The following is a 60,948-nucleotide window of genomic DNA, read 5'->3' as shown; positions in this document are numbered from 1 at the left end:
AGTTTAGGATTCTTGTTTACTAACGAGGTATTTTATTGAAACTTTTGATCTAGTCATTATGTTTACGAATATATAGCATTATAGGGGCAGATACTCAAAAAATTTTGAGATATTAATGATTAAAGTTTCAGTATTCCGTAAAAGTATAATTTTAATTCTTTGTTTATCGAGTAGGACTTTAGTTCAATGGTAACGCAAGAACGTGTAGACAAGAATGTGTACTACACATTTTTCTTTTCCCACAATATAGACTTTAAATAGTAAAATTCTTACACATGAAAACGCTAAATTAACTTTTAAATAAAATATCTCTATTTATAATAATAACAAAAAGAAGATAGTACTATATATAGATAGCATATCTCCAAGAGCTAGAATGGAAAATATTTACAAGCTTTGCAAACCGTATGTACTTATATATTTTAGTGAAATATTGTTTCCATTGTTAATTATCCATTTGATAATTAAATCATTCTCTTCCGTTCCTTGTACTGGTGAGAAATTAACGCAAAATTTAAATTGGAAGATTTTTAAAAGGAACGGTAGCAAGTGAAACCCAAGTATTTTAATACGTTGAAGGTGAATAATTCTTAGGCTTCTTTCAATTAATCAAAGCCTAGACTATTTAAGTACTGTTGGTGCGTAGACTGTTGCGCCGCGGTGGTTACCATTAGTCTGTTCTAAAAGAAATGAATATTCATGAAATACATAAATAAACGTAAGACATTTATATTCAACGGATGTGCACGACGCTGTACACACAACTTCAAAGATTCGTTTAGAATTATGCAGCGTATAGTGTGGAGCTCGTAAATGATTAAACCGATTACACGAGGAATGCTGGGAATTTCAGTAGATGGGGAGGAGGTTTAATTAGATCGTCAATGAGCGAGCTTACTGATTGGAAAACGGTCGTATCGCACAATTTGTACGCTTGTCAAGGATGATGTACTTCAGTACCGCGGATTAGTTGCTATCTGTTACTATTAATCTATTTTGTGATAATCGGTTTTGCGATTGCATAAACAATGTTTAAATTGTGTGTGTCATGAATGAATTTTAAAAAATTCGATTCTTCTTATAGTAGATTTTGTTCCAATTATAGTTTACTGACACTTCATACATTTTACTAACGGTTTTTGATGATATTTACAATATTTTTGTATACGATACCACGTGATTACAAAATATAGTAATATGTATTATGTTTAGAATTTAAACATTTACATTTAGAAAGCACGTTAGGAATGAACATAAAGATATTGACACAATGTATGGTGCAAACAGAATTTTGCATTTTTAAATGTTGTGGAAATTAACCCAAACTTATAATAAAAGCATTATTTTTAGTACAGATAATGAAAATATGCATTTAACATTTTTCGATACTCTATCTATGTGGCGGTTTCATAAAAAAATACAAAATAATAAAAACGCTTTGTTGACAGTAAAGTATTTAATGAAAGTGAAAATTAAATCATGGTGTTCATTTTAAAAATCATTACTGTACTGATTTAAAGAGAGAAATTTTAAAAAATAGCGAACGAAGTGACCCTCTAGAAGACCTCTTTAAGGTGTGTAGAGGAATTGTAGGAGCGTTGCTTCACGTATTGACTCCTTAGTGTATCGAGAGGCTCTTTTAGCCTACACCATCATGATCCGGAGATCACAAGCATGTAATCTACCTGCTGGCCGCACCACACCAAGGGATTTAGACCCCAGAATCACTATTAACCCGTCTCAACCTTCTCTGTATTATCGAGGAAGAGTACTCGAAGGATCCAGTATATTGTGAAAATAGAATAAGCAATAAATCATGAAAAGCTTCAAACAAGAAGATGAAAAATCCAAGAATAGGTGTTCCTAAGACAAGAAAAGTATACATTCAAAAACAGTAAAAAAATGTTACGAAAACAAAATTTTTATTATTAAATAAAATATAAGAAAAATATTAATAAAAGATTAAATCTCGCAAAAAACTGTTCGAGTAAAGATTTTCATACATATTTACTCAAATTGGCTGAAGATACTGTAGTATTATTATTGTCATTTTTATTATTACTACTACTATAAGATTCATCAAATGTAACGATTAACTTTAATTTCTTCAAAGTCAACTAACAGTTAATGTCAAAATTGGTAAAATAAATAAAAGTTTAAACGAACAGACAGCATTTTATACTGATTTTCTGAGATCAGAAAAGAACTATAGTTACATCGGAACTAGTTAAAAATTTTAACAGTTTCAATCGACCTCTGAGATGTTTTCGCGTGCAGCGACATAATGATCGATAGTGTTTGAACTTCGGTATGAAAGTTTCAGATTTCCGCAGTCGTTGAAGCATTGGTTCATTTCGAGGCAAGGAAAAGGCGTGCCCACGATTGCAAAACGCTGCAATTGAAATAAAACACGAAACCGAATTTACTGAAATTCACACCCATTCGTCGGTAGTAACTTTGCATGCAAGCCACTCTTTCTGGTTTGGTACGATGATGAAGAGGCTCACTGTCAACTGTCCAGCCATTATTAGGTGGTTAACGCGGCAAAATGCTCGTGATGATAACCAGCAGGGGCAGAAGGGTGGATCCGGAAACCGGCCAATAATTATTACACGACTCCACGAAGCAGTTATTGTCCCAATTCGGGGGTCGCTTTGCGGATAATGGCTGTACTCGAGAGGTCATGTGAGCCTGACGTTCCAGCATGTCAACAGCAACTATGCATCATCGGATGTCTGCCGCACGTAATCGCCGGGTTCCCTTCCTACCTCTCTTCTGCCCTCCATCTTTCCCTCTTTTCACGCGTTTCTCTCTCGCCCTCTTATCTCATTTTAGTTTTCATCATCCGGTCTAATTTGTTTTTCGTCTTCGAGTCGGATTTTCATCTTATCTCTGTCGTCAGATTTCTAATCAACCTATGCCCTCTCCTTCCAACTCGTTGTTGAAAGCTACGTAACTCGTTATACGATATTTTTCATCGTTTGAGATACAGGAATTTTAATTCTACTTCGTTCTAGAATTCTGTTGTAAGATTAAACATTGTGTTCGAGATATTAATGTTTAGAGTTCTAGAATATCAATTTTTATTAGTAGTATCTTTTTTATGTATATATATACTATTTTTACTTACCATAATATTCTATATTCATATAATTAACGTAAGTAAATAAGATAGTAATAATTAACATTTTCAATTTCGAAATGTTAATGTTTAAAGTTCTGAATATCAATTTTTATTAGTAGTATTTTTTTTACGTATATGTATACTATTTTTACTTTGCATAATATTCTAATTAATTAACGTATGTAAATAGAATAGTAATAATTTACTATTTACTGGTTATTACTATTTTATTCTGCTTGAAAGAAAAAATATAAACATTGTACGCACGACTCGAGGTCAAGACGCTCATTAAAAAAATCTCATCACGATGAAATAAAATTGGTGCTTGATTCACAAGTTTCAGACAAAAATAAAGCATTAGAAGACGTCCATGAAAGAATTTTAGTGTGCTAATTTGACCATCCTACAATATCTTCCAACCTCTATATTAATAACTTCTGTAACAGTTTACAAAAGGTCTCTATAGACACATAATTTAACTACTATTGGCAGCATTCACCAAAAGACGATGTACTATATGTGGCATGTAGCAATACAAAATAGAAAATGGAATGAAATTGCTTTTTATTTATGTACATATAATATATTTGTATGCTAAATTCCAAATGAAATAAGCCAAATTATTTTTTATTCTAATTCCTAAGTGGGCAAAATAAAAATAATATTATAGCAATAATGTTTCTTTTGAATTTTGTTTATTTGGCAAGCAAAATAAAAATAATATTGTGGAAGTAATGCTTCTTTTTAATTCTGATTCGTGCGATGGGCGAAATAGAATAGAAACAAAACTAAATTTACAAATAATTGCCTACAAATTGTCAGTTCCTATATGGAATGTACCATTCTGATCTTCGTTATTCGCCAGACGAAAATTAAAGAGAATAGCAACAACTCGCTCGTTAACGCACAATATCAAATCTCTTTCTCCGGTTTTGTTTGAAGTTGTACTTCCTTTAGGGTCTCGCGACGCATACACACGCGTAGCTGCGTGTGCAACGTTGCAGCGCGCGTATGCACGATGCACAGAAAGTGCAGGATCGAGCTAGCTGCATATCTCCATCCTAGGAATTGGAGTGGATAGCGAACGTGGGTACAATAGTTCGCATTGTATTGGATCTTCCCGAGTGATAGGCACTCCCCCTCCATACCGTCGCGTCTATCTGTTCCCGTCTATCTGGCTGACTCTGTTTCGCTTCCAACTATAGTGCTCTGCCACCTCCTTGCTCCGCCTCGTTGCCTACCGTCGTATCTCATTTTGCGAAGGCCTCGAGCGCACGTTATTATGCGCGTTATGCCAGTGTCTCACTATTCTACCGTCATTGCGACCAACTGCATCGTTTCTGCCCGTTTTGTGCTCTTCCGGTTGCAGCTACGGGGCTCTAGCTAGCGCGCCCTACGAGGCGAACAAGTTTTCGGTTATCGCTGCGCTTCGTCCGACGAATCGATCGGTAGTATCCATTTCAATCGATGCAATCTATACTATTTTAACATTAAACTACCACGATCGGTGAAAGTTTTTTAAATTTCTTACATAGAACCGTTTTTTACTATAAATTTAATAGTAAATTTTGATTAGCCTCAGGTGTAAATAGCAAATATATATCGAAGAATCTTTGGTTCCATTTGAGGAGTTTGTTACTCATAAATTAGTGTGATCGTGAAGGAATAAAATATACATTATTTATTTCTAAATAAAAGAAACTATATTTTCAACGTTAATTTTGAATTTAATTTAGTTTTGAATTGAATTTCAGAAGAACAGACGCCCAGTGAATTAACATATTTAAAAAAATTGTCGTTTTTAAAGTTTTGCAAAAAATTTTTCTTGTCAGACGAATCGAAACCCAGTGACAGTTGATTTACGATGCACCTTGTACATGAAACAGTTCTGTGAGCGTATACATATCTATCACCATATATGTACGTGCCTATGGCTGGTGTTCCTGTTAATTTCATTACGACGATCACCCTGACAAATCTAATTGACGTGCATCAATTATTTGCCGGACAAAGGCCGCTTAACTCCCTTTCCAGTTGCCAGCTAGCATGGTTTCCGGATAATTTCATTTTTCACGAAACCTTCTACCGATGGAATTTCACCGACCATCATGGAGTTATGTCGGCCATCCTTTCTAATTCCCCGATGAATTAATAGTTCGCACGAGACTGTGCATCTACAACTATGTTGCATAACTTTACACATCGGAAAATGTAAAAAAAACGAAAAGCTTCGAAAATTAAAAATTCCATTACCGGTACTGTTTTATTTCATTTTTCGTTGTGGGACCTTTAAAATTTCATAAAGACGCAAATCGACGCGAAATTGTTTTATCGACTCGAGAAGAACTGCTTCAACGAATGTTACTCTTCCGAACGTTTTAAAATATTTTATTGCAATATTACTTTATTCGTTTTTTTGTTGTTATTTTAGTATTTTAATCGTTGAATGGTATTATATTAATTGCTTTGTACAGAAGTTTCATCAAAATATAAGATATGATAAAAACTATTAAAATATATTTACACGTCATTCCAGTTGTATTCCAGAAATATTTCTTTTTTGGCTATTTCAAAGGTATCAACAAAGGAAGGAAATATAAAATTTAATCTTAAGCGATAAAACTTTTTAAACGTTCCTCGTTCGCAATTACTAAACGATATAATACACTAATGTAAACGTAGCCTTTTGTTGTCTATAATTATATAAAAAGATAGTGTTTTTCACATATGTATAAATAACTATTGATAAAATAGAAATATCCACGAATTTTTTCGTTTTTGTTACTTCGAGAGTGATAGTCAGGCAATAATATCGTCAATATCACGAGTGTTGTTTCCCAGTAAAGATTTCTACGTTTGAACCAGGATGAGAGTGCTAAACAAAATAATTCATGCTCCACCAGGAGTGAAAGTGCCAAATATATCAATACAAGAATATATACTTGATAATCTTCGCGCTAATCTCGATCATATTGTACAGGTAAGTTTGAAATTACTAATTTTATGTAAATAATGAAGTTTTCAGCAATATTATACAGTATTACATAACTCAATGAAGAATAGATAGTAAACAATTTTAAAAAGAAATGTGAAGTAGTTCTATGATATTTTGTGGTTTTTAAAAATTGAACAGTACCTAAATTGTAGCTAAATGGTTTAGTAAACAGTATTGGTTATGTATTGCAAGGAAAAGAAATCTTATTTCATATTCAGCACTTATTAATTCTCCAAGTACCATGCCGGAGTCACTTTTTTCTCGTCACTTTTCTTTTGCCACACACACACAGTACCAAATCTCGCTTTTGCTACTGCGATAATTATGTGCGTATATGCTTACGGTTTGTGTTTATTGTCTCGATCGATCTATAGATACTGTTTTGTACACATGCATGCGTGAGCTGGAATTTCGAAAGAAAATATATCTGGATTAGCAAAATGTCGGCGTGAGTCAGAAATGACTCAGGCACAGGTTTCGAATTCCAGTTCAAAACTAAAAATTTCGATGTTGTAGGTGGATACTAAGAGTGGTAAATCCTTCAGAAGCAAGGATATTCTTAAAGCAAGTGTAACATTTGCCAGTGCTTTAAAGAATTACGGAATCGTCAAAGGGGACAGAATTTCCGTTGCAAGCGAGAATCATCCAAATTTCTTGATCTTGATGTGTGGAATATTTAACGTTGGAGCTGTGTATGCTCCTGTGAATCCAGCATACACAGAAAGTAGGTAGAAAGTTAGAAAATCATTCTTTGTATGCATTTAGAATTTATTTATTCGTTCAAAGCAGCAAATACACTAAATATATAATAAAATAAACACATATATACATAAATAATGTTAGACTATATATATATACGCATTGATATGTAAATATTTTTATTACTATCGATACATTTTATGAACACCTCCGATATGATATTTTGAACATAGGAGAGTACAAACATGTGTTGGAAATCACTCAACCACGAGTAATGTTTGTGTCTCGAAAAACCGAGATGCTTCTCTCAAAGATTGCATCGACTCTAAGTTGGAAAATGAAATTAATAGGATTGGAGGATAACGCCCTGGCTAGTAATATGCCAACGTTGGTAGATCTTTTGGAAAAGTATAAAAATACCGTAGATCCTTATAAATTTGAACCAGAACCAATCGATGATAGCACGAAGGAAATGGCGGTAATTTTCAACTCTAGTGGAACGACTGGCATCCCAAAAGCTTGTTCGTTGTCTCATCGAAACATAATGACTTTCATTTTTAATTCAAGGTAAATAATTCTTTCATAAGTAACCATTAATTAAAATTTAATGAATTACGAATACAATTACTGCTCAAACTTTCTTGTAGTATCAGTATAATTTTAAAATAGTATCATTTTTAAAAGTAAAATACGAATACTGGAAGGAACATTATTAGTGCTTAAAAATGTGTAAATTTTCTAAAATATTTAATGGTACTAAAAATTTCCAAAAATATGTAGGATCTTTTTTGTTACTTTTAAAACAGCCTTTGGCTACATTCAAGGTCACATTAATTCTAGGCTGCATGAAAATATTTATTCCTTTTCTTTTTAAGTCTGTTTCAAAACTAAAATTATTCTTCAAACTTTATTATTGTACTGTGCTCATCGAATTGCATGCTTTGATGTTATTAATTTTAGGGATGAACGCTATTTGAACATTCGACGAGACGATAAAATAATGCTCTATCTTCCATTGTTTCATGGATATGCATTCATGATTATGATCTCGACTATAGCTTTTCAAGCAACCGCGTATATCATGCGATCTTTCAACGTGGACACGTTCCTGGAAGCAATTGTGAAGTATAGAATCACATATTTACCATTGGTCCCTCCAATTTTGGTACTTCTTGCCAAACATTCTTTGGTGACGAACTATGACTTCAGCAGTGTGAGATTTGCAATGTGCGGTGCAGCGCCATTTCCGAAAGACGTGAGTTCCTCATAAAAGTTTGATAATTCTTTACAAACATTTTCTACAATTTGTGTTCATTCTAAGTAATAAACAGTGTATATAACATTTATAATTTAATGAAGAGTTTCAAATTTGTAAATTAACAATTTTTTTTTTATTTATTTTATTTTATGTCGCATGCTCCCTTTTGGGATATTAACAACTACACTTTGTGTAGTTCATTTGTATTGCATAAAATGTGTAGTATACATATAGTGAAATATCTGATATACAAGACTTATATTGAATCATTGAATCAGTGTGGTTACTAAATTAAACAATTTGTAAAGTTGTAAACAATTTATCAATTTGTGAGTAACTTGTCTTTAAGTTTGAATTTATTTATATTTATATCTATTTATTTATTTGAAAAGTATCGTATATATTTGTAACAAATTTAATCAAAAAATGTCTTGCTTAAAATTATTATTGAAGTGTAACTCGAATTGATTTATTCAGTTCTCTGGATTAGACAGAGTTTTAATTCTTCAACTGTTAATTGCTATTTAAAGGCAATCAATACATTGTAAATTGCAATTTTTAGTTGCAATTCAAGATTAATTTTTTATCTTGTGTTTTAAATTACAATTCAAGATTAATTGCAGTTGACATCAATTGCCACTGAATTCTATGTTTTCAATTGCAGCTGAATTCTGTATATAAAATTACAGTTGAAGGTTACTTGCATTTCATCTTTCAATTGATTGAAAATGTAGTTGCTAATAGTTTTGAGAGAACGTAAATGATTTTCAGATAGCGAACGAGGTAAAGAGACGAACGAAAATAAAGAACATTCAAAATGGTTATGGAATGACAGAAATGACGTTTGTGACACATTTCGCTGATCCAACGCTCGACGACGAAAACATCGGTCGTCTGTTGCCTGGAATGCTTTGCAAAGTAGTGAATCCAGACACTAACGAAGCACTTTGCGCTGGTGAAATTGGTGAAATTTGTTTAAAAGGCGATCAAGTAATGTTGGGATACTTGAAGAACCCTGAAGCTACTGCAAAAACCATCGACGAGGAAAAGTGGCTCCATACTGGCGATATGGGATATTACAACAAAGATGGATTATTGTACATTACTGGGCGACTGAAAGAACTGATTAAATATAAAGGTTTCCAAGTTTCACCGTCTGAAATTGAAACCATATTACAATCGTGTACGGGTGTCAAAGACGCAGCAGTTGTTGGCAAACCTGACGAAACAAACGGAGAAATACCAATGGCTTTTGTAGTAAAACAACCGAATAGCAAAGTGACGAGCGAAGAAATCATAAATTACACAAATAGTAAATTTGTTTTCGTTGGTCCTTTAGTAAAAACAGTAGCTATTTGATATATTATTTACTACATACAATTTACTACTAGATATGCTTTCAGTAATCACTAAATCACGTTTGTGAATAATTTAATAGAATAATACATTTTATTTTTCATTTTTTCACATATAAAAACACGTAATGGATTATAAATAAAATGTCTCTACTTGCTAGAATATTTATAAAAGCTTTGTTTGTTATAGTTATTTATATAAATGTGAAATATTTACAGGAAATTTATCACCCCAAAAGTGGCTGAGGGGTGGTGTTAAATTCGTCGATGCTATACCCAAAACTCCATCAGGAAAAATCCTGCGACGAGAACTGTTAAAAATATTATCTAAATTATAAAATGATACATCATTTAGTTATTTTATAACAAGGAACGTGTATTACAGAAGGTTGGTTATCTTTAAGTTTAAATCTATAAACTCAAATTGCTGCAGATGTAAACTATAAATATGTTGTTTATCTTATTTGGTGATTATTTTAACTAGTACGTAATGTGGTGAAATGTTTTGAAAATATATTGTATTAAAAAATGTATTATATTGAAACTAAAGAGGTTCTTTTATTTCCATACATACATATATGAAACTAGATTATATCAACTATTCTCTTTTCTCTATAAATACAATAAGTGGTGTCTGTTTAAAGCTAAAGTGAACCTTGTAATTACAGTGTTCACTTGCATCAATGTAAAACATAATACTTCTACTATTTACAGGAATCTCAGACATTAGGTAATAGATTACAAGTTATGAGGTATTATCGACAATATTGATTCCATATCATTCCTGTTATTACTGATTACTACGTTTGAAATGAAAATTCTCGTATCTACTGAAACTAAAAATTTAATGCACTATGAAGGTTATCATCAATGAATGGTTCGATAATTTCCTGTTCTCTTAGTGTAGCAGTCAGAACGATCGGGTTATCTTCGTTAACGAGAAAGTGCGATAGGAATTTCTAGCAGCTTTACCGGATCAACGGAATTAGCGGTATCCGGTATTGGAAAAATTTAAATTCACGCCACCGACTCCACTGTGAGAATACCTGTCCGTACACATATGTACATCACTTCGCGTGTACGTCTATATAAGGTGTCTCGCGAATCTCGGTAAACCAATTTCATTGGCACATCATTTCCAACGTGATTTCAATATTAGAAATACATATTTGATTTCTCGTCTCACTAATCTTACAGTAATTGTAACATTATTGTCCTACTTATATTCGTTATTTATAAATTAAAATTTTCTAAAACAGTAGGATCGAGCACAAGTTAAAATCTATGATATTTTATTTGTATTGTTCATTTAGTTTAATTTTATTATTTTCTGATAGAATTGAAGTCGTTTCAAGTTATTGTTTTTTAATGTCAAACACAAGTCACTGTATATTAATTCTACATTAATACATATGTTAACATCAACCCTGTAAATTGTTGATGATTAAGAGAAACATGTATTACTTCAAGTAGAAATGAATTTAAAAAATTACGTTTTGACCATTGTTGACCACTGTTGACCATTGCTAACCTTTGTCGGACACTGTTGACCACAGTTGACCATGTTAGACCACTACTGGCCAATGCTGACCTCTGACCAACGGTAAAATCGTCTAAAATCCTCTTCCCACTTCTCTCTATTTTTACGTTATTGCTAAAATTCTTGTTGTATTCACTTTTTTACTATTTCATTTTGACCATCTCTTTAGCTAGGTAAATCATCGTTGGATTTTTAGTTTTAAAACGTTTAGTTTCAAGTTTCAACATAAATAAATAAACTTTGGATCTCCAGTCGCAGCAACCTCCACGTGGTGAGATCTGGTAATCGGTGTTACCCACGATAAAAAAGTTCTTCTTCGTGGGTACCACCGAGCTGATGGCTGCGTATTTAAAATAGTTTCTTTAAATATCGGATAAAATCTGATACTTAAAGAGACTAGCGCTAAAGCGTTGATTTTAGTAATATGCAATATATTCTTGAATGGTATATATTTCCAAATATTTGAATACATTACATAACAATTGATGATAAAAAAACACATTTGCAATTTTTATTTACTGTAACTAGCATTTATTAACAAAGTTTCTAAACTACATGCTTATTGCTCGTACATACTATGTTGTACTTTACAGTATTTCATTAAGGGGAAAACATGAAATAATTAGAAATAAAGTATTATTTTATAATTTAGCTATTAATTTAATTAGTTCTCGTCGTAGAATTTTTCCTGATGGATTTTTGGGTATAGCTTCAACGAATTTAACGCCACCCCTCAGCCACTTTTGCGGTGATAAGTTACCTATAAATTTGTCGTATAAACAAAATTAATTTTGTATGAAGTACGTATTATTTATGTTATATGTCCAATATAGTTCACATCTAAATTACAATGGTCTATATTATTTGCAGCTTCTGATCTACTGTAAGAAACTGAACAAATAGTGGAGAATTTTATACACAAACTTTTTTCATCAAATATAAACAAATATGTAACCTAATAATATGTACATTTATACAAAATGTATCCTGTCATATGTATTTAATACAACCTACATATTATTATGCCAGTTTACTACTATAGATATTTAGAACCCTTCGTGGCTCTGTAATTTAGACGCTTGTCTTCAATTCTCAAGGTCTCGGTTCGATCCCCCAAACTTGATAAAAGTAATCATACTGCACATATTTAATTGTAACACTTATTTAGAGTTTCTCATATTAAAATAATTATAGATTCATCGATTCTAGGAATTTTACTGTGTGAATTTTACAGTGATTCACTGATTGTTGAAAGCCAGTAATATCGCCTTTACTAGAAAAACAAAGAAAGCAAAAACTTACTATTTGTGAAATCTATGATTTCTTTGGCTGTCACGTTGGAACCAGGTTGTTTCACAACTAAAGCCATCGGTACTTCTCCGCTCATTTCATCAGGTTTGCCCACAACTGCTGCATCTTTAACGCCTGGATGTGATTGTATCACAGTCTCAATCTCAGACGGTGAAACTTGATATGCTTTGTATTTAATGATCTCCTTCAGTCGCCCCGTAATGTACAGAAGTCCATTTTGTTTAAAATATCCTAAATCGCCAGTGTGCAGCCATTTTTCCTCGTCGATAGTTTCTGCGGTGACCTTAGGGTTCTTGAAATATCCCAACATTACTTGATCGCCTTTTAAACAAACTTCGCCAACATCACCCGTGGGAAGCGTTTCATTTGTTTCTGGATTCACTACTTTGCAAAGGAATCCGGGTAGTAGTACACCGACGTTTTCATCGTTAGATTCTATATCCGATACGTGTGATATTACGGACAATTCTGTCATTCCATAAGCATTATGGATGCATTTTATTTTTGTCCGCCTCTTTACCTCATCTGCAACCTAAAAATTAATTATGGACATTTATGTGATCGGCCACCCCTGTGAAAAATTTTAATGGGAGATTCTAGAGGCCAAAATAAGATGAAAATCAAGAATATCAATTTCTTGATTCAGGCTTCGTTAAAAAGTTATTAAAAAATTGAATTAAAAAATTTGAAATCATTCTGAAAAAATTATTTTTGGTTGCGGGGATCAATTATAATCATTTTTGGTCATTAGACATACCCCCGAAATCCTACGCATTTTCGAGAAAAAAATTGGAATAGACACTGACATTTTGCGGCGAAATAAAAAAATTTCAAATCGTTCTGAAAAAATTATATTTGGTTACGGGGGTCAATTACGATTATTTTTGATTAATATACATATCCCCGTAATCCTACGTACTTTCAAGAAAAAAATTCTTTGCTGAAAATATAATATGTGGTCAGAAATGATTCATCGAAATTTCATGTCTAAAAACGTTAATAACTTTTTAATGAAGCCTCAATCAACAAATTGGTATTCTTGATTTTCGTCGTATTTTGGCCTCTAGAATCTCCCATTAAAATTTTTTCTAGGGATGGCCGAACACCCTGTATACCAATTTAGATGTACCATTTTTTGATTTACAATAATAAGAAAACTGAAGAAGAATTTTAAAAAGAAAATGCTTAAGAATATTATACTAAAGAATAATGTTTTCAGTTTAAAATCATAATAATGTTGCCTGTTTTCTTTTATTATTTTAATTATTCGTATTATTGACATGTGATTTGTGTGTCAAAACTATCTTCTCTTATAATGTGTCAACCACTAGGGGAACTTATTTTATCAAATATTAAAGGAAAACTCACGTCTTTAGGAAATGGTGCTGCACCGCACATTAAGTATCTCACGCTGCTAAAATCGTAATTCGTGACTGTCGGATGCTTCGCAAGAAGTACTAATACTGGAGGGACCAATGGCAAATACGTGATTTTGTACTTTTCAATTGCTTCTAGAAGCGTCTCCACATTGAAAGACCGCAGGACGTACGTGGTTGCACCAACACCTGTTGTCAAAAGTGTTACACCAAATGCATAGCCATGAAACATTGGAAGAAACACTATTATTCTGTCACCTCGTTGAATGTCCGCGTACTTTGGACCACTGAAATTGAGAATGGAAAAGGATGAGCTTCGATATAGAGCACAGATCAATATAGTCGAGAGTGTACAAATATTTTATTCTAGCTTTCGTAATAGTTCTATACACGGATACTATTTTCTGTTTCTTATGTTATAAATAATGATATTTTATTTAAAAGTTAATTAACATTTTCATGTGTGAATTTTACTATTTAAAATTTATCTACATCGAAGGGGAGGAAAGTGTACAGTTACCCGGGAATCGAAATTCGATCGATCTGGTAGGAATTTCTTACGTTACCATCGCACCAAAGTCCTACGCGACAGACGAAGAATTAAAATTGTATTTTACAGATTACTGAGGGTTCATTTTTTCTGACGAGAAACTTTTTATTATTGTTGGAAATGTTATAATTTCCATGTTGGCAAACATACAGGCGTTTCAGGAATATTTTTTCCCCACTCGTTGGCAGGCGTTGCGCGCCGTCGTTTGTTTTAACAAGAGAGTAACGTCGTCCTACCGCTGTGTACAGAACGTCGTGTGTGAAATAAAACCGAGTCTTAAAATCCATATGTGTCGTTTATTCCATACCCTCTGCTACAGGTTATGGGCCCAGTGCTCAGGGTATGTTAAAACGAAGCGAAGTTAAGTGAAAAGTGAATCGCGAGTGCGCACAGCTAGGAACAGCGAAATACGCGTACGCGAAACGAAGACACACGACGATCGCGATCGAAGGAACACGTGGCGTGCGCTATAACCTTCGTTTTTTTTCGACCGAAAACGGTACGAAGCCGTACACGCGATAAGAATTAAAGATGAATCAAACAGTGAGAATCGAACCACTCGGAAAAGAAAATTTCGATACGTGGAAAATACAAATTCAGGCGTTGCTGATAAAAAATGACGCTTGGGGTTATGTTAGTGGCGCCATTACGCGTACCGAACAGAACGCAGCAGCGTGGGATATAGCCGATGCGAAGGCAAAAGCCGACGTAGTATTGTCGATGAGCCCGACAGAAGTTAAGCAAATCAAAGATTGCAAAACATCAAGAGATGTATGGGAAAAATTGCACGCAGTATACGAGTCCAAAGGACCCGCCCGAAAAGTAATGCTGTTAAAGCGTCTTATTCTACACAAGATGCGCGACGACGACAGCATGAATGACCATTTAAGAAATTTTTTCGACGTTGTGGACAAATTAGAAGACATGGAATTAAAAATCGTCGACGATTTGCTTACAATCCTGCTGTTATATAGCATCCCAGATTCTTACGAAAGTTTCAGAATAGCGATCGAAACGCAGGAAAGATTACCGACACCTGAAGCACTGAAAATCAAGCTTTTAGAAGAATCGGAAGCGAGAACGCGTGGCGAGCCGAACGCAAACGAAGCTATGTTCGCACGGAAGAACTTCGGCAGCTCGAATAACGCGAAGCGAGAATCAAGACAATTTCCGCGAAGAGAAAATAAAGAACGCATAAAAAATGAAACGTATGAACAGTTCCGGTTCAGGTGCCATAATTGTGGTATAGTAGGGCATAAAGCCAGAGACTGTAGAGTTCGTGTAAACAAAGAAAAATCCGGAAAAACTCGACAGAGTGCATCACGTGGCGAAGTGTCCGTATACGCGGAAACAGCGTGCGGGGTTACAAGTCGCGAAGGACGTTGGTGTCTCGATTCGGGTGCCTCATCACATATGTGCGCGGACAAGGAAAAATTTAAAGGAACGTTCGAATCGGACAATAGAACATTAAATCTCGCGAGTGTCGATTCAACGAAAATAACCGGTATCGGAACGGTTAAAATGCACGTAAGCAAAGAATTAACTGTCAAACTAGAAGAAACCCTTTTCGTGCCCGCGTTGCGCTCGAACCTACTTCACGAAAAACAGTGCGGTTGTAAAAAATCCTAATACCGGAGAAGAAATAATGCGTGCGAATAAGGAAGCAGGACTGTATTACGTCAGTGAATCCCGCGATATCGCGTCCGTTGCAGTTTCCAGTACAACGTTGCAAGAGTGGCACGAACGTTTCGGCCATCTAAATGAATCCGATTTAAAAAGTTTGGTGCGTGAAGACAAAGTTCGTGGAATGATCATTTCGAATGAGGGGGGGGCCCAATATCTGCGAAGTGTGTGTGAAATGTAAGCAAATGCGAGCACCGTTCCAGAAGTCAAATTCGTCGAGGGACACTGATACCTTGGAAATAATCCACACGGACATTTGTGGCCCTATGCGTGTAAAATCTCACAGCGGATCAAGATATTTTGCCACATTCATCGACGACGCGTCAAGGTGGTGCGAAATCCATTTCTTAAAGGAACGCAGCGAAATTTTGGAGAAATTTAAAATATTTAAGAACTCCGTAGAAAAACGCACAGGTAAGAAAATAAAGATTCTTAGATCCGACAACGGTACGGAATACAGAAGCAATAACTTCGAAAAATTCTTGAGAGACGAAGGAATTGAACACCAACTGTCGGTAGAATATACCCCGGAACAGAATGGCGTTGCCGAGCGTAAAAATCGGACGCTGATAGAAATGGCGCGTTGCATGATTAGTCAATCCGGGCTTCCTCAAATTTTTTGGGCTGAAGCAATGTTAACGGCAACCTATATCAGAAATAGGTGCCCATCGCGTAGCATCGATGGAAAAACGCTATACACTATTTGTACGTTCGGAACAAAAGTGTATGTATTGGACAAGCGACCAGGAAAAGGGAAATTTAATCTAAGATCAAAATGTGGAATTCTAATTGGATACTCCACGCAGTCGAAGGCGTATAGGATTTGGGATCCCGAAAAGAAACAAGTTTTTCGAAGTCGCGACGTGCGATTCATAGAAACACCTCGAAAGGTAGGAAATACAAATAATTTTCTAGAGGAAACTGACTGCGAGGAAGTAACAAAACACAAATCAAGCGATTTGGAGTTTGTGCTGTCAAATGAGCATGCTCAAGACCACGAATCGAACCAAGTTTTGAATGCACCGCGTTTACGTCCAGGTCGAGGACGCCCCCAACTTCTGAGAACAGGCAGAAGGGGTCGACCGAGAAGAATCCAGAGAATGGTAGCTGAAGAAGAGCCAAACATACCCGAAGGCGACAGTGAAGAAAATGAAGAAAATGAAGAAACTGAAGATGAAGATCTCGAAGAGGAACCTACGTACGAGAGAGTCGAAGAGGACGATAGAAACGAAAATGCAAGCATGATCAATCTCGATGATCCGAAAGATGCTAGAGAAGCACTCGCATCGACCGATGCTGAGGAATGGAAACAGGCCATGTTGACCGAATATGAAGCGCTATTGAAAAACAGCACATGGACAGTAGTCGATCGTCCAAGAAACGAAAAAACAATAAAATCAAAGTGGGTTCTACGCACAAAGTACAAGCCAAACGGCATGATAGAACGATGAAAAGCTAGATTAGTAGTAAAAGGATGCTCGCAACGAGCAGGTGTGGATTACGAAGAAACGTTCGCACCAGTCGCAAGAGCAAAATCTATAAGATTTATGATGGCGATTGCAGTTGAACTCGGACTGGAGGTACATCAGCTGGATTTTGTTAGTGCATATCTCAACGGTGATATTCAAGAGAAAATTTATATGGATATTCCAGAAGGGCTGATAGAAATTTTACCCAAAAGCGAAGCATCCAAGTATATGTCAAACAAAGTTTGCCTAATCAAAAAGGCACTGTACGGCCTGAAGCAGTCAGGACGTCAATGGTATTTGAAGCTGGACGAAAGGCTTCGAAATTTGGGTTTGGAGCCGCTATCATGCGATCCCTGCATGTATTCACAGAAACAGGGAAAGGACGTAACAATCGTCACAGTTTATGTCGACGATCTAATCGTAGCGTCTAACAATCCGAGTAAAATATTAAAACTGAAGCGAGAATTATCGAATATTTTCGAAATGAAAGATTTGGGCAAGATACACTATTGCCTAGGTACGGAGTTCCATCAATCGAAAGACAAAAATGAAATTACTCTGACGCAAAGAAAGTATACCGAAAATATGTTAAAAAGATTTAACATGGAGAACTGCAAGCCCGTCACAACTCCGATTGATCCAAGTATAAAATTATTGAAGGAAATATCGAACGAAGAAAAGAAAGAAGCCGAACTCTTACCGTACCAGAATTTAATTGGATCTCTGATGTATTTGGCCACATTCACTCGTCCAGACATCGCACACGCCGTCAGTATGTTAAGCCAATTCAATCAAAATTACGGATTGCAACATTGGAAGGCGGCAAAACGCGTATTACGTTATTTAAAAGGTACCAAAAATTATGGTCTATTCTACAAGAAAACAAGAGCGCCCCTCGTCGGCTACGCTGACGCCGATTGGGCTGGGAATAGTAATCCTATACCGGATACACTTTTGTACTAGCTGGAGCATCAATCAGCTGGGAATCCCGTAAGCAACGGACTGTTGCAATGTCCACGACAGAAGCCGAGTACGTGGCACTCTCAGAAAGCACAAAGGAGGCAGTTTACCTAAGAAGATTCATGAGCGAAATCTTTGGAGAGCAAGAAGCAGTGGTCATCTACAACGATAACCAGAGTGCGGGTTGTCTAGTTAAAAACCCGATGTATCATAATCGTACGAAACACATTGACATAAAACACCATTTCGTACGTGAAGCGGCCGAGAGAGGAGAAATCAAGGTTCACTATCGTCCAACGGAGGAAATGCCTGCAGACGCGTTAACAAAGGGGTTGTCAGCGCCGAAGCATAAAAAATGCCTTGAAATTTTTGGAGTACGAGAAATAAATGAATATTTGTCCTAATGTTTCGGATGCATGTTTGAGGGGGAGTGTTGGAAATGTTATAATTTCCATGTTGGCAAACATGCAGGCGTTTCAGGAATATTTTTTTCCCACTCGTTGGCAGGCATTGCGCGCCGTCGTTTGTTTTAACAAGAGAGTAACGTCGTCCTACCGCTGTGTACAGAACGTCGTGAGTGAAATAAAACCGAGTCTTAAAATCCATATGTGTCGTTTATTCCATAACCTCTGCTACAATTATAATTTAGATGGGAAATTAAATAGTGAAGATTAATTTTTGAAGAATAGAACTACGAAGTTTTATTTACCTTACATTGGAAAAGAAAGTTAATAAATTTCGATGAGATAATGTAACACCTTTTGGCAAGCCGGTTGTTCCGCTAGAGGCGAGAATTGCCGCCATTTCCTTGCTATTGTCACCGATTTGCGCCGGTACGAATTTATATGGATCCACGGTACTTTTATAGTTCTCCACAAGATCTTTCAGCGTTGGAATGTTCTCAGTTAACGCGCTATCTTCCAAATGTATTAATTTCATCGTCCAACTTAGAGTCGGTGCAATTTTTGAGAGAAGCACTTCCGTTTTTCGAGACACAAACATTACTCGCGGTTGAGTGATTTCCAACATATGTCTGAACTCCCCTACCAAGTAATGAAAAGCATTTGTTACTGTACAACAAATAAATAAAATAGAAGACATAGATATTGATTAATATGTAGGTGCAACGTCTACAAATATTTTCAAAAGCAAGCTTCATCTTTATTGTTTTATGACTTTAATTTTAATTTAAACTTAAAATTAAAAATTTGTATTATTTCACTGAATTTTGAATGTGTCAAACTTTCATTTTAAATAAACGTTAATTTAATATTGTTTGAAAAGAATGTGTACGCATAAAATTTAAAAATTATTTTGCATCTTTGCCTTATAGATGCTTTCCATTACTATATCCTTAAATGATGAATAAATAAATTTTACGTATATGAAAAGTAATTTTCTAGATTTCTACTCACGTTCCGTGTACCCTGGATTCAAGGGTGCAAATACAGCTCCAACGTTATAAATTGCACATATCGCGATTAAAAAATTTGGAAGATTCTCGCTTGAAATAGAAATTCTGTCTTGTTTGTCGATTCCATAGTTCTTTAAAGCACTTGCAAGTGCTACGCTTCCTACAAGAACATCCTTGCATGTGAAGGATTTACCAGTCTCAATATCAACCTAAAATTATATTTCAAATGTGTTAATGCTGACAGTCACTCTCTCATCCATTTGCATCATTCTGAAATAATATTATAAAATTTTATATATTGTATAATAGTCCGTATCGTACACGATCTAAAATTAATGGTCTCTGAGTCATTATTAAAGTAAAAATCAATTGATTTATACAGGGTGTTCGGCCAACCCTGGGAAAAATTTTAATGTGGGATTCTAGAGGCCAAAATAAGACGAAAATCAAGAATACCAATTTGTTGATGGAGGCTTCGTTAAAAAGTTATTAACAATTAAATTCAAAAATTTCAAATCGTTCTGGAAAACTTTTATTTTTGGTTGCAGGGATTAATTATAATCATTTTTGGTCAATAGACATACCCCCGAAATCCTACCCACTTTTGAGAAAAAAATTCCTTACCGAAAATATAATCTGACACCTGAGATGGTTCTCCGACAATGCGAATCTTTAAAACGTCATAACTTCTGAACGGATTGGACGATTTTGATGTTTAAAAAAGCAAACTACGCGTATTTTGGTGGAGAATATGTACAAATCGCAAAAATATTCGAAAAGTTGATCCTTGACCCCGCAAAATGAGAAAAACCCCATAAAAACGGTCCTATTTTCAAACGGCCATAACTCCTACAATAGTGAATATATTTCAATGAGATTTTTTCCTGAAGTAGAGCTAAGGGGTACCTACAAAAAAGTATTAGACAATTTTTCTGTAGAGCGTCAAACAAATTTATTAAAAATGAAAAATAAATTTTCAAGAAAAATCGACAGGGGTAGGTGCCTAAATTTTTCGACGAAATTAAAAAATTTCTAATCGTTTTGAAAAAATTATTTTCGGTTGAGGGGGTCAATTACAATCATTTTTGGTGAATACACGTACCTCCAAAATCCTATCCACTTTCAAGAAAAAAAATTGGGTAGGTAGTGAAATTTTTCGACGAAAAAAAAATTTTTGTAATCGTTCTGATAAAATTATTTTTGATTGCAGGGGACGAGTACAATCATTTTTGGTGAATAGACATACCCCCGAAATCCTGCGCATTTTCGAGAAAAAAATTCAGTACAGGCGAAACTTTAAACATTAATAACTTTTTAACGAAGCCTCCATCAACAAATTGGTATTCTTGATTTTCGTCTTATTTTGGCCTCTAGAATCTCCCATAGAAATTTTTCCCAGGTGTGGCCGAACACCCTGTATAATCACTTAAGGGGGGAAACGACTGTGACGGATTCACAAAATCGAAATTTTTTAATCTCTTTTCAATGCTTATGGTTTTAAGAATGACCTCCTAAAATATTAAAAATTCGCAAAAATGACAAAGTTACAGAAGATTTAGTAGTCGTAGAACATGTAATATGCGTAACGCTTGAAACTAACTGCTCTTCACTTCGGGACATTCATTTGAAACTCTTTTATTATTCTGTTGTGGTAAAGGTTTTAGTGAATAGGAAGTGTTTTGATCGAGATAACTATGTGAATCAAGAGTATTTAACCTTGAGCGATAAGAGGTGTGAATGAAATGTACCGACACACGACTAAAGTGATCCAACTGGCAACTTATTTAGCTGCAATCCAATTTAACGATGGCTATTCAGGATTATTACAAATAATGAAGGTTCACGATATTAAAATTGAACCACAGACAGACACATATCGACACAAACAGGACACGCTTTTCGGACACGAATTTTCATCCGATTTACTTAAAATTTTGTACGGTGATTTCTAACACTATAATCTTCAGTTGCACATACGGAATTTTCGATCGAATAATTAGTTTCGATGCGGTGTTAAAAGAAATATTGATTTTGTCACAGTTTTTTGAGATTTTTCCTTCAAAGTTCCACCATTTTATAATAAATAATTATTTTTAAAAATCTTTACGTGCAATTAAAGCTACTGCCTTATAGTTTAAGAAAATTGCATGATTTCGTGTTTCACAACTTGCGGTGAAAAATTACACGTCCACCCGTTTCTAACAAATTTTTAGAGGCCTTTCATGCTGGTTCCTATTATGGCTATAATAATTAATATTTTTATATGAAATTTTTGCAAGAAATAGTTCAAGAAATGTACTTTCGAAAACATTTAAACATTTATCAGAGAATGTTTTTTAGTTACACCCAAAAAATTTTTAAAAATTGCCTTTATTTTCAGCCGTTACAGTGGTTTCCCCCCTTAAGTGAAATATCAAATAATAGTCCAGATGTTATTGTAAACATTGATTTAGATAAATTACCAAATAGTAAACCAGAAACAATTTGAAATAGAATACGAAAGCTTTGACAAACTCGTTATAGTCTGCTTTTTGCAAAAAATTAATCCAATCATCATCCTCATGTTCGTTTTTTATTTTTGCATATATTTGTATAATAGTGTCCAATATCTAAAATTGTGTTTATAAACATAGATAAAAATATTTTAATAATATCTCAATAACAATTACTTCCAGACCATACACGGTACAATAAATGTTTATAGAATTAATAACCTTCGTATTTCAATAAAGAAAGCAGAATACTTAAAACTTTATTACTGTACTTGAAACATGCAGCTATTATTAGAAACATTCTTTCGCAAATGCTTTACAAACTATGACGCCATCATGTTACGTGACTAATTCTGGATAACATTTTCGAAGATATAATTATTCGCATAAAATTACGGAAATGGAATTTCAAACTTACTTGCAGAATGTGATCAAGCTTGGCACGAAGATTGCTGAGTATATATTCTTGTATGGAAATATTTGGTACTTTTGCTCCTGGCGGGCCGTGAATTATGTTGTTGAGCACCTTCATGTTCGTTCAAACGTAGAAACAGTAGCCTGGAAACAGCACTAGTTACGTTCATGGTACATTCTTTACAGTAATAGATCATTTTATCGTTATGTAATTCTGTAGAGGAAATCTGGTTTTAAAGTTACGTTATAGCCAAAGTACCGACTAGTATTACTATAATTTAATGACAAGCAGTTATCTTATTGCAAGACACGATATTATATGACAAGCTATCTTTGATTCTCTGTTGATCCACATGCTCTCTTATCTAAGTTTTAGAGCTTCTTCTGTCATACTGAATCTATTTATACGATGAAGCGAGTTGTTACGATGCACTTCCTATTTACTAGTCTGTTTCGAAATGCATAATGAAATATCAAGGTAGTAAAAATGATTCATAATTTTTAATAGAAATTGCGAAAAATTTACTAGACTGGATTTTTGAAACTGTAATTTTCTAGAACAGAAATAATAAACATTTATTTTCATTCCATTGTATATTTCTTTGAGCATCTATCGTTTTAATTTCTTTGGTACAAAGAGTGATCTAGTGTCAAAGATGGTTAAGATTTGCAAGATTTGAAAGAAGATCAAGAGTTTCTTAGCACAGAATCATATTCGAATCATTTCAAATCGAAGTCACTAAAATTTATAGGTTGAAATGTGAGATTTGGAAATAAAGAATTATTAGTTTGTGAAGTATTTGTAAAAGATGAGTATGAATTAGTGAGTAATAAACTGAAGAACGTACAAGTAGGCCGCTCTCCACTGAGTCCCTGGCAGCAACTGATTACGGACAGCAATGAGATGCGTGTTTACTTGTTAACGAATGCAGGAGCGGATCCAATAAACTTGCTCGAAGGCGACTAAATCTATAAAAATATACTTTTTGCCTTCTTTTGCACGATTTCAAATCTCTTTATAATTCAAGATTTGCTTGGAGGCGATTAAGTCTATAAAAGTATATTTTTCATCTTCTTTTCCACGATTTGGCATCTCTTTATAATTTATTATATTGTTAAATATTCACATTAATTTGTATAAGTATAAAATATTTGTATAAGTGTATACTAAAGTACTTAGCACAATGTTATTCTTGGAAAATGTTTTGTTTCGATCGAGGAAGATTTTTCATTTCTTTTTTGATCATTTTCTCTCCAAAATGACTTTTAATTTTTAACTAAAAATTATGTGGTGTAATGTCGGATGATTTTTGGAGTCATTGATGTCGCGATAACTTAGGATAAACTGATAGAAAATTGTAAAATTGACAGTCATTGCGAATCATATCGTAATCAATTTGTAAACTGAGTAAACACTAACAAAAATAATCAACAATATAATTACATAACAAGCAAGTTTGAGTCTATGTTACGTAGAACAAATTCTCGAAATCGATTTGCTCGAAGACGAGGTTTCTAACAAAATAGTTTTGTATCAAATTATTTATCTATTTATCCTGCATATAATTTAACTGTTGCTCAGAGGACACCGGGTCCATTTGGACCCATGTACGCTTTCTAAAATTTTATAGAGACGGTGATTTTCTACTACTTTTTTTCTTGCCACAATTTTCTATATTCTTTAATAACTTGTATATAACTGTGCCAATTATTTCAAAAATTTTTATTATCGTTAAATTTTATTTTTTTTAAATCAAGGTTTCTGTTTGAAATCTATTTAATATTTCCTCCTCATTCCATTATCACTGAACGGTGCATAAGTGAATGATAAACAATGTTTGCTATCATTTCATCTTTGAAATACAATAGTGTTCCTCTGTTATTCAAAAAATACAATGGATATTATGATTTCTTTCCATCGATTCGTGCATGTTCATTTCGTAATTTAATTATATACACAACTACTGTTATCTGACAATGAGTATCACTCTAGATAAGTTCATGGTCATTTATTACGCTCGAAAATGTAAATAAATTCATTTTGTTAACAAGTACATTTATGCACTGTCATCGTTCTCGATCTACAGTAAAAATATTTCAACATCTACTATGAAATACTTCATTAATTATAATGTATATTATACAGTAGATACTTACGAAAATATTATTAACACTGTACGACTGCTCAGATTATATAAGTCAAGTTTGATTTAATTAATTTAATTTAATTTATTAATTGTTTCTTGCAAACATAAACTTCGCTAAAAGTGTTTGAACACATAAAAAGAATACGTCATATTTCTTCAAGAGTAAAGTTTCAAATAAATAAAAATACTTTACTATTTTATAATTTAGATATCGTTTTAATTAATTCTCGTCGCAGAATTTTTCCTGACGGAGTCTTGGGTATAGCTTCGATGAATTTAACGCCACCCCTCAACCACTTTTGCGGTGATAAATTTCCTATAAATTGTATATACAAATTTTAATTAATTTAGTAATTATTTACTTTAGGGGACCTCTACTCCGATTTTGATGATTTTGAAATATGTTACAGAAAATAAGATTCTGAACAACTTTTTCCCATAAAATTCCTTTCGTGCTACCACATTGAATTCTGCCTGTACGTACCTGTTCATAGCAACATGTACGTCAACATTCGTCCGCCACTTATCTGTTGTTTCTACATACAGGGTGGGGCAGTAACTATTAGCACCTCAGATATCTTCGAAACTATAAGTTTCACAGAAATATTTGCTAAAGTAAATTGCACAGTACGAAGGGCGCTATTGGGTAGCGATAATAGTTTTTTTGCAGGTGGAGGCACTTCGGACATTTGAAGGTTACATCCATTTTTTTAAATGGATCGGTATGTTTTTGCTTCCGTATCACGATAGAGGATCTTAAAACGAGTTCAACGACCTATTACACAAGGTCATTGAAGGTCATAGAATTTGTACCGTCACAAATTTTATCCGTATCACGTTAGTCTTCACCAAGAATTGCATGGGAACGACTTCATGAATCGCGTTGAGTTTTGTCGATGAGCTATACGTCAGATTTAAAACAATGAGCTTTTTTTTAATACCGTCTTATTTACTGATGAAGCAACATTCACAAATCACGGGAATGTTAATTTGCATAACATGCATTTATGGGCAGCGGAAAATCCACATTGGCTGCGACAGGTTGAACATCAAAAACAATGGTCTGTAAATGTATGGTGCAGTATCATAGATGATAAAATTATTGGACCTTATTTTATCAATGGAAATTTGAATGGCAACGTCTATGCTAATTTTATTAAGGATACATTGGGTCTTTTGTTAGAAGAGTTATCTTTATTTACACGACAAACCATGTGGTATCAACATGATGGATGCCCAGCACATTATTCATCGATTGCGCGAAGGGAACTCGATGAAAAATTTCGAAATCGTTGGATTGGACGCGACGGTCCAATATCGTGGCCAGCTCGTTCACCAGACATAACACCTTTAGATTTCTTTCTGTGGGGAACACTGAAAGAGAAAGTGTACAAAGAAGTACCAACTACATCTCACGATATGCAACAGCGAATTATTGCAGCCTGTGCATCAATAAGTTCTGACGCTGTAAGACTTGCAAGTCAATCAATCGTAAAAAGAATCCAACGGTGCATTGACAGTGATGGTCATCATTTCGAACACCTACTATAAACATGTTTCATTTACTACCAAAATCGTAAGTATTATCGCCTTTCTCTACTTTCTATGACTTTCAATGACCTTGTGTAATAGGTCGTTGAACTCGTTTTAAGATCCTCTATCGTGATACGGAAGCAAAAACATACCGATCTATTTAAAAAACTGGATGTGACCTTCAAATGTCCGAAGTACCTCCACCTGCAAAAAAACTATTATCGCCACCCAATAGCGCCCTTCGTACTGTGCAATTTACTTTAGCAAATATTTCTGTGAAACTTATAGTTTCGAAGATATCTGAGGTGCTAATAGTTACTGCCCCACCCTGTATAAACATCATCGTAACGGTGAACGACCAATATTATGTAACGGGTGAACCTAAAACAGATTGAATTCTACAATTCTTCCACGAGAAGAAGGCACAACATGTTTACATCCCCACTCCTGTTGCAGTCCGCTGACTCACAGGTATTGGTCGAAAACGGTGACGAAGATCGGTGACAGCCAATCAGCGGACTACAGCAAGAGTGGGGATGTAAACACGCTTTGCCTTCTTCTCGTGGAAGGACGATAGCTTTGCATATGCATTCATTCAATGATTTTGAACTTCGGTTTACGTGGCAGGCCACCTAATGGCGTCCTGAATATTAAATCTACCTTAACCCTAACCCAATCCATCGGTTCGTGGTTGACCACGCACATTGATATTTAAAATTGAATTTTAAATCGAATTTTGATTTTAACATCACACATATATCATCCACTAAGGATAGGTTAGGTCTGGGTTAGGTTGTGGTGGTCAGTCATGCAATCACAATTCGAAACCATTGAAATCGGTTAAGTTCAATGTTTAGGTACATACGGTATATTATATTGGTCACCGGTCGCTACCGATGTTTATAGAAACAACAGATAAGTGGCACCCCAACGTTGACGGACACGTTGTTACGGACACGTACGTATAGGCAAAATTCAATGTAGTAGTAGCACAGAAGAAATTTTATGAATATCTCAGAAACTAAGGCCGTCCGGTGGTTGTATGTATAGGGAAAAGTTGTTCAAAATCTTATTTTCTATGACATTTCAAAATCATCAAAATAGGAGTGGAGGTCCCCTAAAGTAAATAATTACCATTAATTTCCCCAAAGTATACATTATTTATAGCATATATGTAATGTAGTTCATAAAATAATATGTTAATATTTACTGATTTTAAAGTAGTGTCACAAAATTTACATATTCTATACTCCTGATTTTCAAATAAAATTTTTTTCTGAATAGGAAAATTAATTTCAAGCTACTATCTGGAGTCTTTTAACGACTAGAAGGAGAAGTTTTGTATAATATAAACAAGTATTTAATCTCGTGATATCTGTTTATCAGATACTTAATCGGAGATGCACACTGTATTGTATAAATGGGTGCTTTGTTTACATTCTGCATTTATCAATGTTGATAAACAAAGCTGGGGTACTTGGTAGATTAAGTATTTAAATTTTGTGACAATCTTTAAGAATCATCAAATCAGATTTTTAAAAAATTATATTAACAAAGACCTAGGTTCTTCATTTTCAGACGAAATAAAAAAATATCTTATTATATATTTCTTTAGGAAACGAAATAATCTAGATCTTTGTTAACATAATTTTCTTTCAAAAAGATTTAAAAAAATCCTTTTCATTTCTTCGAGAAAGGAAAAATCTAAATTTTTGTTAATGTAATTCTTTTTCAATTTCAAGAAAGAAGTTAATTGAAAGATTTTTTATTTCTTCAAAACAAAGGAAACAAACTTACCATTCGTGAAATCTATGATTTCTTTGGCTGTCACGTTGGCACCAGGTTGTTTCACAACTAAAGCCATCGGTACTTCTCCGCTCATTTCATCAGGTTTACCCACAACTGCTGCATCTTTAACGCCTGGATGTGATTGTATTATGATCTCGATCTCTGACGGGGCTACTTGAAAGCCTTTATATTTAATAAGTTCCTTTAATCGCCCCGTAATGTACAATAATCCATCTTCTGTGAAATATCCAAGATCGCCAGTGTGCAGCCATTTTTCCTTGTCGATGGTTTCTGCGGTGACTTTAGGGTTTCTGAAGTATCCCAGCATTACTTGATCACCTTTTATGCAAACTTCTCCAACTGCATTGGCGCAAAGCACTTCATTATTATTTGGATTCACTACTTTGCAAAGCAATCCGGGAAACAATAATCCTAAATTTTCATCGTCGCGCGTTATATCGCCTAAGTGCGTAGTCACTGACAATTCTGTCATACCGTAACCATTTCGAATGTTCTTTACTTTTGTCCGTTTCCGTACCTCCTTTGCAACCTACAAAATACTTATTATTCAAAATCTAATTATTCCGTGATATTTTTTTCGTTCTCAAAGATTTTGATACGATAAGTAGAATTATATTCTATAAAATTTTTTGACAATTTACTGGCTTGCACATTCAGAAATTGTATTTTCTACAAATTATAATTTTTATTAAGCAAAATTTTCACTGTGATCGATCAAAGGGATACGTGTTCTTATTTGTTATCAAATCATTTTTCTAACAGCTGGAAATGAAAACTGAAACGAGCAATTATTTTGTTCGGGATTATAAATACGCGTTCTATAAAAATTTTTACGTTGAATTCGAGGTTTCAAATTGGCAATATTCGATTATTGTTTTTTCTTTGAAGTTTTTATTAAAATGGCCTCTTTATTTGTTCATTTTATTAGAACTTCGTGTAAAGCACGATTTGACACAGTGAAAGGTCATTTATTTTCTGTAGCATCAAGTAACAAATGTTCCATATTATTTATGTGTTTTGTTCTTCAAGGAAAAACTCTATTGCATTTTTTCATTGTAACAAAGAATGAAACAAAGTGGTTCTCCGAGTTATTTTTATACTTGTGACTTAATTGAAGATAACAACACGACATTAATAATTTCGAGTCTTCGTGCAACAGGTATTTATGCATTTTATAAAAGAATAGATTAAAATTATTAATCAGGGTTTCGAGGATATATTTACTGAATAAAAATTAATTTGACTGTGATTGATTAGCTGTGCAGGACAGAAGAAACAAATTGAAAAGAATTCATATTAGTAAATATTAACGGAAAACTTACGATTTTAGGAAATGGCGCTGCGCCACTCTGGAGGTATCTCACGCTGCTGAAGTCATAGTTTGGCACCGATGGATACTTCGCGAGAAGTACCAGAATTGGAGGTACCAATGGTACGAACGTGATTCTGTACTTTTCAATTGATTGCAGAAAAGTCTCCATTTTAAAAGAACGCATTACGTACGTAGTTCCACAGAAACCTATCGCAGAGAGTGTCATACCGAATGCATAGCCATGAAACATTGGCAGAAAGATTATTATTCGATCACCTCGTCGAATATCTAAATAGCTTGTACCGCTGAAATGAATAAATGAAATTTGTTACATTTCGTTGTAATGGAACTAACTAATCATTCTTTATTTAAGATGAAACATCAATCATAAGAACAATAATAATAGAAAAATATTATATGCAAACATCTTTTTTTTGTAAGCTCAGGAGTCTTGTTTACTAACAAAGTATTTTATTGAAATTTTACACACTTGTAGATCTAGTCGTTGTAGCATTATGGAGGCAGATATTCAAAAACTTTTGAAATATTAATAATTTAAATTTCAATATTTTGTAAAAATATAATTTTAATTTTTCGTCTATCAAGTAGGACTTTGACGTAATAATAACGTAAAGTCCTACCAGGTTGATCAGAGTTCGATTCTTGGTAATTACATTTTCTTTCTCCTTAATATAAATAAATTTAAATGGTAACAATAGTAAATTTAAATAGTTGAATTAACTTTTAAATAAACTATCTTTATTTATAATATAAGAAACAGAAAATAGAATCGTGTATAGAACTACTTCGAAAGCTAGAATATAGATTGTTTGGTACAAATTTACAACGTACGTATCTACATTCTTAACTGATTAATTATTAATTAACGTTTGTTTGTAAACCAATTAACAAATTTCGTCATTTATAAGTAATTTCACTTACCTCGAATTAATAATGTAAGTCACTAAATTTCGATGAGACAATGTAACACCTTTGGGAAAGCCAGTTGTTCCGCTGGAACCAAAAATTGCCGCCATTGCTTTGCTACTGTCGCCGACAGGCGTTGGTACATAATTATAAGGGTCTACAATATTCTTATGCGCCTCCAAAAGTTCTTTCAACGTTGGAACGTTTTTAGTCAAGGCATTATCTTCCACTTGTATTAATTTCATAGTCCAACTTAGAGTCGATGCAATTTTTGAGAGAAGCAACTCGGTTTTACGAGACACAAACATCAGTCGTGGTTGATTGATTTCCAACATGTGTCTAAACTCTCCTACGTTAAAAACATCCTACGTGTTAATAGCAATGCATAAATGAAATTGAAAGAATTAGCATTTTCCAACGGTCCCATATCAAAGGATTACATCACCAAAGCGAACGGTATTTTCATGAATTTTTTTATAGAAAATGTGTGCATTGAAACGTATATTTTTCTATTGAATTTTTGAAGCGTCAAACTTGATTGATAAATAAACATTAATTAAACCGTGTTTGCAAGTGTTGTGTATATTATCTTATACACATAATATAATTTTATTCAGCTCTTTTTCGTCGTACTTGATGTGTGAACAATTATTGAAAATTGATTATCGAGATTTTTCCTCACTTTCTGTGTATGCCGGATTCGCCGGAGCAAATACAGCTCCAACGTTAAATATTCCACACATTATGATCAAGAAATTTGGATGATTCTCGCTTGCAACGGAAATTCTGTCTTCATTGACGATTCCATAACTCTTTAAAGCACCAGCGAGTGCTATGCTTGCTTCAAGAATGTCTCTGCACGTGTAGCATTTACCAGTTTCAATATCAACCTAAAACATTCGTATTATATTGACACTGAACATTGGTATTATATCTGATACTTCATAACGTGTGAATTCTAGTTTGATTGTATTATTATTTTAAAAAATGAACATGAAGAAGAGGTATTGATTTTTTGTCAATAATAATGTCTGTTAAAAAGTATGCATGACATATTTCAAAAAGACTATGCAAAATTTAAAATGAATATTCATAGTAAAATATTACCCAATAATATGTTATTTATTGAATAACTATTAAAATCATTTCTTAAATACTTATTAACACATTGGCTACCAAATCGATTTCGTACAATTTTTTTTAGAATTTTCATAATTTATATGATTTACTTAATCCTTTCATATAGAATTATTTGAATGGACATTTAGAGGCAACATTCTACTTTTTATTTAATTTTCTAGTTACTTTTCTATGTACTGTTCAATTTATAAAAACAATAGTAAATAATATAATTATTTTAAAAGAAATTATTTGCTATCTATACGAATCAAATTGTAAATCGAATTTATATTTCATTACACACCATTTTTGAAAATTTTGTTACTTACATGAAACTGAATAAAAACAATTTTAAACTTACCTGCAGAATGTGATCGAGATTGGCGCGAAAACTATCGAGTATAAATTGCTGCACTGAAATATTTGGTATCTTTGCTCCTGGCGGACTGTGAATTATATTATTCACTACCTGCATTATTGTTCAAGTTTAGAACTGTTTACCTAGAAAGAACAAGAGAAATTAAAAAAAGCAATTGCTGAGTCGTAACAAGAAATTATTCAAAGCTTGTAAGCAATTTAAAAACTAAGACTTTTCAATTAATTCACTCAAAAATGTTAATAATTTATTGTTTATTCGAATGTTCCATAATTCTGTAAGTGGAAAATAATTCTAACCATGACAATAAACGGGTAAAAAATCTACTGAACTTATATTTTTAGCCAACAGTGTATGTTATGCAAAATTTTCTGTAACATGTATTTTACAAAAATTTTTAACGAATACAATCTGTATTTTACGTCATAATATTCGGTACGAGAAACGAAGCTTGATGACGATATCGTATAATTACATTACCAGTCATAATTCTATATACACGATTTATTTCTCGTCTGTTGAATGTATTAATATTTCTTTGCAACGTATACGTCGCTGTATTTCTCGTCGAAGTCTTATCGGAAATCCTTCAAATATTCCTACAGGATAGGGAGACGGTGAAACGAAGTAGGAATCCATTCTTGAACGTCGGAGTGTTGAGAAATCGCTGTTCAGGTTCTGTCTTGACGTAGATGTGAGATTGGATTGGAGATTTGTGCAGGATGTATAGGATACGCATACCACAAATGTTGTGGTAAGGTCAGCGTATAAATTGTTTAACCGTGAACTGTACATTACCACATTCAAAGGACAAATTCAGTAGGCTGGTACAAAATATAGAGGCAGATTTTTTTTTTTTATAATTCTTGACTTTTAACAGTGGACAAAAATTGCCTTTTATAATGGTATATAAGCAGTCACATTTTTTCAAATTTTTCAAATTTTTTTAGGTGCCCAGAAGTCATTCAATTTTTATAATTTTGTTACTTTCTGAAATTTTAGAACCAATCGAAATATTAAACATGAAATATTTTATTAAGAACTGTTTCTTCGTTTCGAAACCAAACATCAGTTTTTAGAGAAACAGTTCCCAATATTCCTGTGTTGCTATGTTTCTCACTTCTACGCCTGGCTGTTTGTCTTACCTAGAACTTTCAATCTTGTTCGTATTTTATACGGGTACACGAGTAGATGGAAATATATGTGAAAAATTACAATGCACGTATTCATTGATTTAAGTGTAAATAACATTTTATGTAAAATTTATTATTGTTTTTTTTTTATTTAAAATGAGAAGAAAAGTAACTAGAAGCTGTTTTTTGTAGTTTGAGTAATTTCTACAAATTGCGATTTATTCGTCGATTTTTTGACCTGTGTGGACAACCTTCATAACAAAAACTAAAGCAATTAAAATAAACACGAGACAAATGCAAAATAAAATATGGGGAGTAATTGATATTCCGTTCAAATAAACTGAATGGCTTTATTGTTCTTAATACATCTTGAATAAATTGTTTGTATATCCTGAGTTATCATGACAGTTGTTTGAAAGTCTTGAGTGGGCTCTAGAGCACTTTTTGAGTCTCAAAATATAGCAAATTGTTTGTACATTGAATTGTCAATAAAGCTTTTTTATCAGTTTATAGTTTATAGAGATCTTTTTCTTTTTATATTTGACAGTTGTTTGAAAGTCTTGGGTAACCTCTAGAGCACTTCTTGAGTCTCAGAATATAGAAAATTGGTTGTATTGTCAATACATTCTAGAGCTTTTTTATCAGTTTAGAGTTTACATAATTCTTTTTTCTTTTTATATTTGACAGTTCTTCTTGCCTCTTTCGTGGAATTTTTAATGTTCGATTGGTTGTATTGGGCGTCTATAATCGACAAATACTTGTGTATGGCATATCGAGTTGATCGCTAATCGGGGCAACGTTGCAGCTAGCAATGTCTCGAATGTTCTCGCGCAGTAACAGTGACCAGTGGAAGAGGCGGGAATGCGTTCTCGGAAATCACTGAACTGCCTGGCTGGGAGCCGGTGTTCGGGGTTAGTTCCAACGTAGATGCGGTGCTAGGAGTACATGGGCCAAGGTATGAGGGCGCGTGCCACTCTGATTGTAGCAGCTATACAGGGACACATGAGCCACATACCGACGATTCTTGGTTTCCTGTGGCGTGCTTAGACACTCTGAGAATACTTATAAGTTGCTCGAGCGTAACGCTCCCGCTGAAGGTAACAATGACACAGTTTTAAAAAGTGTTCGAGTTTAATCTTGAACCTGGATTACTACGGAATTTAATCCCCAATTTAAAATAATAAGAAAGTTGGAAGTAAAAAGTTTAGAAGGAAGAAAAATTTGCGAACACTGAATCGAAAGTAAAATTTGATAAACTATGTCCTACAAGCACATTTTACGTTAAGTTGCTCTTCATGTTGTTTCTAATTTTATTTTAATGTGAACAAATATTTAATTTTTTATACACTTAATCGGGGATTTTTATGAAACTGAAATATGTCGTAAGCCATGTAGAATTATGATTTGTAAATCATCTGTTAATTACGAAATACATGTGAAGGTAGGTCAGACTTTAAATTTAGCGATTCAAATAAATTTTTTAAAAATGATTTGAAAGTATATGATATATTTCGTAAGTCACCAATCATAGTTTGACAACTGACAAATTCAATAGGTTGGAAAACAATATAAATAAAGAATTATCCATACAAAGATAATGATTGAAAGTTTCATTTTTCTTGTCTATGTGTTTGATATTAAATATTACTGTCCTATTCATTTTTTTGTTTTTAACACTTGTTATGATAAATATAGACAATTGCTTTACAATATTAACATTAGCCTTTAAATATATATCAGAAAAATTTCTCTACGTGAAGTAGTGCAGATTTCTTTATTCGTTGGAGTTCAATTCGTAACTATTTGACATAATATTTTTAGAACCTACAACTAAAATCCTAACTTTGACGTACTTCCATGATGAAGGGCACGTTCTAAAAATAAAATATATTTTTCGCATAGAGATGCTCGCAAAAAGAAAAATGGCGTTTCGTGCATTAGAGGATAAAAATTCAATTTTACTTTCAAAAATTCATTTCGAGATCTTTGTTCGGTAGCAGATTTTTAAAATTCCACTTATGCATCAAAGAGCACTTTTTCAGCGCGTTAACGCAAGTTTGAACGTTGGAAAGGATTCTATGCAAGTACATCTAGTCATGCTCCTACATAAATTCGTTTGAATCGACTTTCGAGCTTTTTATTTACTAATGCATATGGTTTAGATGTATCAATTTCTAAATACTAGTATAATTTGTTAAATTACACATTTAAAATAACACATTTTGTTACGTAATAGTTAATATTATCTCATGCATTAATAAATAAAGATGATATTATATAGAGTTTTTGTTTATTCTCTTTAAAACGGCTGTCACTACACCAGCATTAATTCATCCATTTCAAAGTGATATGGATTAGGTAGTATACATAGATTAGGCGCTACCCTTCATTTTTCAGAATATTTTTAGTTGTTGCACGATTGGAACGCTAGATGGAGTTACTATAACTGTATGGCGTAGCACGCAGAATCATACTGCCATTGATCGCATAATAGAACGGCGCGAATCTTCTATAACATTTAACCTAGACCCAATTAATAAATTAATTGTTTACAGTACGCATTCTGTACGTCCACTTTTGCTTCAATTTATCTTTATGTATGATGCAAACAGTTCTTGATAATTATTAATAATTGTATGGTGAACATTTAAATGCTTTGCTATGTTTTTTGTTTTCTGAGTTACATTTACAATTACTCCAATATATCGGTACGAAATTTAACGCAGACGGCTGTAAATTCATCTTGTTTTGCCGAGATAGAGATTTGCCAATTCCCATGAATAGTGATCGATCTCGAAAATCTGGATTGAATACGTAATTCTGAACAATCTCGAGTCGAATGCTGATTAGATCCACACGCAATAACACGAGCTACTTGCATCTGTTGCTATCAATTTACAATATTCGTGTCGATATCGTTGTTCTAATTCTCTCCAATAAACTTTCGAATCCATTACTACTTCTCGTCACTCAAATCACTACGCTTATCGAACTCTTGTGTTATTACATTTTCTTCTAATTCAATGGAAAAATGTAAATACATTTTGTACGTGTATGATAGCATTTTACATTTCAAAAACAACAATATAATGATAATTCTTAAAATGAACCACTGCCATGATTCGTAAGTTGAACATTTTCATTTCTATTTTCAACTGAGGGAACTACTGTACTATAATCTATTACAATACAGTAATGATTCTTAAAATGAACTAAATACGTGATTCGTAAGTTGAACATTTCTATTTCTATTTTCAACTGAGGTAACTACTGTACTGTACTCTATTACAATACACTAATGATTCTTAAAATGAATCAAATACGTGATTCGTAAGTTGAACATTTCTGTCCCCTCCCAACTGTGCGATCACTTTTGAAGCTAGTGAACTATGGAAGACAACATTTAAGAAACGATACGAGCTGTTCATTTTAAGAATCATTACTGTAAAAGTATTAGACTCAGAAAAAAATTTTATTACGATAATATTAACTGACTATTCGACATTATTCACCCTCAATAATTTTTTCTGTACGTTAAGTGATCTAATTTTTCTCTGATAAAAAGTTCATCTTATGAATCATTACTGCATTTTGAAGTAATTTCTGTTCCATGTGGTTAATTAAAGATTAAATTCGTGTTGTGAAGGCTCAGGTATCAGATTTTCGCAGGTAACGCGTACGCGTAATGAAAAATGTCTTTGGAACGTTTCTCGGAATTGAGCGCGACTGTTCCGTCTTCTGGTTCGTATTAACGTAAGGCCGCGACTTAACGGAATTAACGAGACCGGGTTTCCCTCGCGAAGGGAGTCAGAACGCGGGACTGGCGCGATGCAAACGCAGCGGCCTGCTGAAGGGAGCCTCGGGATTTTGATAACATGTGACTTTATCTGGAATTCCGTAGCGCGCAGGTAGCCTGTTTACTTAAGATAATAGCAAAGCGGAGTGGCTGAGCGTTGAAGAGAGACTGGAGGGGGCGTGGGGGTGTAGAGGGGCAGAGGGTAAGGGATATTTTACCGAGCAACGTTGCGTCTCATCGCGAGAGGGAAGAGAAAGAGAAACGAGGAAAGAACGCAGGCGAGTCGAATGGCCCGGGAAGGGATAGGATCTCGGAAGTGGCGATAGAAGAGAAACCCGAACACCGAAGAAGAGAGTCCAGGAAGAGAAGAGGAACGCTCGGAGGTTTGCTTGGCCACAGCGCCGGAAGAGGCTAAGGGTAACAGCGGAAGAGTGAAATAGACGGGGTGAGATTCTCTCTCAGCCGGGCTACAAGAACTTCATTTTCCGAGCCATTACACCCCGTCCTACTGCGCTACCCGGGAAACCCCTTTACCCCCTTAAATTAATTTATATCGAAATTTTAAATGACATTCATCGAGCCGAACAATAAATAACGCTACCGGCTGGGGAAATGGCACCGCGTTAGTGACGCTGACCCAGCTTTTTCAACGAGGCTCCGTCATGCCTCGAATTCTCGTGTCTACGAAAATTCCTGTGAAAATTGCGCGAACGAGTTTGTTGGTGCCTGGCGGTCACAACATTACGTATTAACGTTCCTCGATTGCTTTACTGATAGTTACGTGTCAGTCTATTTACGAGCTAATATGTAACCAGTTAGCTGTTTTAGACTAATGTACTCATCGTGAGGCAACAATTTGTGTCATGACGAGTATACTCGTCACGAAAAAATAACAACATTTTGTGTTACGACGAATATACTCGTCGTGAAGAAATAGTCACAATTTGTGTTACGACGAGTATACTCGTCATGCGTAGAAAGTAGTTTGCTGTTTAAATTGCAATTTTATTGAAAACTAAATTATAATTCGTGAATTTGAAGACGCTTTGAATACTTGAAAATTAAGACGAAATAAAACGAACGAATCAAAAAATATAAATAATTATTATGAAAAAAGTCATTGCTTTATTTATGCAACACAATTTAGAGACTTTTCAAAGAGATCACAAAGGTTAACTAGTTAACATAATTTTTTTCTATTTTTACTCACTTTACTATTTGCTACAAACATATTGTGAATCATTTATCGTGTTGAATATTGATTCAGTAAAATATGTATTTATTCCCTAAGAGATACGTACAAGCGTGCACCATGTGATTTCTCATGGAAAAATATGAAACAAATGCAAAATAACTTTTTTTCGTTTTAGGACTTCGTTTTCGAGAATATCGAATTTGAAAGTCCACTTTGTACATACACTATTGCGCCCCAGAACTTTGTGTGCAACAACAAGGACAATTCCAATCGAATAATCAAATTCTATAATTGAAATAAAAAAATATTCTTGATGAAATATTTCTTTCCAAACTTGATTTTCTCGAAAACGAAGGTCCAAACGAAAAATGTTATTCTGCATTTTGTTCGTATTTTTTCACGAGAACATGGTGCACGTTTGTATGTATCTTTCAGAGACACCCTGTACAGAGGATGAACTTTGCACAGGGACACTACTATTTTTGAATAAACGAGACTTAATACTTTGCTTTTAGCATTAACAGTGTAGTGGAGAGATAATAAAAAATAATATCACGAACACAGAAGTATAATAAACGTATAAAGAAATAGAAAAATTCGTACAGGAACAGCTGACTAAAGTATTCTAAAAAATGTAAAAATTCTAATATAAGTAATAACAAAGGAATATATTAAAAATGACTAAATAATAAAACAAATTTATTTTTAATGAAATATTGTGGTTGAAAATATTTAATTTCGAATATATTTTTTATCGTAAAGAAAGTTCAAGATATTAAAAAGTATAATTAAATTTTTCACGACTATGAAAACATTATAATTCAATCATTTCCATTTTTTTGTTCCTCTTATATTTCTCTGCTTCCGTCGTTAGCCTAATTGGAACCGTTGAACCGAGTTTTATTCGGTTCGAGAAATTCCATTGAAATTTGATCAATTTCTTCGCGTGTCGCAGACTATTAACATTATTGGATATTTAACGATACAGCGGAGTAAAATAATGTATGAAAATCTCTGTCTGTCTAACTCGGAAAATCAGTAACACAAGCGTATTGTAGACGCTGACATAGTTTAGCAGAATTTTAACAACCGAGTACCGTAATGGTTTCTTTCATGATAATCGTCCCGTCATTTCGCAGAATTGGTCTTCTCCACCATTGATGTCAGTTTCCACTTTTAGGTTGAATGAACTTCAACCGTTTCTCTGCCGGGCTTGTGTATTTCTATCAAACAAATTTGCAGGATTTGCTATTTCAGTGAACTCGAAACGCAGACCATTAAAGTTACGCAAGAGAGAAGTCTTCGATATTTCTTACCTGGACACTTCGAAGCTGTTGCTCGGTATCACGTTTCTCTTAAAAATATAATTTATACGATAACATTGATAATATTGATATATGTTTCATAAACGCGTTACTTGTTTATTAGTTTCAATTCACGTGCTGACTATTTAGTTACTGAATTTCCAAATTAAAATTGAGCAGGTATTTATTATTGTGACTTTGTCTGAATTTTCTTGAATTTATATGTATGAATTTTTTTATTAATTGAACAATTGAGCAGATATTCAGAAGAAGGACATATGTGTTAAAATCCTGTTTCGAGATATTTAAATTTGAAAATTTTCTGTGTTTCTAAAATCAGAATATCAATAAAAATTTGTAACATTGCATATTACTGTCGATGTAAAGAAAAAATTTACTTCTGCATTTAGTTTACGTGCCAGCAAAGTTTAATTCATGGATAACGAATACAGATTTTAGATCGATTTGTAAACTAATTTCCATGTATGTTTCATTCATAAATTCTATTAACGAATTTTTTAAACCAATATTTACATTAGCAAAATCGTTGGTAAAAATTAGTTTACGATCGAAGCTAACATTTTTATTCGTTATTCTAGTTAATTTCAATCAATGTGTAATTACCGTAAATTCTTTTAGGTCCTTTTTGATCGCAGTTTTATACCTTTGTTATTTTCCCTTTGGTTTTTTCGTTTTCTTCGTTGTACCACCACTTTTCACTAATTTCACGACATACAATTGTTTGAATCTTTCCACAACGAGTTTACGACACAGATTGAAACGGTCGGTTGAAAATTAGGATGATAAATTCTTAAGCTCCTCTTTATCTTTTATATACATTCAATTATCTTTCATTGATAGGCACGTATAATTAAACATTTACTGTTTACTCGGCATAAATAAAACTAAAAATACATATAAATGAAAGTGTACCTATTTTATCAAAAATATATTAATCTGGACTTTCTCACTGCACCGATAACACAAATTTTGTTTTTGAAAACATCACTGTAACAGCGGTGTACATTTTACTTTTATTTAATTTCTTTATTTATTTCTGTTGAAATCTGAGAGTCTGTATGTATTTAATTTTCACGGTATTATATTCAATAAAAGCTTCGATTTTCTAAAAGGTATTTGTTAAGATTTTAGTACATGACAAAATAAATAAAATAAGGAAATAAAAATAAAAATCCTGGGTTTCGAGTTTCACGAATTTACTATTAACAAACAATCCAATTACAATACTGTAATTTTATATATTCTCATTTTAAATATGATTGTGTAAATGTAAAGTTGACTTTTTAAACACGTGGAATATCCTACCCAAATAATAATTTAAATTAATAATAATAAATAATTTGACAAAATTGTACGTATCCTATAATATCAGTTCATAAATATTAGATTTAATCAATGTTTCTAGGCATTCAATTTTAATTGTTTTATTTTGTGTTTTCATTTGACTCAATCTCAATTTCCAGTAAGACAACATATTGTCTGTCTGAAGATGTAATTTCTTTTTCACTGCTTATGAAATTTTCTAATCAACAACGACCTTTGTCGCTTTACGTAATTTTTAATATGATTTGTATTTATGGGCATGTCTTTATCGTTCTGATACTTAAAAATCACAGTAATTTATAGTTTGCGAATACCTCCAATATGTATTATAAAATATTTATATATAGTTTCACATTACTTTACACTACTAGGATGAAGTGCATTTTTAAAACGGTCAGAAACAAATAAAAACATCATTAGGTAACATGAAACGTTATTGAATGATGCATAATCCGGATACATAATAATTTTATGCATTAATGTATTTAAAAAATTGCACATCTTTTCTTAAACATTTCTTTCTATCAATATTCTATCAATATGATTTCGCTTTGTTAATGTTTGTTGATCGAAAATAAGGAGAAGTTCAATTTATTTTTCCTGTATTTACTACATATTAAATCCATTCAATATTCCCATTCAGTTTGTATTATATATGATGGCATTTTATGTTTCAAAAACTACAATACGGCAATGATTCTTAAAATGATCCTTAGACGTGATTCGTAAATTGAACTTTACTATGCTTCCCAACTTGGGGATCCACTGTACTGCAATACATTAATGATTCTTAACCTGAAACTCAGACGTGATTCGTAAATTGAACACAAGAGATAACCGATTTCATAAGCATATGAAATTTTATGTATAACTTCATAACTAAAACGTGAAAATGACATTTATCGAATATAAATTTGTATTCTAAAGCTAATTAAAAACAAAACGGTACTCGTTTCGTCAATCGTTTTATATTCTTCGACATTTTCAGTTGCGAAAATCCAGGGATACCAATCTTGTACGTAAATTATGTTTTTACAACTTCGTTTCAGGGATTGGAGCCATTACCTGTAGAGTACAGAAGCACTCTGCTGAATGAATGCGTAGAGATATTCGAGAGATTTCAAGAAAAACGCGGACTTGTTTAAAACAAAAAAACATTTATTTATAATTGGAATAGAAGAAAAATGAAATTTTCTGCACTAAATAATAGTATACCTTTCATCTTTTTACATAGTTCTAGTTTTTTAATGTTTACAAATTTGATACAATAAAAATGTATGAGATGCACAACAATAATAATTCTTAAAACTAATAAAATAATATTGATAACGGTTGCAACTATAATTTCAGATTTTAATTTTATTAGTTTATTTGGGATTCAAAAACAATTACGTTCAATTTGATTTTACTTTGAAAGATCCTATTTCATTGTTATGCAGACACGCGTCGTAATTTAATTGTTTCGTTATTGCATCCTGAAGATCTTATTGTGGGTGGACGATTAATGGCGACAGTCCTTTTTTCGAACGAATTTGTCGAGACAACGTTCCAATTTGCGATAGTAATCTAGACGCGACTACGAGCAGAATTTTAATAAACTGTTTCATTTTTATTATTAATTCCGTCCCATATTTTTCAAATTTTTCTTTATTATTCTACTTCTACCAACATTTATTTGTACCCTGGGATTCCTTTCAGACTCGTATTAATAATTTTACCGTGTTTTAAAAGAAAGAATCCCATGAGCTGACGCGTATTAATGTCTGTAAAAAAAAATATTGACAGCGAAAGAAGAGACAGTATTTATCTAGATCTAAAATTAATGCTGTTTGTTATTGTTTCCTGTCTTATTCGTTAATAATTTTTCTACAACAATTTAAAAGTTTTTTTTTCGCTGAAAAATTTAGACACCTACCCCCTTTTCGATTTTTCTTAAAAATTCGTTCTGGATTTTTAGCAATTTTGTTTAACGATTACGGAAAAGTTGTCTAATACTTTTTTGTAGGTAAAAAATTTCATTGAAATATATTCACTATTGTAGGAGTTATGATTGTTTGAAAATTCGAACATGTTTATGGGGGTTTTCTCACTTTACGGGGTTAAGGAACAACTTTTTGAATATTTTTGGAATTTCTACATATTCTGTACAAAAATATGCGTTGTTTGCCGTTTGAAACATTAAAATCGTCCAATCCGTTCAGAAGTTATGACGTTTTAAAGATGCGCATGAAATTTTGGAGTGACATTTCAGGCCTGAAATTATATTTTCGGTATGGAATTTTTTTCTCGAAAATGGTTAGAATTTCGAGGGTATGTGTAATGACCAAAAATGATTGTAATTGACCCCTGCAATCGAAAATAATTTTCCCGTGAATGATTTGAAATTTTTTAATTTAATTTTTTAATAACTTTTTAACGAATCAACAAACTAATATTTTTGACTTTCGTCTTATTTGGGCCTCTAGAATTTTCCATTAAAATTTTTCCCAGTGGTGGCCGAACATACTGTATACGGGGTGAGTCTCGTAACGTGACGAATTTCAAATAACTCATAAATTATTTGTTATACTCAAAAGTGTTAGAAATACAAGTTACATACGTTCTATATCTCGGTAGCTATTTATTTTATACCCTACTTGGTACAATGCTTTTTTATGTAGAATTTAATACTTCAGTTTTATTTAAAAAATTAAAAGTGACCTTCGTATCTTGATAAAAAGGCAAAATAACATAAAACTGATTACAGTCCCCTTAAAACTATGCAACTTTTGTTCGAAACATTTTTCCGTACAACAAATAATTTAAGAGTTATTTTACGAGACTCGCCCTTTATACTGCTACCTCTGAAGACGTTAATTGTATATCGTCCATGAATAAAAATTTCATTTCGCGGTATAAATAATCTTTCATAGAACATTACTATATTGTTCGAGGAGAAGAAAAATTTCATGGTGTACTCGTGTCCCAATTTCTCGAACGCAAATAGCCGTTTATGAGGAAGTTTTCAGGAGTCCTCTAGCATTCAGGCTCTCGTCGCTTGGCGGTAAATGCCAGGGCTGTATGTACACTCGGTACCCGGAGGGCCTGCTTTGTTACAACCCACAAACCTCTGATACCATGGCATACTTCATCGTGGACCGCGGAGTATTTCAAATACTCTTGGCATGAAGTACTTGCACACTAATCCAGATGTGCAGGACGAACACGTCCCCAGTTCCGGGCGTGCTTAGCTTGACGACGAGTTTGAAAATCTTCCAGACGCAACAGACTCAATGATTTTCAGTACCGAAGAAAAATATAAGACGCTTGACATATTTCTAAATTTTCCATATTTAAGACAAGAAAATGTACGTTTTCTATGTCCCACATCTGCAGAGTAAATATGGAAAATTTTGAATTCGAAGGAAATACTACGTAGAAGTTATTATAAAACGTAGTAGCAAATTATAAATTGTTCAGTCTATTTTCGATTCTTGATTTGATGCACAAAATTCAGGTGATTCTATTAACGAAACAAAGTTTTAAACAGGCACACGGTCAAAACGGTGGCAAAGATGACCGTCAGTGAGTTGAAAATTCTAAACGAGCAAGAAAACAATGTGTATTATATTTGAAATTGTACAATGAAGGTACATAAACAAATTTCGTGTGAAAATCAATTTACCGGAAATGAAAATTAATTAATAATGAACATTCACTATTCAGACGTATGTAATGAAGACGCAGCGTAAAGTGAGTTCATTGTGAGATAAACCCTGTCGATAACCCAAAGCTGCGAAGTTTCTGACCTCGACTATGTTTCCCTTTCCAGCCTATTAAACCGGCTTTCTCCGTCGCTTAAGTTGTGATCGTTATTCCAAGTTTAATCTGTCCTTTATGCGCGACATCCAACAGACTTGCACCTTCGGCTCTACGAACTGAAGCCCTTTTCTTTTGGTATAAATTTATTTCGGACTATTAGCATAGAAAATTAATATTAAATCATCGATCACATCTTTGTGTTCCTATAGTCTAGGGGGGCTGAAGTCAATAATATCACTTTAACTTTAGAATCCAATACAGTAATGATTCTTAAAATGAACCTCAGACGTGATTCGTAAGTTGAACATTTATATCTCTCTCAACTGAGTGATCCACTGTATTGTAGTGTACTTCAATACAGTAATGATTCTTAAAATGAACTTCAAATGTGATTCGTAAGTTGAACATATCTATCCCTCCCAATTGGAGGATCCCTCTTGGAGCCAGTGAAGCATGAAAAAACATTTAAAAAATGGTACGAGCTATGTATAAATACGCTGTACAGAAAATGAACCTCATTGATGTGATGTTCATTTTAAGAATCATTACTGTAACTTAAAAAGTATTAGACTTAGAACAAAATTTTTGTCACGAAAATATTACCCCATCATTCGACATTATTCACTCTCAACAATTTTTTCTGCGCGTTAAGTGATACGCAAGTTATTAATAAAAAATGAGAACCTGAAAAAGTGCTGCAACCCTTCCTTATCTTGAAGCAATTGTAACGCGCCAATAGCAGTTTAAATCTATTTAATTTTAGCGTTTTATGAATGGAACATGTGACACAATGCTTAGTGAATTATTCGCATGTCCAACAAAATTTCGAGTTAATTAATTTATGACACGACGATGAAAGATAAAATTTGTTAAAAAAATGTTTCGCGCAAAAGTTTGCCCCTTTTTTACGTAGAATAAGAATCCGTAGATAAAAATATAGGTTTCGAATTTTAAAAAATCAAAGTTACCCTTCGAATAACTTTGAAGGCCACCAAATAACAAATTAATAAAATAGTCGCGTGCCCCGTCGAAACCAGGTGACTCTTGTATCAAACATTTTTTCTAAAAATGTATTGTTTTCGCGATATTTAGATTTAAAGTTCTCGAACGAACACCCTGTATACGTAGATCTGAAAGGGGGGTGTAATTCTTTCGGCAGCGGCACCGATGGAGGTCGCAGTTGTACTGTAAATCTCGAAGTTCGTCGTCGGCGCTAATTCGAAGTTTGGCGCAGTTGCTGCAGAGCTCTTCTATAGCTTCCAGGAACGTATACAAGCGAGCTTCTCTCATACACACGGGCATCGAATACATAGAAACGAAAGTACGAGCCGTGAGTTGCACGTACAAACACTGTGTTATCCATGGAACCCCCGCTGGAAGTAAAGAGAGCTCCAGGAGGGGGTCAGAGGTTCGTGTCTTTGAACGGAGTTTGGCGGAGATCGGTGTACGCGTTTCTCTTCGGCTGCGAATAATTGCCCGGAATGATGGCGACGAAGGGAGGAGGGATATTGAGAGGGTGGGTCGAACGGTAAATACGACTAAATTCCTCGATGACGTAGAATTTTGTTGGCGTAGAACAAAGTTCAAGTTTCATAATTCATGATCTTTGTTGTCATTTTTTAATGTCCATTCAATTCTGTTTGGAGAATCCAATCTGCATCTTCTGGAGCAAAACAATTTTAAAAAAGTGATAAAATTCATAAATATCCACACGTTCATAATAGTAAAATCGTCAATCGTATTTCTAGATTTTTCGTAATATCAACATCAAAAATCTGGAAAAAAAAATAATTTTGTTTTACAATTGTGTTTTAGAAGGAGGAAAGGATTCGTTTTCATCACAAACCCTTGAGGGGAGGCTTTTTCTTTTTTTTTGTAGTTAGTAGAAAATTAACAAATTTAGACGTAAATATGCTTTAATTGGATTTTTTTAACTTTAACGCGTTTTTCTCGAAATATCGTTTTTCAAACTGGTAGGACAAATATCTCAAAAACTAGTCGATCAAGTGAATCTTGTTTTAAATTATAGATTATATTCTTCAAATTCATTAACTTTTACAGCCTGTAAAATAGCAAAGAAAATTTTTTCTTTAAAGTACCAAAAAATGATAGAAAAAAATTAATTTTTCTACTTCTAAAGTTACTATCTTTTTGTTTTATATTCACAGTCGAAGAGCTAGAAGTCCCATTGTTCAAAGCCTCTTTAAATATTTATATAAAATACCAAATTGTTCAACTTTTAAAGGATGCCCAATAAGATGCCAAAACCACATATTATTATCTTGTTTAATTTACTACAAAAAAAAAACTTGAAAATGATCATTTTCAAGCCTTTTACAGCAAGACCACCCCTTAAAATGTTAAATGACTTTTTCGCAAGGGAAGAAAGTTCGTTTAAATGTATATCGATCGGGGAACTCAAACTGACCTTGAGCTGTTTGAATGAACAGGAATACTTGGTCGGAACTTGTCCAATACGAAGATAGAAGATGCAGTGTCGTAGGGAAGGACAGCAAACGGGGAAGAAATCAACAACAGAAACGGAAAACGAAAGCCAGAAAAAGAGGAGGAACTTTCTTGCAAGACACTCTGTAGATGGCCGGGGTTAACAGCAGGACGGAAAGGAGGGATAATTGAATACAACTTGATCGAGCCGCGTTTCCACCCCATTAAATCGGACTTAAGTTCGTAAGAGGGAGAAAAGGAGTTAGGGGCGGGAATTGAGTGGGAAGCAAGAGGTCAGAGAAGGACGAGAGGGGAGAAAACTCGAACGATTGAAGGAGTACGCAACGAAGAGAGGATGAGAATGGCCGAAAACGAAAGAGAGAGACGCAAGTAGCTCTCAGTGGCTCGACAGGAAGGCGAGAGAATGTTTACTGCTACCCTAGCCGGGGCCAATCAGTATAGCCCCTTACACCCTTCCACCCAGCCTCTTAACCCTTGCTCCCCTCGCCTCCGCCAGCCCTTCCAGAGGCTGTGCAATCGTACAATAGAAACGCGCCAGCAAAACCTAAGCCGCTGTCGTTATACAGTCGGATTATTCCTCAGCCTGGCAGAGCTCCGTTACGGCGATAATCAAATTAACTCGCTTCGAATTTTAAAGAGACCATCGCCACCCCCATTGTCAGTAGACTTTGCCAATTTCGCGCAGCTGGCCTTTCGACGGATTTGTTGGTCACCCAGTCGCTGCTACCTCGTTCTTTAACCCCGATGATGGTGTCTCTTAAATCTGGAGTCGTAGCTTCGAAAGGCCAGCAAAAGATATTTGACCCGTTTCATTTGAAATCTATTGCATGTAAATGCAGCCTATTGACGTTGATATTTGCAGCAAGTATCGATACAAGAAATGGGTTTGAGCTGTTGACAGATGATGTAGGCAGTGCCACTAATGATGGATCCAAGTGAATAATTCATTCGATGTTGAAACTTACACCCATTGCTAAAACAAAAATGTATCATTTGAACTTCATCGAAATTTCAGGATTATAGTCTGAACACACGTAATAAAATATCTGCAAATTCAAACAAAAATGTGCGGAATTTAGTGTTAAAACACGTGTTCGGTTACTTTTCGCCTAAAATTAAAGTTGGGACTCTTCAGGGTGAACCACGTAATTTGATGAACTCAACCTTAAATTGTATTTATGTAAAATTCACTGTTAAAAAATAAAAAGCAGCTATCTTTGTTGCACGATTGTCTTTATTTTATGCAGAATGTTCGAATAAAATCCGACGTGCATAATAAAATACCTGTGTATATAAACAAAAATATGTGGAATTTTGTATTGGAAGAACTTATAAATTATTTGGAGTAGGGGGCTCCTCATCGATTTCGATGATTTTCAAATATCTCAGAAACTAAAATCGGACGAGGGTTATATGTATGAACAAAACTTGTTTAGAATGTCGAGTTCTCTAACATATTTGAAAATCATCGAAATCAGTGAGGAGTTCCCTATTCCAAACAATTACTCTTACAAGTTCTTGAAACGCGGAATTCTGCATATTTTTCTTTCAATTTGCAGATATTTTATTATCTGTGTTAGTTTATTAACTGTAACCCCCGAAATGTTGATAAAGTCGAAATGATTGTTGATTTAGAAATGTGTTTAAGTTTCAAAATGGAATGAGTTATTTGCTTAGATCCATCACTAGCTCAAACCCATTGCTTGTATCGAAACTTGTATCGCAAGTATCAGCGTCAGTAAAACAATTAACTATAAGGGAAGTTATCGACATATTTCGTGATTACTCACTTTCTTTTTACAAATATACTTTTTGTCAGATTGGTAATTGCTTAAACAATCTTTTTCTTTCATTTATTTTCTATTCATACTAATTTGAACTTAAGGTGTGATACTGGTATTTGATAGTTTCTAGGATCGAATACAACTCGACCCAACTCCTTGTATCATTTATTTTATTCACATTTATCAGAAACTAATTAATAAGTCCACTATACTAGTAAAGTGACGTAAACGTAATATTGTCTAAGAAAAGACTGGAAAAGATTATTTACGATTGCTTTAGAGTTCTAACGTAGAGTATAAAGCGCAACAGAAAATACTCTAGAGAATTATGAGACTTTCTTGGCGTCCACCATATTGTACAGTTTCTAATACTTCTGTAGAGCGAAGCGGACTATCTCGCTTCTTTTCGAAGTTAAATCCTGAGAAGTTCTTGCTCTCCGTTCTTCCTCTTAATGCTTCGAAGTGTGGCAGCTCGTGTTTAGAGGCATTGTTCCCGACAACTAAAATTCTCTACACATGCATAGCATTACAAAATGATCCGATAGTCGGTGAAAAGTAATTGGGTCACGATGAGTGTCTGCATCCCGAGGTAGTCGTCATGTTTGAAGGAGATTCCTCGTGTAATCTGCCTAGAATCGAGTGTAATGACTTTTCCACGACGGAGAAGGTTCCATGTGAAATCGATGTATTCGCTCGGTTCGGCAATCCCTGCGCGAAATAAATCACGAGACACGTATCTGGAAAAAATTATCAGCTTCCATTATCATTATCCGGCTGTTGAATTACATTACGAATTTTCAACAATTATAAATAAAATTTATACGTTTCTTTTATTACGTATAGTGGTTGCGTTTGTATAATACAAAAGATTGAAATTTTAATTGTATTCACAACGTTTTTACACAATATGGTTACATATTAAATTAAATGATGCTCTTAAAAAATGAGATAAGCTTGAATAAGGAATTAGTTGAAGCTATTTATCAAATGGTTGGAGAGTGTTATAAATAAGTTCTTAAATGTCTTAATTTTAAAACATTATGAAAATAGTAATATAATAGACAATGTTATAAAGATATTATTGGCCATTAAAATTAATAAATAAATTGTTCGTTTTAATGAAAGAAATTATTTTCTTTACTAAAGGAAGAACGGTCAGAACATGTAAATAATTATTTGTACTCTGTACTATCAAAAATAGTCAGGTTTAGCGTGCAATAATAATTATTGGAACAAATACTTTTATTAGCTATTTATTTGTTTGATTCTTACAATTATAATTATATAAAGAAAGTACGTAAATCAAAAGTTTGTAAAAGTTACCTATTAAAACGATGAGACGGATAGTATTGTGACATTCTCGCGATTGTTAATTAAAAATGAACCCTCTTCAAGCTTTGTAATGTTCCATATCGTGCGCCATAAAAGAGTCATTGTAGTTACATTCATATGTTGCTTCGATAATTATTCGATGCAGAGTTTTAAATTGCAGTTAAAAGTGGAAGAGTAGAACAGAGGTGACGGAGATGGCTGATCTGAAATTCGCATTTCTGGGCAGAAACCAGTCGAAAGCGAACGCACAATCAGTACAAGAACGCAGCCTGCATGCAAGAGAATCTGCGATTTCACGGAGATCCTATTTTGCAAGGTAGCGATCCGTATCGCCAATCAAGTTCTTTCAATCCTCGACGATCCAATCGAAGTACGCTTGTCTCTCGCCCTCCAATCCCTTTTCTTTCCTTTCCGCGTGTGTTCCTTTGCCAACACTGGGGCGCGCACTCTCTCCGATTTACCCCCAGGTAAGCCATTCTTTCTTTGATTTGCATTTATTCTCAGATGTCACCATTTACATTCTTCCTAAGAAATATTCTCCCTCCGAATATCCAAAAGAAATGCGCGATATTCGTTTTATATTATAGCGTTTGGAACATTCTTTCAGAACGTTCTTCGGAAAAAAACAAAATTATAAGATACGTACAGGGTGAGGCACGAATTAGCCCCCACGATTTTTCAGCCCCTTTCGATGGTCTGATAAATAAATGTTTCACCAGTATTTGACCGGCATGAAATTGCAGTTGCTTAAATGTAAAAACAAATTGATTTTCAATAAAAAATTACTGTCACTGTTATATTTTTAAATGGAACTAGGTATTTTTAACTTCATAGTACTGTAGGCGACGTCGAGACGATGGCTTATAGATGACACTGAAAGAAAAATTGCCATGAATCGATTGCTACAATATTCGAAATTATTCGGAGTTACATAACACTAATGCCACGCATTTGGACTAAACAAATGAACGTAAACATTACGAATGCTTTATTAACAGCGTAACATTTATTCAACTTCAGAATTTAACACACAAAATAAAAGAAAAATTTATACAAAACCAACCTGAAAACACGCATGTTAAAGAGGTGCATATAATTAGTAATTAAATGTTCGAACCGTATTCCACCTTCTGCAACGAAAAGTTTTACTGTTTGTAATAAAGTCTTCAAATATTGTGACAATTGATTCATAGCAATGTTTCTTTCAATGTCATCTGAAGGTCATAATGTAACAAGTTATTGAATCCGTCTCCATGTCACCTACAATATTATGAAGTTAAAAATACCTAGTTCCATTTAAAAATATAACAGTGACAGTAATTTTTTATTGAAAATCAATTTGTTTTTACATGAAAGTCATGAAAAGAGTAGAAATTATTAAACTATAAACTTTATTAAGTGTTCTCTAAATACATTTGTTAAAGTCAAATGAGTCTCTGGAAATTAATATTCTCAAGAAAAAATCGAACATAATACTTAACACATCGTGTATTAATTTGAATATTTTACCAATTTTTACCCACGTAAACATATCCATTCTTGTAGTTCTTTCTTCCCAGCATTGTTCGACGAATGTCAATCGATTATTGTTCGTCGTAACAGGCAGATTCAAACTAGGAAATTAGCAATAAAAGCGGTATTTCATTAACTCCTGGGCGAATTGGGGACTTTGCCCTTTCTGACCTTTCAACCGAAATGGAAGCAGCGCCGGGAAGGGACTCGAAATAAGGATCCGAGTGTATATAATCTTGTGGCGGTGGATTAGAAGAGGTTTGGAGGCTTTAGCGGATCGGTCGGACTCGTGTTTAAGTGGCCCACGCTCCAAGAGTGGCCCCGACTTCTTGAGATTAGCTTAGTTACAGATAACTGAGTCTAAATCCAGACAAGTTGAAGATACAGTCGGAAGAAAGTGGATACAATGATGAAGAAAACCGACGCGGGACAAGGAGAGGAGCAGATGGAAACGATAGAAAGAGAATTTCAAGGGTGGAGGAATCCTGGAAAGGCTTGCGGAAGCCGGAAAAGACATCAGACTCGAGACCGGTTTACCTCCACAGAGAGTTACCCCAGGCACATATGCATAGACGACCAGGAGTAACCGCAAATCGTCGGTAAGAAGTTTGATTATCCGTCCAGTTACATAAGACAAAGTAGCGTCAGCCGAATATTTCCGAGTTGGGTGGATGGATATTGTAATCTTCAGGGTGAAACAGCCGCTGGTTGGGCGGGCCTTTGCGCAGACCAATATTATATGGTTATACCGGCATAGGAAGAGGGATGAAACGGCGGAATGACTGAGCTTGCCGAGCAGAGACAGCCAAACAGGGTCTCTATCCTCGCTCGGAGTTAATTGTCTTGCCAATGTAGGATTAGCAGGCTGAAGAGCAGGACTTACTGGCTTATCTCGTGGTCGCTTACTCCCTTATCCGACGACGCAGAGTTTACCTTGTTCTCTCTCTTGACCCCCACATGGACGTTTTCCGGTCACTTCTTAGGATACCGTATGCCCTCCTTTCTCGTTCTCACGCTGTTGCTTCCCTATTTTATGATCGTTACTGGCGTCCCTGTTTTTCTTCCTTTACGTTCATGCTGGTGGGTGTGGAACTAGAAGACGGCTGAGTGGAGCTACCGGGGCCTCGATCGTCATTGGGCTTCACTGTTTAAAATACGATTCCATTTATATAAATCCAACGAGGAACTTATAATAGGGGTTAAATTAGGCCAAGATTGGATTAGTCAAATCAAATCAAGTATTTGATCGTTCGAGCAAGCTTGATCATCCGAAGAAACTTGGTTATCCAAGCAAACTTGATTATCCCAGCAAACTTGATTATTCCAGCAAACTTAAGTATTCAAGCATATTTGATTATTAAAAAAAATTGAATATCCAGGCATGCTTGATTATTTAAGCAAACTTGATTATACAAACAAACTTAATTCTCCAAGCAAACTTGATTATCCTAGCAAACTTAAGTATTCAAGCATATTCGATCATCCGAGGAAACTTGGTTATCCAAGCAAACTTGATTATCCCAGCAAACTTGATTATAAGCAAGCATTGTATAAGAATACATAATCAAGTTTGCTTGATACAACATAAAAAGTGATATTTTTTTCAAAATTAGTTTCAACGAGTATCCAAAGCTTGCAAGAAATAAACAAAAATAATATTTGTGTATTAGTTAGTCGTTGCGTTTAAAAATTGTCACTTTACTGTGCAGTAAATTTGATATTCGAGAATGTGGTTCATTTGGCAGTCGTTAGAATCCATTAATCACGCCGAAATAAACTTCGCCTAATCAGGGGGCGGCAGTGCTAGAGTGACTGGGGGAGTCATAAAAACCATGTACTGGTTATCTACGAAAGCGATATTTGAGGGTCAGCCAGACGTTGTTTCAATGTTCTAATATGTTGTTTCGCGTACCAGTTCTGGTTACATCGAGCTGAAGAAGAAGGCAAGAGAATGGTTGAGACTAGGCTGTGCTGACATTGAAAGATGGTGCTGCCCCTTCTCTCTGGCAGCTGCTTCCAGCATGATATAGCACCATCCGAACGCGCTGATAGGTTCAATTTACAGAGCGCCTTTAACACACCACACCGACCCATAACCGAAACTTCAACGTCCACCTTGACTTCGATCTTAGCTAAGATAATTTTTAACTTCTGGAATCTCTCGCTTGAATCAAACGTTCAGTCCATTGGATATTATAAAAATAGTTTCTTATATTTTAATTAGCAAAATAGAGAAATTAGAAAAATATTTGCATTGTCTTTTAAAAACAAAATACGCATTAGGAAGTTGATTTATTATATATACTCGCGAGTGGTTCGATAATAACGCATTATAATTTGTTGCATTAGGTGTTAGTAATACTAAATTGCATTATTATAATTTATAAATAATAATATTAATTAATAGCTATTAGTGATGCAATATTAATGAGCAAATGTAATGATGATATCGTGTGAATTGCAGATCATTTACCTTATTAATGATTTAGTATTTTATTATTCTAGCGAAAGAATCTTGAGATTGGTAAATATAATAAATCTAGACGCAAGATTATTTTTCTGGTCAAAATATTATATATATCGTCGAGTATGGAAAAGAAACGTAGTTGATCTGCATAGTTGCATAGTTGGTAAATTAGGTAAAATCGATTATACGATGATCATAATCTTTGGCATTGATAATGCTCCCGTTCAATTAATGACGTATATCACCAAGTTTATATTATAAGGGTCAAGCGATTAATCTGCGTCGAGCAATTAGCAGTGCAGAGGATCTGACAATCGGGCCATAGGCCTCGATTTCAGTCTCTGGAGGGTTGGACCAAACACCTCGTCATGGTAGACCTGCCTGCGGCTCATGTGAGACCAGCTGACCCCCGACGATTAATGGTAAACTTAATTATTGGATCTCCGCCCCCGCCCCGACGTCACATTGCACTTTCCTCGCTTGCGTTATTTGCATTTATTTAGGCACAGAAACATATATGCTTCGAAAGTTTTTATCAAAGCTATCGAATTTATGCTACAGAACTCACAAAATTCCTCGTATTTTACTCCGTAACGTATACCACAGTAAAACTCAGATTGCAATAATTAATGGAAGTTGTTTAACGTATAAATTTATAACTGTACAAGGTGTATCAAAATACGTAGATGTAACTTCCGAATTGAACTCGGTCAGAAAAAGATAAATACAAATATTTTACATATTAGTATACAATATAAATATCATAGTTATTAGTTTAAAATAATGGGTTATTTCTATAGAATGCAATTCTATTATTATGCATATGGTAAGCAAATATAAGAGATAATAAATATAGAAGTCTACTTTTTTTTTCTGTATCGTTCTTTACTTATAAAATCGTGTAATTATTATTCAAAAACCACTGGAAATAAAACCTTGTATTACTATTTAGAATACAATTGTGGCCCAATGAAATTAATGTAACTAATACTTCATGCACAAATCGTGGAAATAAAAGTGCATCTGTATTTACACTCAATACTTTTTCCAAATAAATACTATTTTATAGTTTGTTATAATTTTCTGGATAAATCGTGAATTTATAAATATATGTATTTCAATATAAAGATAGAAGTCTGATAGAAATCCGTAACATTTACCAAAGTATAATCGAGATAAATATGTCGGTTATTCGGACATTCCGGATAATCGAAACACTACTGTATATCGAATTGAATTTATACGTCGAAAATTTAGGATACAGAAGCGCCATAATCAGTGGTAAAGAGTTTGGTCCCTCAAAGCGATTGAATAGCTGTCTATGACATACTGTTTAGTAATACCGTCGTTCTATCTCTCGTCTCTTCACACAACCTGGAGGCACATGCTCTTCGTTACTCAAACACAAACTGGCATGATGCAAAAGCAGAACCGTGTCTCGTGTGACTAGTAATCGAGGAACTGGCTTTGAGCGGTCAACATCGTCTCGATTATAGTCAAATAATCAAACGTTATAAATATAATTATAAATATTATTCTGAAACATTAAACTCAAAGGGGAAAGACCAGTTAAATGATCGTTTTTCAAATTTCATTTAGAATTTCTTGTCTAGAATGTTATTTTAACGCCATTTAACTTCACAACTTTCATTATAATAGATGCAATGATGATTAAAGTTGAGTTGGCTGTTGACTCTTAGATATTTGGCCACCAGTGTGTTTTTTTTTATTTCGTTTCTTCTGTTGAGTGGGTCTAGGAAGAATTTCGTTTAGAATTTCTTGTATACAATGTTATTTTAATGTTATTTAGCATCACGACTTTTCTTATAGTATATGGTTGTTAAAGTTGAGTTGGTTGTTGACTCCTAGATATTTAACCACAAATGGGCTATATTTTGGTTTGTTTTCTCTGTTGAGTGGGTCAATTAAACCGAAGTGTCTCCAATTTCTTATCGTCTCCTTGGTTGCGGATTTTAAATTTTTTTTAAATAAGATGGGTTTCAATTTTCTTATTGCCTCCTTATAGAATGGGTTCAACATACATATATTTGTGTTTAACTTTATTTTCCAAACTCCTGTTTAAGCCCTGCTCTACATATAGAAATAGACTGGTCGAGTACTTGCGAGAAAGCGTAGCCCCCTGGCAGCGCGCATAGAAAGTGTCGCCCCAACACATTACCAAGTACCTCAGATAAGTACTCACCAATGATAATTAATCATGAAAGAACAACTAATCGTTAAAAATCAATCCTTGCTATAATTTAACGTTAAATAAATGTATAAATAAATCAGTATACACGAAAATAAGTTGGAAATCGCGAGATATAGAATTTTAGTAAACTTTTCTGTAAGAAAAAGAATTTAATTTTCTTTCACTGACATTTACGCGGTGGAAGGTACAGACATACTAAATGAATTTGCAGACAGACGTATGGAAACGATCGCGGTTGCATAGCATGGAAGAGTATGCGCGGGATGTACTTGACGTATTGCCCGAGTGATCGGATATCGATTAGCCCGCCGCATGGCTAGTCCACAACACCCTCCACAAGTCGTAACGTGCACTCGAATGCTATTCCACTAATTACCAAGGCGACAGGGACTACTGCGGTTGGCACTTCTGACGGTGGATCTTGACGGTTCCACGCACATGGGCCACGGGGTGAACTCGGGAGATTATCGTATGTGGTTAATCGCTGCCCGATCGTTAAGGTACATTATATTCCTTCATTATGCTCATGGCATTATCACCGGAATCTTCCTGAATTTCTACCTAATTTTACTCTTGCGGTATCCTACTAAACCTTTCGCTAATAGGCGATTCTGGCCCTACTACGACAGAATAGTTTGTCTCTTGTAGTTTGCGGATCGTTACTAAGGATTACGTGAATTATTATCACTTTCTAACTGGGTCTCGTACAAGATTAATAATGGTACTCGGTGATAAGATTTACGTTGCAAAATTCACTGCAATAGGATCTTTGATACTTTTAATTTTACTAACAGCTTAAATGAATGTAATTGTGATGACTAGACTGATGATCTTTATGCAAATTTACATTTTTATTAATAGAATTAATGAAATGAGAGCTTCGCAGAGGGCTGCCTCAGCCCTTAAATATAATAATTCGTATCTTACTTTAAGTGTTTCTTACATTTTTGCATATTAAATGCATCAACATCCTCAGTCATCACTGATGACTGTTGAGGATGACGAGGAAGTAAATATCTAGGCACAACACTCTTTCTTGTCTAATATTATAGTAATTAATTAATGTAGAGAAGAAAGGATGATATGCATTTTAATAAAATTAATAGAATATTGCAACGAACATATATTTTTAATATTAAACAAAATTAACTTCAAAATAAACATAGGTTAAAAAAGGACAATATTCACAGTAATTTTACAAAATAAAGAGAATTGAATCATGGACAGTTGCAATATTTATAGATTAAACTTTGTTCTCCACTTTAGGATAGCTGTTATAACATTGGAATTTTTCTTTTGCACGTCATAAAGGGAAAAGAACTATATCTCGAATATTAAACTGGAAATTATTTAATCGGATATTTATGCTGGCCACTAGTCTTACTTTTATTGACTTAACAAAGTATCAGGCGTTAATGAGCACTGCGCCAACGGTCCAACTTGCTGGAAATTCAACTGCCACAATTCCTGGAAATTTTAACTATCGGAAAAACAGTGAAACTTTGTCGTGGTCCCTGCTCTTTGTAATAAAAACGAAGCTTTACGTTTGAAATTTGCTCGACTCCGGCTGAACGTTTGTTCACGAGTTCTTGCGTAAGTTTTATTTTCGTTCCATTGTTAAGCACTTTCTTCTCCGGGCACATTAAATCGAATCCAAGATGGCGTAATTACCGCCTTAAATGCATTAAACTTAACAGGGCCCTAAACTATGAAAAGTAAAAGCGTTTGAGGTATAGCGGTGATCTATGAAGCCTATTTTCATCCTTTTGGATTTTTTTATGTCACAATTCTCTTTTTTTATTAACATTAAATAACACGCTCGAAAAGGCTAGAATAAAAAACAAATGCATTTAACGAACAAGAGTACCTAATTCGAATATTATTTATAATGACACAAGATACGAACAATAATTACAACGTAGTGTTGTATAAGAATAACTAAGTTTCAGAACTTAACCTTAAAAATTGGGATACATCGATAAAGTTGATACAAGTTGCAAATCAGAAATTCTAAAATTGTTTTAGAATCCAACTATAAAAGTTTAAACGTTTCAATAAAATTGTAATCAATTAATATGTAATAAAATAACAAAAGAAATAAAACCAAGCGTTAGAAAATGTAAAATGGACGATAAAATGAGGATATGATACGAGAGATTACAGAGAGGTCGATGAGATAAACAATATAATACAGCGATCGTCGAACAACCGTTCAACAAAAAACGTAAACACACAATCTTGGTTTTCGAATAAAACTGTTGAGAAAAATCTACTTTCTTTCATGGAGGATTACATACATATTGTATATCGAGAAATGGATATTGGATTTAGAAGACATGGCTACGTTGCTGGCATGTTTGTAAATGTTTGAGTAGATACAGCATACGTAACAAGAATCAGCAATATTGTTTATCATGTACTCATCATTTCACGCTAATGCAAATCGATTATTTTCATATTCGAGTTTAGTGATATCGTTTAAAATATGATGCAATTTATGGGAAAATTGAAGAAAGATATGAGTTATCATTTTTCTATTTTAAAAATTGTTTGTAAAATACAAACTCTCAAGGTTGCTAATTTTCATCGATTTTTACGAAAACTGCATTCTAAAAGAATTCAGTAAATTTTGAAGTACAAAAATATTTATATTTTGCAAATTGCACTCCTAGTTCCAGTTTCGAACGATTCTGATTAAAATTTTATTATCTGTTGCAATTATCCCAGACCACGTTTCAATCAAAATGATTGTAATAAAGTACTATGGACTAAGTACGATTTACATAATATACTTTAAGACGATTTCGTTTGTATTTGCAACTAATAGTCTTGACGAAGTTAAAGGAAAGCAGCTTTCTCAGCAACAAAATGGGTATTCATATCGTGAAATAGTTTTTGCATCCTTTGAATATCTGTTTTGGAGATTTTCCTTACAGATTTTACATGAACTGATTTTGTCTAATGAAAATATAAGAATTTCCTGTTATAAAATAAATTATAAAAATAAATCTGCACCGTTTAATGTCAATAATCGCGCCTAATCCGCCGACAGAACTTTCCACAAAATGCGCGAAGGGCGAAGAGCGTGCAAAATAGAAATTCTCATCGTTCTCTTCATTTTTTCCTTTTTTTTTTATACACGATCACATGCAGCTCGCGAATGTTCATGACTTGCACATTCCGCATCACGGATTTGCTTGTAGCAATTTATACGAGCGTCCATTTATCTTCCAGCTTGATCCTGATAACCAGTTTCGAGATATTTTGGAATTGGCTGCAACAACGCCCGTTTATTCCAACTATGATGACTGCAAAGTAATCTCCGGGTGTAAGATTAGTGCAAAGATGAAAGCTTCTTGGATAAAGTATCACGTTTCTGATCACTTAAACAATTCATAATTAAATTAACGAGAAAATTCTTTTAAATAAATTACACAATTTTTGAGGCCTCATTTAATTAATTTGAAACTTCTTAAACAATTATATTTATTCAGAGTAATGTATTATGAAATCTAGATTTGAGAGGGAATTTTTGTGATAAATACATTTTTTGAATATTTAAATATTAAAATTTTGAATGTTTCACAGTAAAATAACAAACTATGTAATATCAGTAGGTAAATTAATTGACGAGATTAACTGGTTGAATCTTGATTGTAGTCGATTGTAATTACTCATGATTAACTGTACGAAGCTTCATTGCTCCATTGCTTCCAAAACTGTGACTACAAGAAGCCTAATTGTTACTATCTAAGTGACCCTAATGATGCTCTACCTGAGAGTTTACTTGCCACAACGTGACCTAACTGATAATTACGAGGGGAAGCTCGCAGGTGTCTCCTTAGTTCTGTGATCAACCGTGTTGAGACATTTGAAAGATGATCCTTAATCCACTCGAGACACTTGGGACATATTGTATGCCCCAGTCAAATTTAAACGTAAATGTTAACCGTCAATCTACTAAAATTTTTAATAAAGTATGAACACTATTTTTATATTCCATCTTTTTTTTTGCTGTTATAATACATTTTGTCATAATCATTATAAGACTAATGGGACTGTAATTTTATACTGAAGTAAAAAACAAGTCAATTTTGAATGACTAGAAATGAAAAAAACATTACAGAGTTAATAAGGTTACAAAATAGCTTGGTTACGACTCTTTTCCTTTTTTTATGCAAAAAATTGTTAACGTTTTGCGACTTTTAAATACCAAATACCTGTATAATATAAATATGTATTAACGTTTAAAATGTTGGTATTTCATTTAACAGAAAAGAAAAGTTTTGCAAATTTAATTTGTGTCCATTCGATTGGAAGTGTTCTTACGAAATTAATTGTTAATTTAAATACTGGTCGATGTTTTTCCGTTCGTGACACTGACGCATTTCATTGTGGTAAATCACGATCATTGTTAATTTAAATAATGATCGTTCCTGTAAAAGTGGTTGACGCATTTTATTTCGTCCAAGTATGGTAAATTGTCGTCGTTAATTTAAATATTGATCCGGGCGTCGAGATAGAAATAGAAGATTGTATTTATTAACAACAAATCTTAAGCTCGATTGGAACTCATAAATTCAGGTATATAGAGTGTGTTATAATTAAGATCTATAAGGTGCATGATTCTTAAACTATACATGTCAATACAATTTTTAAGTTTGTACGTCAACTAGGATTGCACAATCTGTAATAGGCAATACATACATATGTATGCGTCTTAGAGTCACATATAATTC

General features: G+C 33.9%; 3 protein-coding genes across 5 annotated transcripts; 1 reads left to right on the top strand and 2 right to left on the bottom strand.

Moving 5' to 3' along the window:
* The first annotated feature begins 4,546 nt into the window (after nt 1-4,546).
* On the top strand, nt 4,547-10,606 carry LOC143345071 (luciferin 4-monooxygenase-like). Of its 2 annotated transcripts, XM_076771961.1 has the most exons (7): nt 4,547-4,572; nt 5,971-6,104; nt 6,636-6,843; nt 7,052-7,385; nt 7,779-8,073; nt 8,848-9,388; nt 9,651-10,606. In XM_076771961.1, exons 2-7 carry the CDS (start codon nt 5,991-5,993, stop codon nt 9,767-9,769), a joined length of 1,611 nt encoding a protein of 536 aa, XP_076628076.1. In that variant the 5' UTR covers nt 4,547-4,572; nt 5,971-5,990; the 3' UTR covers nt 9,770-10,606. The 2 variants fall into 2 exon arrangements, with proteins under 2 accessions (XP_076628076.1, XP_076627988.1); XM_076771873.1 differs by lacking the exon at nt 4,547-4,572 and having other exon boundaries at nt 5,714-6,104.
* Nucleotides 10,607-11,479: 873 nt separating this feature from the next.
* Nucleotides 11,480-23,677, bottom strand: LOC143341329 (luciferin 4-monooxygenase-like). Of its 2 annotated transcripts, XM_076764205.1 has the most exons (7): nt 23,489-23,677; nt 22,645-22,784; nt 19,736-19,943; nt 19,030-19,363; nt 13,651-13,945; nt 12,274-12,814; nt 11,480-11,731 (listed from the first exon to the last, which is right to left on the bottom strand). In XM_076764205.1, exons 2-7 carry the CDS (start codon nt 22,756-22,758, stop codon nt 11,613-11,615), a joined length of 1,611 nt encoding a protein of 536 aa, XP_076620320.1. In that variant the 5' UTR covers nt 22,759-22,784; nt 23,489-23,677; the 3' UTR covers nt 11,480-11,612. The 2 variants fall into 2 exon arrangements, with proteins under 2 accessions (XP_076620320.1, XP_076620329.1); XM_076764214.1 differs by lacking the exon at nt 23,489-23,677 and having other exon boundaries at nt 22,645-22,864.
* Nucleotides 23,678-24,830: 1,153 nt separating this feature from the next.
* Nucleotides 24,831-40,050, bottom strand: LOC143351622 (luciferin 4-monooxygenase-like). Its single transcript, XM_076783391.1, has 7 exons — nt 39,916-40,050; nt 31,849-31,988; nt 31,051-31,258; nt 30,384-30,717; nt 29,452-29,746; nt 28,118-28,658; nt 24,831-25,103 (listed from the first exon to the last, which is right to left on the bottom strand). The coding sequence occupies exons 2-7, from the start codon at nt 31,960-31,962 to the stop codon at nt 24,985-24,987; spliced, it is 1,611 nt and encodes a 536-aa protein (XP_076639506.1). The 5' UTR covers nt 31,963-31,988; nt 39,916-40,050; the 3' UTR covers nt 24,831-24,984.
* Between the last annotated feature and the right edge of the window lie 20,898 nt (nt 40,051-60,948).

The sequence above is a fragment of the Colletes latitarsis genome, chromosome 1, assembly GCF_051014445.1.
Source record: "Colletes latitarsis isolate SP2378_abdomen chromosome 1, iyColLati1, whole genome shotgun sequence".
NCBI lineage: Eukaryota > Metazoa > Arthropoda > Insecta > Hymenoptera > Colletidae > Colletes > Colletes latitarsis.
The sequence above is the reverse complement of the archived record's forward strand: the minus strand, read 5'-3'. Positions and strand labels throughout refer to the sequence as shown.

Excerpts from the sequence above, each read along its gene's own strand:
- LOC143345071 (XM_076771961.1), top strand. The coding sequence starts at position 5,991 with ATGAGAGTGCTAAACAAAATAATTCATGCTCCACCAGGAGTGAAAGTG. Across the intron at positions 6,844-7,051 it reads GAATCCAGCATACACAGAAA|GAGAGTACAAACATGTGTTG; the intron begins GTAGGTAGAAAG and ends TTTTGAACATAG. Across the intron at positions 8,074-8,847 it reads CAGCGCCATTTCCGAAAGAC|ATAGCGAACGAGGTAAAGAG; the intron begins GTGAGTTCCTCA and ends AATGATTTTCAG.
- LOC143341329 (XM_076764205.1), bottom strand. The coding sequence starts at position 22,758 with ATGAAGGTGCTCAACAACATAATTCACGGCCCGCCAGGAGCAAAAGTA. Across the intron at positions 19,944-22,644 it reads AGCTTGATCACATTCTGCAA|GTTGATATTGAGACTGGTAA; the intron begins GTAAGTTTGAAA and ends ATATAATTTTAG. Across the intron at positions 11,732-12,273 it reads AATCATAGATTTCACAAATA|GTAACTTATCACCGCAAAAG; the intron begins GTAAGTTTTTGC and ends ACAAATTTATAG.
- LOC143351622 (XM_076783391.1), bottom strand. The coding sequence starts at position 31,962 with ATGCAGGTAGTGAATAATATAATTCACAGTCCGCCAGGAGCAAAGATA. Across the intron at positions 31,259-31,848 it reads ATCTCGATCACATTCTGCAG|GTTGATATTGAAACTGGTAA; the intron begins GTAAGTTTAAAA and ends CGAATGTTTTAG. Across the intron at positions 25,104-28,117 it reads AATCATAGATTTCACGAATG|GAAATTTATCACCGCAAAAG; the intron begins GTAAGTTTGTTT and ends TACAATTTATAG.